We start from the raw sequence: 70,569 nt of genomic DNA, 5'->3' as shown, positions 1-70,569 counted from the left end.
ACCCGCTTGGAGTTTGCCAAAAGGCACCTAAAGACTCTCAGACCATGAGAAACAAGATTATCTGGTCTGATGAAACCAAGATTGAACTATTTGGCCTGAATCCCAAGCGTTACGTCTGGAGGAAACCTGACATCATCCCTACGGTGAAGCATGGTGGTGGCAGCAGCATGCTGTGGGGATGTTTTTCAGCAGGAGGGGCAGGGAGACTAGTCAGGATCGAGGAAAGATGAACGGAGCAAAGTAAAGAGAGATCCTTGATGAAAACCTGCTTTAGATTGCTCTGGACCGCAGACTGGGGCGAAGGTTCACCTTTCAACATGACAATGACCCTCAGCCCACTGCCAAGACGACGCAAGAGTGGCTTTGGGACAAGTCTCTGAATGTCCTTGAGTGGCCCTGCTAGACTTAGACTTAGACTTGGACTTAAACCCTATCGAACATCTCTGGAGAGACCTGAAAATAGTATTGTGTGTAGATGGATGAGGGAAAAAAACATTGAAATCATTTTAGAATAAGGCTGTAACATAACAAAATGTGGAAAAAGTCTAAGGGGTCTGAATACTTTCCAAATGCCCTGTGTATAGGCTATTCTTGTTCAGAATAACAGCAAATGACAATGTTATTCTGCTATTCTTTCAACTGTCTTCCTTTCTCTCGTTTCCTTTTTCCTTGTCTTCTTTCCTTCCCCAGGGATACTATCATGCCAGGAGTCAGCAGATCAGCAACCAAAGAGCTGGTTTGAAACAACAGACCTGGTGCCCAGACCACGGCTGCTGTGGGCTGCTGTACCCAGACACACTAACTCTGACGAAGCATTGACCACCTCTGTAATTACATCCATATGATTACACAAACCAGTCCTGACCCGGGCCAACCATAGGGTGCCAACCCACAGAGTAGACAAACAGAAGGAGGAGAACATAGACACGATGGAGCGGGACGGGACACAACAGCACCGGACAGGACAGGACAGGACAGAACAGGACAGGAAAGAGCAGGGCAGGACAGTGCTAACAGGTATTATAGTGTATTGTTTTGTGTATTTGTATGCCGACTTCACAAATTGAATTTCCATTTAATGGACAATAAAGTATATCGTATCGTGCAGAGAGTATGTATTCTAGATGATTCAAATATGACACTTTGGCCAAAGTCAACATTCACAGTATGACCATTGTACAGTACACATCTACTCTCTCTAATATGAAAATGTTCCACTACTTATGTATCTGGGTAGATGATCAAATTCATCCATAACAGATCCTAACATCAAGCTGTTTCGAAACAGAGAAGAGTCTAGATTACCAACAGGACATTCTGCTTGCTTCTCAAGGACGGGTACCTGTTTTCACATTACTGTTACTATGTCGACATCAGCCAAGCCTCCATATTCTAGACATGTTTGTTAGTGTATGTTGATGCACCATAAACAGAGTTTATACAACAGACATCACGTTAGTTTCGCCCCCTAACAGCAGCTTCATCTAAATGGAGCTCTGAGTACAGAGGAATTTGTAAATAATAAGCAAAAAGAGACAAGAGAGAAACAGAATGTATGATACTGATCTTTGAAATCATAGTTCTGGGAAACATTTCAAGGAATATGTATATAGTTTTAGTAAATTGTTATTTGGTTTGCTGGTTGGTTTTATCATCAACATGTATTTGTGGTGGCTGGTAGGATCCTATATGGAATGGTTGTCTAGGTCTTGTTTTCTGCTCTATTTGTTCCCATGCCACAAAGGAAGGTGAGGGTACAAGAAGAGGGGAGAGAGAGTTGGGGACTCCTAAATGGGAAGAACGAGGGAACGGGAGGGGAGGGAAGGGGACATCATGTCCTCAAGCTGCTGGACACAAGAACCAGCTGAGGGCGACGTCAACCGGCTTGTCCCCCAGGCCCCCTTTTCCCGGCCCCTGCCAAAACCCACAAGAGCCTGGATGTGTGGGAAGTTGGGAACATCTTGAGGTCTGTAGGAGGAGGAGTAGGAGGAGGAGGAGGAGGAGGAGAGGGGGGATGGGGAGAAGCAAGTGAGAAGAGTAAACACTTGTTAGACACACAGGGCCAGATTTGATCTGACTGGTTGAGTATTTGAATTACTGACTTTGATTAAAATGTTGATAATTTGTTGATCATTGAATAGTATTAGTCCCCCCATTTAGTTTACTGTATTTGGTACACTGTGTAGATACATGAAAAGGCCCTTGTCAGTCATGCAGTGGTGTTGGGTATAAACAGCAGATGTATTGTAATACAGCAGGTTGAAGATGCTTAGTTGGGACATCTCTCTATTCCTCATATAGTGCACTACTTTAAAACAGAGTCCTGGTCAAAGGTAGTGCACTACAGAATGAAGGGAATAGGGTGCCATTTGAGACAATAACACACACACACACACGCACGCACGCACGCACGCACACACCACACACACACACACACACACACACACACACACACACAGAGTCTCACCTCATAAAGTCACTGTAAACCATTATAAAACTGTCCATAGCTTCGGTTCATAACCTCTCTATGGAAATGAATCCTGTGTCAAGTAGCACTGCCTTAGTCATTGGCTTGTAACATGTTACCCTCCCTTGTTGCTTTCTGTGCCACATATTTATGTTACAACAGTGCTATTCTTATCCTGACTGAGCATAGTGGAATTATGATGCCAGTGCTGGCAGACGTGAAATAAATAGCTGAGGGGTCGAAGATTCACAGTGGATGATGTAAGTATTTTTATATCCGTTTTTCTTTTCTCCATCTGGCATATGATATCTGATTGGTCACCCAGCTGAGCGTATCTGTTGTCACAATGAGACTCTGAGCCAATCGCGGTGTGGTTTGAGTGGAGTCCTCTTATCTCAATTGTTGATATCTTGGATGTCATACACTAACTATAATGACTGCAGTTTGCCCGATACAGAACCTATTCTATGTCATAGCTAGTGCACTAGTGTTGACCAGACTCTGTTCACAAGTAGTGCACTATATAGGGAATATGGTGTCATTTCGGACACTTCCTCTGTGATTACTTCAGATCAATGAAACTACCAATTTAAACAAAACTACTCTTCTCCTTACAAGGAGAGGAACCTGCAGGGCTAAGGACTCAGTTTACATTTTACAAATGAAAGAGGAGTGGCTTTATTCCTGCACAGAACAATGTAATACCAGGCAAACATTGCTTGGGGGTGTTTGGAGTTGAAGGGAGTCTTCAGCTACTGCTTGACTGCCAACTGCCACTCCCATGTTTGCTTATATGTTATGGTCTGTGTCTCAAATGACACCCTACTGTATTCCCTACATTGATGCCATAGGGCTCTGGTAAAAAAAAAGTAGTGCACTGTGTAGGGACTAGGGTACCGTTTGGGATGCAACCAAACACCATAAAGAGTCCATTTAATTTAGAATAAGAGCATTTTTACCTCATTCTATGATCAGCAAACAGAGTCTGACTTACTTAGGTGAGCTAATGATTGACTTGGAGCTGGCACTACCTGGAGACGACGGTCCCCTTCATTGACGGCCGACTGCATCACACATACAGAGATAAAGAGGGAGGGAGGGAGGGAGGGAGGGAGGGAGCGAGGGAGCGAGGGAGGGAGGGAGGGAGGGAGGGAGGGAGGGAGGGAGGGAGGGAGGGAGGGAGGGAGGGAGGGAGGGAAAGCGAGAGAGAGACAAAGAGAGACAAAGAGAGACGGGAGGCAGAGAGAGAGAGAAAGAGAGAGAGAGAGAGAGAGAGAGAGAGAGAGAGAGAGAGAGAGAGAGAGAGAGAGAGAGAGAGAGAGATGAATGATGCTAAGGGTGTGCCATATACGGTAAAGCCACTGTAAAATGTGAAACAGGTATATATATATATATTACCTCAATAGACAGTGTATTGCTGATCTCAATGTAACCCTGTCTTCCTCCCTATCTGTTGCCATATAAAATAGTCATAGAACTATAGTGTCACTCTGCATGTTGCCCGGGCTACTGCTGGTCGCTCTGAATTCTAATCACTCTCCCTCCCTCTGTAGTTTGTCCCAGTAACTTTCCACCAGACGGGGTAAGTCCTTTGGCCATGTCCTCACACAGTGAGACAGAAGCCCTGGCTGGATAAACTATAAGCCTGTTAAAAGTTTGCATGCAAAGCTAATAAACAAGCAATAACATAGAAATATCAACAGGTCACACATAGCTGAACAAAGACCATCTCAATGCATCAATACACTAGAGGTGATGTGGCGCCATTCCTTTAAAGGTGCGTTTGGTTGAGTGTGACAAAACTTGGAAGATTGTCAACGTTGCATCATCACATGTGTGTTTTAAACTTTAGCAGCCTTTTAAGACCCTGTTAGATAGCTGTGTGAGGGTCACTGTGAAAATACACAGCCTCCACTTCTGCATTCCTCCTCTCCTCCTCTCCTCCTCTCCACCACTCCACTTCTTCTCCTTCGTTCCTCCTCTCCACCACCCCTCCTCTTCTCCTTCGTTCCTCCTCTCCACCACCCCTCCTCTTCTCCTTCGTTCCTCCTCTCCACCACTCCTCCTCTTCTCCTTCGTTCCTCCTCTCCACCACCCCTCCTCTTCTCCTTCGTTCCTCCTCTCCTCCTCTCCACCACTCCTCCTCTTCTCCTTCGTTCCTCCTCTACTCCTCTCCACCACTCCTCCTCTTCTCCTTCATTCCTCATCTCCTCCTCTCCACCACCCCTCCTCTTCTCCTTCGTTCCTCCTCTCCTCCTCTCCACCACTCCTCCTCTTCTCCTTCGTTCCTCCTCTCCACCACCCCTCCTCTTCTCCTTCGTTCCTCCTCTCCTCCTCTCCACCACTCCTCCTCTTCTCCTTCATTCCTCCTCTCCACCACCCCTCCCCTTCTCCTTCGTTCCTCCTCTCCACCACCCCTCCTCTTCTCCTTCGTTCCTCCTCTCCACCACCCCTCCTCTTCTCCTTCGTTCCTCCTCTCCTCCTCTCCACCACTCCTCCTCTTCTCCTTCGTTCCTCCTCTCCACCACTCCTCCTCTTCTCCTTCGTTCCTCCTCTCCTCCTCTCCACCACTCCTCCTCTTCTCATTCGTTCCTCCTCTCCACCACTCCTCCTCTTCTCCTTCGTTCCTTCTCTCCACCACCCCTCCTCTTCTCCTTCGTTCCTCCTCTCCTCCTCTCCACCACTCCTCTTCTCCTTCGTTCCTCCTCTCCACCACCCCTCCTCTTCTCCTTCGTTCCTCCTCTCCACCACCCCTCCTCTTCTCCTTCGTTCCTCCTCTCCACCACTCCTCCTCTTCTCCTTTGTTCCTCCTCTCCACCACCCCTCCTCTTCTCCTTCGTTCCTCCTCTCCTCCTCTCCACCACTCCTCCTCTTCTCCTTCGTTCCTCCTCTCCTCCTCTCCACCACTCCTCCTCTTCTCCTTCGTTCCTCCTCTCCACCACTCCTCCTCTTCTCCTTCGTTCCTCCTCTCCTCCTCTCCACCACTCCTCCTCTTCTCATTCGTTCCTCCTCTCCACCACTCCTCCTCTTCTCATTCGTTCCTCCTCTCCACCACTCCTCCTCTTCTCCTTCGTTCCTCCTCTCCACCACTCCTCCTCTTCTCCTTCATTCCTCCTCTCCACCACTCCTCCTCTTCTCCTTCGTTCCTCCTCTCCACCACTCCTCCTCTTCTCCTTCGTTCCTCCTCTCCACCACTCCTCCTCTTCTCCTTCGTTCCTCCTCTCCACCACTCCTCCTCCTCTCCTTCGTTCCTCCTCTCCACCACTCCTCCTCTTCTCCTTCGTTCCTCCTCTCCACCACTCCTCCTCTTCTCCTTCGTTCCCCCTCTCCTCCACTCACTCATGCGTTCCAGAAAATGGAGAGTGTTTATACAATTCGTTCAGTTAGGCTTTGTTTTGACTTGATGTCCAAGTTTGTTTCCAAATAAACACTGTCGCGTCACGTCAGGACGCCGCGGATCCAAAGGTACCGACCTGGCTGAGAGAGAGGGAGATAGAGAGAGGGAGGGGGGGGGACTTGGAGTTGGTTATCTCTCTTTTGCTCCCTCATTCCACTCTTCTCTTTCATTCCCACTTTATTTTATGTATCTCTCCAGTCATTCATTCACATGCAGATCACCAATTCACTCAATGCACTCATGATTATCTTCTCATCCTTATTTGTTATTGCTTCAAAGATATATATAAAACAAAAATGTACCTTTATTTAACTAGGCAAGTCAGTTAAGAACACATTCTTATTTTCAATGACGGCCTAGGAACAGTGGGTTAACTGCCTTGTTCCCTACTTATCCCCTACTCCCCTACCACTGCTCTGATTAGTCTATGTGAGTGGGACTTCATAAGTGCCATTTGAAAACCACCAATCATTTTTTGTTTCACTACATATAATTTCATGGTCATACTCCATACCATGTCAATATATAGGCAGGCCTTATCAAAGACCTATGCAAGGAGAGGTGTGAAAGGAGAGATGTGTTTGTTTACCTTCTGTTTACTTTCTGGCCTCTCTATAGGCTGTGGAAGACAGAGGAACGGAGGGAGAGGGAGATTGGGGAGCAAGGGAGTGAGGGAGGCGTGTCTCGTGGACGTGCTCCAGGGATTATCTATTTAAAGTTCAGGCGCTCCATGCGCTCCACAAACCTTTCTATGTTGCCATCCAGTGCACGGACCAACCGCGCATTTGGAACAGAACGCTCGCTCCGCACAGAGTCTTGTGCAGTTCGCGACAGCTGGCCTTTGAACTGACATCAGATAGTCCACCAAGCAAAGTTGCAAATGGTGAATTCACCATTGAATTGGAACCAGTAGTCCGATACGATTGTACAGGTAGCCTACTTGAAAATTGCGCATTGTTCTTCAAGATCTGCAAAGTTGCAGCTACATCAGGTAGGTTATTGTGCTTCTCTTTACGTTAAAAAGTGCATTTTTCCAGACGTTCCTACTTTTATCATAAGCAACAATGTAAATCAACAAGAACAGTGTTATTACAGTGTTATTTATTTCACTTTAGTGCACTGTTGAGGAGACGTTCAATGAATTTACAGCAGAATATACAACGCATAGTTAAAGACCAAAAACCAAATGTTGTTGAAAACGAATTTGCATCTGAGAGAGAGGTAGCTGAGCTGCGGGCTGTGGGGCTGTAGTCGGTGTGTCTGGGTGGAAGCGTCCCATGAGAGCCGCAATAACAAGTCTGTGCGTTTGTCTGAATATAGTCTGTCTAATTGCGGCAAGCATAACCCTTACTCAAGCTTCGGCATAGACTTACCAGTGCACATAGTTGTTCAGTGTTTTTGTATTCATAAAGCTCTCAGAGGAGAATCATCTAAAAATACTGACCGAAGATAAGAACTCCTTCTCTGAGATGATTCATGAATACATGGAGTCTGCATGGATATCAGAAAATGCAATCTTAGTTAAAACGGACCCTTTCTACTCAACTCCCAGATGACTCCGAACAATGTATTTCATGTGCGACAAGTTATTGAGATAGAGAATGATTTATGAATGAATAGACTTCCTGTCAGTAGTCTACTGTCAGCACTGTTTCTTTCACGGTGAAGTAAACACACCTACGTTCATTATTTACATCCACACGCTCTCCTCTAGGCTTTCAGACAAACACATTCTGGTACTGCCAGACCTGGGTTCAAATCATGTTTGAAGTATCTCAATCAACCAATCAAATGTATTTATAAAGCCCTTCTTACATCAGCTGATGTCACAAAGTGCTGTACAGAAACCCAGCCTAAAACCCCAAACAGCAAGCATCTCATTAATTCCACAAACATTTTGAAGTAACTATTCAGATATGTTTTATTTAAAAAATACAAGTAGTTAAATATTGGAATGTATTTGGAAATACAATTGGAAAGTATTGGCATGTATTTGAAAATACTCAAATACACAGAATAAAATACATTTGATTAAAATGCACAGATTAAAATAGCATTTGAAATAATTATTTGAAAATACTTTCAAATAGGCTATTTATAGGAAATCATTTTAAAATACTTTCAAATACTTCCAACAGAAGCAGCTGACTGAAAATAAGTATTTAAATAACACATAATCACATGCACATGGTTACTGCTCAGTGCTCAGCAATCCAGTTGGGCATCTAGTTTTCCATCATGAGAGAGCAAGGTGGGGGGAGAGAAGGTGGGGGGGGGTGTAGTGGGACAAAGAGAGAGGTGGGGGGAGAGAGATAGGTGATGGGGGAGAGAGAGAGGGTGGAGAAACTGAGAGGTGGGGGGAGAGAGATAGGTGGTGGGGAGAGAGAAGGGGTGGGAGAGAGAGAGGTGGTGGGAGAGAGAGAAGTGGGGGAAGAGAGAGAGGTGGGGGAAGAGAAAGAGATGGGGGAGGAAATTGGTGGGGAGAGAGAGGTGGTGGGGAGAGAGAGAGGTGGGGGAGAGAGAGAGAGATGGGGGGAAATTGGTGGGGAGAGAGAGGTGGGGGAAGAGAGAGAGGTGGGGGGAGAGAGAGGTGGGGGGAGAGAGAGAGATGGGGGGGAAATTGGTGGGGAGAGAGAGGTGATGCACTGTTTAATTGAAAGCTTGGATTAGCCCGTCTGGTTCTGTTGTTCTGTCACTTTATTCAATGTCACATGCACGCGCATGGAGGCCCCCTCTCTATGGCATGCAAATAACGGGGCCCCTCTTCAAGGGTAAATTGCCATTGGCCTCCTGTTATTCAACATTGTGAAATGGCCAGAGGGACATTTTATTTAAAAAAAAAGATCTGATACAACTACAAGACGAGTTGTATTTTGAGTGAGATTGAGAAATGTAATTAGATTTGAAGAGTTGTTATTATTTCTTTCTAATTTCCATTGCTGTTTTGGAGATGGACAAGGGTTCTAATGTGAGTGGACAGACTGGGCACCAATAGGCCTATATGTGCGTCATAGTCCATGGCAGGAAGGGACTGTACTTGGGCTGGGGCCTGCTTCTTTCAGGGGCATTACAGACCCAGGCTCACTGCCACACATTCTAAGAATACGTCCCAAATAGCACCCTCTTCCCTACGTAGTGCACTACTTTTGACCAGAGCCACATGGGCCCTGGTCAAAAGTAGTGCACTGTGTAGGGAATATGGTGCCATTTTGGATGGGCCTTAGTCTCCCATGGGGCTGAATACTTGGAATGGAGGTAGGAAAGGTTGGAAAACAGATAATCAGATTTCTGTAGAGTTTGCTCACATACTCCTGGACCTTCCTGGTTCTGTTGCATGCTGCTAACCATCAAACAAAACATTCCAGGCAGGAACACACATGAATAACCTGTTTTAAAAATGGTTTTGTTGTATACAGTTCAGTTGTATGTAATCTGTCATATGTACAATATACATCATTAACTGTGGATGTGTTGAGAGTAAACTGTGGATAATCACATTGAACACACACACACACACACACACACACACACACACACACACACACACACACTATGAAGAATCAGTGCCCGATAAGACAAACCTATGTGTATTTGATTAACATTGAGAAATCACTCAGTAGCAGCCTGAACAAGTCACTGACCAGGCAGTGTGTGAGTAAAACCATGGTTCAGGGCTGCATGTCCCTCACGTCAACACAGTACTCTTCCTTGCCCTGGCCTGGCAGGATCCTGCACTTAGAGGGAACATACACAGGAAAAAGGACCAAAAGCTAGCTCCAGCTTCCCCCTCTCTCTGTGGTTTAGGTGGCCACTGTTCTCCTTTCTCCCCTGCTCTCTCTCATCCTCTCTCACTCCCCTATCTCTCTCTCCCCCTCTCTCTTTCTCCATTTCTACCTTTCTCTCTCCCCATCTCCCTCTCTCCCTCCCCCACTGGACTGGGCTGGTTGTTTTCTGTTCTAGGCTCTGTGATTGCTGTTCTCTGCCAGAGACTTGCTGTACTACAGACAGTAATGACCAGGGCCCCAAATTCCTCACCACTGACCAGGCCATCTAGTCTCTGTGTGTGTGTGTGTGTGTGTGTGTGTGTGTGTGTGCGTGTGTGTGTGTGTGTGTGTGTGTGTGTGGATGTGTGTGTGTGTGTGTGTGTGTGTGTGTGTGTGTGTGTGTGTGTGTGTGTGTGTGTGTGTGTGTGTGTGTGTGTGTGTGTGTGTGTGTGCATGTGTGTGCGTGTGTGCATGCATTTGTGACCCAGAGAGAGGAAAAAAGTGTGTTTGAGTGGTTTATTAATACACAAAGAATGTATTATCGCTGTGTGACTTTGGCTACACTGCAGGATTGTTATCTTTCCTGCCCAGCCTGCTCTCTTTCCCCCACTCTCCAATGTACACTACTACCCATACAATAACAAGCAAGGTTATGTTCTGTAGTCAGAGCCTCACCAATTACAATGGTGCCCTAAACACCCATAGGAATTCCTAAGTGACTAAATTGATCAGTGACTGTCGATATGAAGAGCTGAGATTTAGGTGGGCATCGTCCAACTTCCTAAAGTTAGTGCTTGGCCAAGCAACGTGTGACTTAGTATAATGGATTCACTGTGTCTGTCTATGAGATAGGATTGCAGAGCCACACCTGAGAGAGAGAGATAGATGAAAGAGAGAGGGGGAGTTGGGGAAAGGTAGAGGGTGAGAGAAAGAGAATAGAGAGAGTTGTTTTAAGAAAGCTATTTTCACACATTGTGACTGATTAACAGAGTGGAATGGGTGTCACACTGAAATGAGTCCTCCTTTGGCCTGACCCCTATGTGTCAAAGGGGCTAACAGAGTGTGTGAGAGAGGTGTCACATCTTTATGAAATGACCTCATTCCTGTGAGTGCAGAGAAAGCTGTAACAGCCAGGAAAACACACACACACACACACACACACACACACACACACACACACACACACACACACACACACACACACACACTCCCTAACCAACAATAAGTGATAACCAGGTCAGAGGGTTTTAGCTACAGATTGCACGTCTGCACAGTACGGTGACAGGCTTCTGTGTGGGCAAGGGTATGCTGTCAGCAGCCCCGCCACCCTCTCTTGATGTTACCACAGATCAGAGTTAAATGGAGCTCTGTGATGATGGAAGACCTTGTGAGAGGTTTTATAATAGAAAGTAATTTGATTGTTTCCACAGAGAGTCACTACATTTCTCTGTTCTATTCGAGGGGCTCCTAACAGTAGGTCAATGGAACACAGGGTAAATAGCAGGATAAAGGTGTCAGTCAAACAGGGTATTTATTTTGAGATCTACTGAATGAATAGACAGCTATACACACGACACTCTGCTGAAAGGTTTTTACCAGACAGCTCTTCAGTCTCAGTTGAGTACCACCACTCTCTTCTATTGCTTTAACATTGTAATCAATTGCATATTTGTTCATTGCTGTGGACAGAGGGACCCCCCGTTTATCTTATCTCCAAGGGCCACACAGGTAGAGTACTGACAAGACCTGAGGTTAGAATTTAATAGGTGAACCATTGACCTAACAAACATTAATCTAATCAGACACACACACACACACACACACACACACACACACACACACACACACACACACACACACACACACACACACACACACACACACACACACACACACACACACACACACACACACACACACACACAGAGAGACACAGAGACACAGAGACACAGAGAGAGAGAGATCAAAGAGCAGAGCTGTAGGCCAGAGCAGATCAAAGTAGGGTGTGTGTGTGTGTGTGTGTGTTTGACTTCAATGAGAGGTATAGTAGGGTGGGTAGTGTACGCCAAGCCAAGATAGTCTGTCTATACATGCTAACCCTAAATATACATTAAATCTAAATACATTCAGAGTTATTGACAGACAGACTGCCAGGAGCATAGACTCAACACATCCAAGGCATAGTCAATCTACTGTATTCAGTGGGCCTGCACACATCAATTAATGTTTGCATTTACTATGTAAATATCATTTATTGCATGAACTCCTTTCAGCGTCACTATAACTGCCTGGCTAAATGACGAGAGGATGAGATCCATGGAGTTAAAGTTCTCTGACTTTCACATAGTATGCATCTTAATGCCAATTATACATGACTTGGGTAACAGACTTGATATGACATGAGCATTACATCTCTCTATGCACATATAATCTCTCTAAGCACCTACGATGCTATATGGTATGATGGGCCAGGCATGTCTTATCCTGTCTGAGTTGTATGTGTCATGTGACCTCTGTGTAACTCAAGCCAAGGCTTTTAATCAGCTGCTCTATCCGTCTCCCATGGCCCATTGATTGGATTATGTGTGTGAATGCTCGCCTGCGTCTACTGACAAGCGACACAACAGAGATTAGCTAAGCCTCATCAGTCATCATCGTGTCATGTCATTGAACACTTTGTCCCCTCATAGACTGGACCGAATCCATTATTAATTCCACTGGGCGTAGTGGACTGGACGGGACTAATTCCATTATGGTTCGACCCTGTGAGTGATGATGAGGTAAAGACCCATCAGACTCATCATCTCAGTAACATCTGGTTGATAGAGGTTCATTCAGAGTCGGTGGCCACATACGCTTTGTGGGAGTTAATGTGGGTTTGTTTTGTTGGGTAGTTGTTGTGTTAACTGTTATCAAGGCCAGGTTAAACAGTTGGTAAGTCTCTCGTGACGGCCTTAACAATCGACTAGCTGATTTGGCTCTTGTGATGAGGTTTTAATCAATTAGCTATGAATTTGCGGTTGTGGTTTAATATGTTGTGGTTTGATATGATATGCAGAAGTCATTCCAATCCACACAAACGTCCAGGGCTTGGCATTTGAGACAAATAATGTGTAAAAGCTATGGAACTACACGTCAAGAAAACAGAAACAGATAAACACACAAAAATCTACAGGAGAAGACTGTTTTCAATTGTTTCTCCCCTCACTCCTCCATTCATATATTTCTCTCTCTCTCTCTTTCTCTCTCTCTCTCTCTCCTCAGTGGTCCTCAGCTCCAGACATGGGTGTGAAGGTGCTCCAGTGCTTCCCCTGGTACAGACGCTGTAAAGAGCGATGCAAGGCTAAACAGTGCCCCCCACCTGCAGGTGAGAGAACTACAGGCTGCCAATTACATTACATAGTAGCGCATTACATATTAGAGTTGTACATGACATTAGGTAGTTAGTTACATGTTATATCATAATCACTGTCAGCCGTTGTTACATAGTGAAAAGGCAGACAGTGCCCCCTACCTGCAGGTGAGAGAACTACAACCTTCCACATATAGTACTTTCAGTATTATATACATTAGCATTCTCAATACGTCAGAACTCCCCAGCCCTTACATAGTTAATTACATACAGTAAGTATCATTATGTCAGAACTCCCCAGCCATTACATAGTTAATTACACACAGTATCATTATGTCAGAACTCCCCAGCCATTACATAGTTAATTACACACAGTATCATTATGTCAGAACTCCCCAGCCATTACATAGTTAATTACACACAGTATCATTATGTCAGAACTCCCCAGCCATTACATAGTTCATTACACACAGTATCATTATGTCAGAACTCCCCAGGGCTGTCTGTGCAGTAATAATATGCTGCACACATAATCTATGATTATCAACAACACACATATTTGGAAGACATGTTGAAACAAGTGCTATGATATAACCAGGTATGTCAGAGTTAGCTACAGTGAAGGTCTTGCTCCGGGCTCTGCTTATGTAAGTCAATAATGAGTTTTATGTCACTCTGTTCTTCTTTTCCTGTCCACTTCCCAGTATTATAACTGTCCGTCAATCATTTAGTCCTTCGTTATTCGTTCCTTCCAGCTACACCTTTATTAGATTTACATAATTCGAATGTCAACGAAGTTGATATCATGTCACGTTTAAGTTACGAAAAGACACGAGGGATGACGCATACCATTATGTATGTTAAATAGCATGATCAAATCATCCCTCACTATGTAGACACGCAGAGACATGGCAACAACAACAACATCATGAAGAAAGATGCTAAAACGTTGAGTGCTACTGGTTCAATAACTCCTCTCTGCCTCCATTCCTCCGTCCTTCCTCCCTTCATCGCTCCAGTCCCCAGTGAGGAGATGAAGCCCCGCCTGTCGTCCACAGTGTCGTGTGGTAGCGAGGGCGAGAGCAGCAGCAGTCTGAGTGGCTCCCAGATCTACTTCTCCACCAAGGCTCGCCTCTCCTTCAGACACCAGATGGACAGCAACTTCAACGCAGTGGATGCCACCTGCTGAATAGATCAGCCCCGACGTGCCGAGTAGTCTTCAATAGGCATCAAACGGAAGAAAAAGGACTGAAATAGGGAGGGAATACCTGGGCTTGTTCGATAAGAAGCGCTTCCGTTGTGAAACATTTTTGCTACGGTGTACCCTAATGAATACGACCCTGGCTTACAGTGCTGGGAATGACACTTTAGTTTCTACTGAGGCATCCCTCCTGTAATCATCACCATTGCCCAAAAATGAACTCTCGCCCCTCCACTATGATATCCATTATTATAGCTCAACAGAACATAGAATGTAAAGGACTGGGACTTGATCTACTCAGTGGTACCTATGTACTCGACGTTTGTTCTCAACTCCCCCTTCAGAAGTGACTGTAAAGGATGGATATATCACAGTAGATTGAGTTCTTCACTAGAGAAATGCAGAATGCACTGCTGGTGTGGCTAGTAGAGATGGCAAAATGTTTACTACATCATTACCAACCAAGTGCATCATTTTCCTTTTCTTTTTTTTTGGGGGGGGGGGGGGGGGGGGGGGGGCAGGTAAAAGACCACAACTGCAAATTCAAGTCTTTAAAATACTAGCTGTTGAATACAACAAGACAATTTGGCACTCCCAACTTTAAATACAGGCTTTTTTGTTCTTATCCTGACACTATCCTAACTTGCTGAGAAAAACATGGTAACTAGATTTTGATTGGTTTGGCTGATGAAGATACTAATGAGTTTGTGCCTTTTTACTTACTTTTTGAACATTTCCTCAATTAAATTCAGTTTGGTGCTGGCTGTCTTCTTCTAGTTCCCTTTTCCACTGGCTGCTTGGAATGCATCTACACTTTATTCATATCTAGACATGTTAACCGGCAGCTCCTCCAGCTTACGTGCAGCTCTTTACTTCTGATGGCATCTTATGGGGAGCATCAGTGAATGGAGGAGAAAGTCAACAGATTGTTCTGGAAGACATTTCAACAGTGTTTTGGTGCTTTAGTTGGGTTCTACAACCCACCCTCTCTAAACATTGAAATATTTTCCCTGCTTCACCTACTAGTTTAGGGATAATAAATACTCATCATATATTTTTGTACAAATTGTGAAAATGATTGTACGAGAACGTAGTAGCATACATCTGGGGCTACGGTGGTACGTTTGGAATGATGAGAAAAATGTGATTCCTAATTACTGTGAAGAAAATATTGATACATTTCCAATGTCAATGTTTTTCTTTTAATCAAAGTAAATGTCAATCAATCAAGATTCCCAAACTAGCCAGTCCTCACTTTGTATACTGTAGTGCTGTTGTCATGGAAATGGACAAAATGTACTAACAAAGTAATACAAAAAAAGGATATACTGAAATGTTTTTGGTGGATTCATTGTGCAGTATGTCTGATCCGCATCATAGAGATTCATAAATAGTCCTTCAACCATATTTATTACAAAATGTTGTAATTGGTACAAAAAAATACATAAAAAACAGAAGGCAGTCCATCAGACACTTACTGATCATTGATCAGTGTTTTTCCCTCGGCGTCTAAGTTCATAACGTGACATAACATGACATAACATGTTTATAACAGGACAAGTAATTGACAACGATGACCCCATGGAAGGCGTTTAGGACCACTCTCTACATGTTCTTGGGTTTGGAGATGACTCCGTCTGGGTAACGTTTCTTGAAGCGAGCCACGACATCAGGGTCCAAGAGGTGAATGCCATCTAACTGATTACCAAGAGTTACCCTGAGAGCGAGAGAGCGAGAGAGAGCGAGAGAGAGAAAGAGAAAAAAAGAAGGCTTAGAAAAAGAAAGAATACTCACATACCTCATTTACAAATTCAATGAATACACACCATACACACATACACGTACCAGTTGGGTTGGACATTGTGAGGTCTGCCAAAGAGCTCAATCTTCCTGGTACCAGGTGAGAGTCTCTCAATCATTCCATAAATCTCATCTGGCTTGTGGCTGGTGGAACGCACCTGGAGAGAGAGAGAGAGAGAGGGGGTGGGGAGAGAAAGAGGTAGAGACAAAAGACAAGAATGAGAGAGGACAGGAGAGGGAGAGAGAACAGACAGGGTTGAGTTAAAACATTCTAGGCTCTCATAGGATTGGAACATCAAATAGATGAATTGTGTTTGACCCCTGACCTCTGCCACGATGACATCACAGTCCAGCCCTCTGTTGAATCCCTGGGGCTGCCCCTTCACGCCCACCTGAGAAGCACATACACATCAATACAACTGTACACACACAACTATACCACAATAACAGTAAATATACACAACTGACCGCACTACACTGCCCAGAGCCCACAGAGTCAGATAAGAGGTATGAAGGCACACAACATATCACAACACATTACATCACACTCACCAAGCAGTGCTCCTTCCCATGATTGAGCCAGTGACCAGTCCTCCCGGTACGGATGATTCTCTGTAACTGGTTGGTCTTCACCCAAATGATCTCATCAACACGCTCATAGCTACGAGGAAAAAAAGCATGAGTAAGACCAACGGTCAGATTACGACAGTTGACTGACTTACTTATTGGTCCCAAAGGTTGATGAATAAAAACTTACCCCCAAAGACTCAGACATTCTCTACCCAACTCCATAGCCCTAAAAGAAATAGATAGGCATGAAGACTGAACAGCCTATTGAAAAAAGTGAAAGATGTCAATCAAAGCAACAATCAACGTAAACAAAAATCAAGAGTTTATGGCTTGTTATCATATAATTAACCTCTGTCAGACCCTGCATGTCCATTAGCATGCACTGTTCTTCTGGCAGCTGATTGGTCGAGTAGAAACACACTATTCCACTCATATCTGATTGGTGGAGGTACCTGCCAGTCACCCAGAGGAAGAGGAAGCCGTCGTCCTGGAGGACGGGGATGTGGAGCTTCCTCATCTCGTCGTCCGTTAGAGTCCCGTAGGGCAGCTCCATGTGGATGTCCCAGGGAGGGTCGGCCATCACAACAGAGAACTTCCCCAGAATCGACACGTCCAGGACCCGGATGTCACAACAGATCCACTGTGATGGGGGACAAAACTGGATCAGACTGGATTGAACCACAGCGTCAGTCTGACCACTTCGGGAGGTAACTGACATAACCTATGTAGACAGATTAATTTACCTAATTTCTCCCTTTGGGGAATTACACCATTAGAGACATGTACCAAAATAAAAGCCTAGTCTCCCTCCTCCTCCTTCCTTTTCCCTTCATGCCCCTCTCCCTCCATTCCTCCTCACCTGAGAGGGGAATAGTTTCCCCACGTTGCTGTCTTCCTCCCCCTGGTGTAGTCCCACCTCCATGCCCCCAGCCTGGGTCCCCATCAGGCCCCCCTCTGCCTCTGGAGGGGCGTCGATCTCATAGTGCACGTATTTACAGGTGTCCATGTGGAAACAGGTGTTGAGGAAGGAGCAGTCTCCAAGACTCTCGTCTGTGTGCTTGTTGATGATGCGTCTGAGAGAGGGGAGAGACGACAGGGCTCAGCCAATACAGCAGGACCAGATAAGATGCTTCAGCCAATTAAAATAGACTGTAAGTGATTAGATGGAGACATACAGCCAATCACAAGGCTGCGGGCCAGACGGATTACCAGGACGTGTACTCCGGGCATGTGCTGACCAACTGGCAGGTGTCTTCACTGACATTTTCAACATGTCCCTGATTGAGTCTGTAATACCAACATGTTTCAAGCAGACCAACATAGTCCCTGTGCCCAAGAACACAAAGGCAACCTGCCTAAATGACTACAGACCCGTAGCACTCACATCCGTAGCCATGAAGTGCTTTGAAAGGCTGGTAATGGCTCACATCAACACCATTATCCCAGAAACCCTAGACCCACCCCAATTTGCATACCGCCCAAACAGATCCACAAATGATGTAATCTCTATTGCACTCCACACTGCCCTTTCCCACCTGCACAAAAGGAACATCTACGTGAGAATGCTATTAATTGACTACAACTCAGCGTTTAACACCATAGTGCCCCCAAAGCTCATCACTAAGCTAAGAATCCTGGGACTAAACACCTCCCTCTGCATCTGGATGCTGGACTTCCTGACGGGCCGCCCTCAGGTGATGAGGGTATTAGCAACACATCTGCCACGCTGATCCTCAGGGGTGCGTGCTCAGTCCCCTCCTGTACTCCCTGTTCACCCACGACTGCATGGCCAGGCACGACTCCAACACCATCATTCAATTTGCAGATGACACAACAGTAGTAGGCCTGTTCACCGACGGCGACTAGACAGCCTTTAGGGAGGTCAGAGACCTGGCTGGGTAGTGCCAGAATAACAACCTATCCCTCAACCTAACCAAGAATAAGGAGATGATTGTGGACTACAGGAAAAGGAGGACCGACCACCAAGACAGTCGTGAAGAGGGAACGACAAAGCCTATTCCCCATCATGAGACTGAAAAGATTTGCCATGGGTCCTCAGATCCTCAAAAGATTCTACAGCTGCAACATCGAGAGCATGGTTGCATCACTGCCTGGTACGGCAACTGCTCAGTACGGCCTAGTACATCACCGGGGCTAAGCTGCCTGCCATCCAGGACTTCTACACCAGAGGAATGCCCTAAAAATTGTCAAAGACCCCAGCCATAGACTGTTCTCTCTACTACTGCATGGCAAGAAATTGTTTTTATTTCTTTACTTATAGATTGTTCACCTAATACCTTTTTTTTTTTACTTAAAAATTACACTGTTGGTTAGGGCCTATAAGTAAGCATTTCACTGTAAGGTCTACACCGGTTGTCACCACAAGTGACAAACTTTGATTTGATAAGGGATGTGATCAGCACAACAACAAAATCAGGAAAAAGACCATTTGGGGCTGGGTTAAATTAAATGATGCAAAAAGTAATCAGAGAGAGAGACACTGCATCACAGTGCTAGAGGAGTCACCACAGACCCGGGTTTGTTCCCGGGCTGTGTCACAACCGGCTGTGATCGGGAGTCCCATAGGGCGGCGCACAATTGGCCCAGCTAACACAGTCTGTGTTAGGGAAGGGTTTGGCCGGATGGGCTTTACACATCTCATCGCGCACTAGGGATTACTTGAGGCGGCCCGGACACCAGCAGGCTGAACTCGGTGGTCAGTTGAACAGTGTTTCCTCCGACACATTAGTGTGTCTGGCTTCCGGGTTAATCGGGCAGGTGTTAAGTGCGGTTTGGCTGGTCATGTTTCAGATGATTCATGACTCGACCTTCACCTCCCGAGCCCGTTGGAGAATTGCAGCGATGAGACAAGATTGAAATTGGGAAGAAAAAGGGGGTAAAAAATGGTTGTGTGTGGCAGTAGTACTGACCGGAAGTGCAGCTTGGTGCAGGGCTGGGGTGTGAACCCAGACCGCGTACACTCCTCTTTGGTCCCATGGTCACAGAACTCCTGGACCTGAGCACGACCGCGTGAGCGGAACTTCTCAACGATGGACTGCTCTTTAGCTGTGCTGGTGTTCAGAAGCTCCAGGATTTCTCTGCTCATCTATCTCACACACACACACACACACACACACACACACACACACACACACACACACACACACACACACACACACACACACACACACACACACACACACACACACACACACAATTTGATTTCACCATTGACTGTGTGGTTGAAAAATGGATTGAACATTGGGCAGTATAATAAGGTTTTTATTGATATGGTTCAAACTAACCCCAAGGGTACCCCCATCTCTTTCCCCTCCCTCTACCAAGGTGTGAATGTACCTTCTTGCTCTGCTGCTCCTTGGTGGACTGCTGGTTCAGGAGGCTCTCTATCTCCATGTCCAGGTGAGACGTCTGCCCCTTACTGGTCCTGCCCTGTTTATCTGCCCCGCCCCTTCCTCCTCCAGCCTTCCAATCAGAGGGCCCGGTCAGCTGGGAGGAGGAAGCAGGTGCCAGGGAGATGGAGGAAGTGGGCGGAGGGGAGGGCGGGCTCTGGAGAGCAGGGGAGGAACCTGGCGGACGTTTATGGTGGGCTTGGTCCTCTGCTTTCCTCTTCCTCTGGCCTAAGGCCCCGCCCCCAATCATGGCCCAGAGTTTTGTGTGGTCCACGGAGATGACGAGTGTTGAGGAAGAAGAGGAGGGGGAGGTGGCCACGGATGGCTGCCGGACTTCGATGAGCTCCTGGGCAGAGAACTTGAGCAGCAGACTCTGGATGCAGCCATGGGTGACAGGCACTTCAGACTGTGGAGGAGAAAATAGAAGTGCAATGAGAGAGGAAGGTGAGGAAAGAGAAAGGATAGGAAAAGGAATGTAATACAGTTATGGGAACAGTGGCTTATGAGTGACAAAGTGATTATTAATATCCATAGTCTTCATAAAATTTGCAATAGTGGTCAGCACACACACATATACTATCCAGACCTGGGTTCAAATACTGTTTTAGGCATTTCAATTACTTTTCAAAACAAGTATTTAGATAACCTTTATTTGAAAAAACAAGTAGTTGAATATTGGAATGTAGCCTATTTGAAAATACTCAAATACATGCATTTAACCCATGTTTTTGAAAATAGGATTTTAACTACCTAGATAAATACTTTCAAATACTATTTATTATTATTATTATTTTTACAAATAAACATTAACATATTCAAATAAAAGTAGTTGTTTTGAGCTGTGTATTTGAAAATACACAGACAAAGGTATTTAAATAGCTAATATTAGATCTTGGTCACAGGATACACACTCACAGTACTGAGCTCATCAGTAATGGTCAAGGAGTCAGTGGGCAGTGAGAGGCTCAGGTCCGAAAGATAACCCAGGAGTCTCTTCTCTAGTTCAGGGTCCGGGGGACGTTCAGCCTCCTCCTGTGGGGGACTCTGGAGGGCTGGTCCTGGACTCTCACTCCGCGCTGCAGCCCCTTCAGTACTGCTGCCTCCCACCTCTGCGATAAAAGAAACCCACCAGTTGTAAATCCCATTAGCAGTAACAGTGTTTATGCAGATTAAGAACGTTAATTACTAGTTAACGTCATTCGTTAGTATCTGGACCATATAGCTAAGTGTCCACAGACAATGCACAAGCATTGACATTTGCTAAACTTGTTCAACTTTAACCATCAGCATAGAATCAAATACATATGTGTGTTGAAATCCCTATTGTCTAATCTTATTTTCCCCATCCCGCCTCTCTCTAGCTAGCTAACGCGTTAGCATAAAGACACACCTGCAGCGAGTTGCGTGGGGTCTTTCCGTCGCCTCTGCAGTCTCTCTCGCAGCGAGTCCAGCTGCTTCTTGTGTGCCTGGATGTTGCTCCATGTATCCGACATTTAGAGTAGGAGCTACCGCGAAAGTGAATCGAAAACGGGGCATGCAAGATCACTTAGTTTAGCGGGATAATGTGGACACCGCTCGCACTGTGTCGGACTAGCAACAACAACGAATGACTGGTTCCCCCTTGTTGTTGGAGGAAACCACCAAGACAGACACATCCAAAATCTAACAGCTTAACAGCTAACTTTTCTATTGCAAGTAGAATTGTTCACCTCTCAGAACTCGTTCAAATAAATGTTTTACATAATGTTAGGTCGTGACAACTTTAAAGCAATCGATATGTTAAAATGAGCACAAGACGGATGTTTTTTGAAAACGGACACATTTCCGGTATAAAATGGATACTTCCTGTTCAGTCTGTTCCAACAACAATACGACATTTGTTGTTAGTTCATTAGCTAGCAATATGCGGTAAAGAAAAAAATACAACAAACTTGAGTTTATTACTTTAAGTAAATTAGAATGGTTTAGCAAATAATAGTTTAATATTATCCAGCTAAGTTACAGTATACCCCCCAGGCCAGCCGGTGTCGTGTTGTCAATGTACTCTTCTCGAATTCTTCTAACAACCACTGGAAAAGATGGCGGAAGTGGAGAAGGATGGTGATCCTGCGACTGACAAAGATGATTTACAAATTTTAAAAGTATTGCAAATTATTATATTATCACTGCATGGAATATATTGCCATAATTAACCTCGCAATTGTGATGTACGTCGTATTTAAATAGTTACATCCCACATTTCCTTTGTTGCTAGCTAGCTCTCCAGACTCGTTACTATAACAACTGATACCAACTCATATTAATCGACCAAAATTCTGTGGTTGATTGTACTATCTTCTAACCGAGTTGGTTGTCGCTAAATCTGACGAGCCATCAGCTGATAGACAGTTAACTAACCGACAAACGTTAGCTTGGCTTAATTTACAGTGTCTCTCAGTCTTGGCTAGCCAGCTAAATTGGCGCCTGAGACGTCTAGCCATATGCAGCGATATCTTGCTGTGTCATCATCCCTCAATGCCGGTGAGCATGCATGCACTTATGCAAGGAAACCAACAGTATCAAGTGTATTTGCTGCATAGCAACACATTTCAAAATTACATTCTTGTAACCTGATCTGGCTCATCATGATTGCATGCCACGCACCTAGCTAATGTCCTTAACAGGTATCAATAACAATTGATCTCTTTCTGGATCAGGAACTAGTGGATGAGTTGTATCATTTTCGGGATCATTACTTTGAGACTCACTGTGTGGAGGATGCAAAGAGGAAATCGAGTGATGTGGCACGGGAGATGGAGAAGACACTAAAGAAGCTGGAGGAGAAAGGAGGTGAGAACAGAACAGAAAAGAAAGGCGTGTTCTAATTTGGTAACCACACATGTAAAAAATAATATACTGAGATTTTGCATGATCGCTTTGTATCCATTTGGCATTTAATGTGTAGCTACAAATCTTTTACCACTATATTCAGTGCTCACAAAGCTTGCCTGACTAGAGAGTGATATTTTTATGCATTATTTAATCATCAAATACTTACATAACTAAGACTGACGTGTCCCTCCATCTCTTCCAATCCAGAGTCATATAAGCAGAGTTGTCGTCCACCAGCCTGCTTTCTCATGCTGTAGCAATTGAGCCTGGGGATGAGGTTACATAAGCACAGTGCTGACTGAGCTTAGCATCCGTTTGGGGGGGTTACATCTTTAAACACACAGAAAAAGTCAGTTGACTAAAGCAGTGGTTCCCAAACTGTAGGGGCGCTCCCGGGCACATTTTCAAATTGGGTAGTGCATCATCCATTTTTATCTTGTCATGTCAGTCATTGCATACCCTACAGTGCTATTTATAACTTGTCAGAAATGTCCAGATCAACTAGCTCATGTCAGATAATGTTTTTCAGCTAGGTTTTTTAGCCAATAGATTTTGTTGGAATCTTCAAATCACTCAAATATCACATGAATACACATTAGACATGACAAAATGCATGTCAAGCTTTAAAACTGCAACATTTCTCTACGCCAACAAGAGGGATGTGAACAGTGCTTGTGCCCATAGAAGTAGACGTGGGGCGCGGGAATGTCCTCCAATGCCGGAAGGGGGGCCTGAGTGAAACAGTTTGGGAACCACTAGACTAGAGAATCGTCTCTCTGTCGTCCCTTCGTCTCCTCCAGAGTCGTATAAGCACAGTGCTGAGTTCCTGCTGCTGCGGGGTCGCTCCCTGGGGGTGTCTCCGGAGTATAGCACCACCGCTGGGGAGTGCCTGTCCCGGGCCGTGAAGCTGGAGCCTGGACTAGTGGAGGGCTGGAACACACTGGGGGAGCAGTACTGGAAGAAAGGAGACCTGACCACCGCTAAGACCTGCTTCACTGGAGCCCTGCAGCAGGTTAGCAATAAGATAACACAGTAATCATGTGTTTTATTTGCATAGCTGAGCTTTTAAATCACAGACAGCATGAGTCACAATGCTCTTCAGGTTAACTGGAGAGTGGTGTCGGTGCCGTGGTACTGTTGTTGTGTTGAGATCAAGGTATGCAGTAGAACCTTACTGATCAAGAACAGAATGCATGTAAAGTGTTCATAATGGGTTATAGGCCTGCATAAACAACAGCTGTTTATCACAACCTTTCAAGCCATAACTCTATCTCCCATTGTGTGCACCTTCCTTTCTCTTTCTACATTTATTTTTGTTTACCCTGGTCTGTTTTATTCTCTATTGCTATCATGGAAATTGAACTACCCCCAAACCAATATCAAATTATTATTATTTTTAATGAGTTGGGCTGTCTCTGGCACACATGGTTGCTGGGGTCAACAGCTGTACCCGCTAGACCAAACAGGCGATAATATCCTAATATTATCGCAATCACGTCTCTTTTCTCCCTCCGTCCCAGAGTAAGAACAAAGTATCTCTGCGTAGTCTGTCCATGGTGCTGAGGCAGCTGCCAGGAGGGGGCGGTGATGAGCAGGGGAAGAGGGTGCTGGAGAGCGTGGCCATGGCCAGGCAGGCTGTACAGCTGGACGTCACCGACGGCACCTCCTGGTGTGAGTATGATGGATAATATCATAACAGATTCATATTTTACAGTGGTTAGGAGTCCAGAGAATTAAAGTGTGGGGGACACGGCCGGGGATAGTGGGGGTGGAGCATGCGTACAGTTATATATGTTGTGTAAATAGGTTGTAATTCAGGATCTCTAAAGAGAGGATAAAAGAACGTACATGTTGGTATGAGAAAACGTCCTCTAGTACTGAATATGAGTGGATAGTGGATGATGTATTGGTGTATGTTGACAGACATCCTGGGGAACGCCTACATCTCCCTGTTCTTCACCTGCAGACAGAATCCACAAATGTCTCAGCAGGCTCTGAGTGCCTATGCACAGGCTGTGAGTACACACACAAACCAAGTTGTATTTACAAAGCCTGACAGGATAGTATGAGTGGGTCAATTAGAATGTTGTGCAATAATCATTGTTAAGCACTATATAATTCCTTCCCTCATCTGTTCTCTCTCTCAGGAGAAAGTGGACCGAACAGCAACCTCCAACCCCGATCTGCACTTCAATAGAGCCACGGTAAAACATTATCGTTGGCATATTCTGATATGATTCTTGTAATATACGTGTGGTACTTACTTCAATAATTCCATTACACAGAAAAAATGCATATAAAAGTAAACTGAAGCTAATGATCCATGCCTGTGTCTAACCCCTCCAGCTGTTTCAGTATGAGGAGATGTTTGGGTCTGCCCTGGACGGGTACAGTCGCGCTGCGGCCCTGGACCCTGCGTGGGAGGAGCCTCCAGAGAGGGAGAGGCAGCTGCTGGAATACCTGGAGAAACTCACAACACTCACAGAGAACAAGGTAGAAACAGTAGAACCCCCCCCCCCCACATACATTTACACACATTCATATAGATAAACTGGACAGGGCACATTACTCTCCAATCTACATCTATCAGCAGTTCATGTTATCTGTATAGGATATAAACTTTATAAAATATACAAACACATTTCTTGTCAACTCCAGCACTAATGCAAATGTGTATCAGATATAATTATAAATCACCAGTAGGTGGCAGCAGAGTCCTATGGTTTTCCACTGATAACAGTGTACTACTCTTTTACTGTCACCCCTTCAGGGGAAGGTGAAGGCCCGGCGCCTGCGAACGATGGTCTCCAACCTCAGCCCGTTGGCCTTGGGGCCATGCTCCTCCCCTCAGTTCCGCTCCCCCGCAGGCCGCGTTGGGAGCCTGGAGCCCCGGACCCTGTCTTCCCTGACACACGGCCACAACGCTGGGGTGGCTGCCCTGGGAAAGGTTGTGTTCAGCCTGGCCTCAGAGGGACGCATGGCCTTGTGAGTTCCACTTCCTCTAGTGTTAGACTGTAATATTGAGTCTGCTGTGTACTTTTTGTGTGTGGATCAATGTGTGTAAGATGTACAGTTGAAGTCACACCTTAGCCAATTACATTTAAACTCAGTTTTTCACAATTCCTGACATTTAATCCTAGTAAAAATTCCCTGTCTTAGGTCAGTTAGGATCACCACTTTATTTTAAGAATGTGAAATGTCAGAATAATGGTGGAGAGAATTATTTCTTTCATCACATTCCCAGTGGGTCAGAAGTTTACATACACTCAATTAGTATTTGGTAGCATTGCCTTTAAATTGTTTAATTTGGGTCAAACGTTTCAGGGAGCATTCCACAAGCTTCCCACAATAAGTTGGATGAATTTTGGCCCATTCCTCCTGACAGAGCTGGTGTAACTGAGTCAGGTTTGTAGGCCTCCTTGCTCACACACGCTTTTTCTGTTCTGTCCACACATGTTCTATAGGATTGAGGTCAGGGCTTTGTGATGGCCACTCCAATACCTCGACTTTGTTGTCCTTAAGCCATTTTCCCACAACTTTGGAAGTATGCTTAGGGTCATTGTCCATTTGGAAGACCCATTTGCGACCAAGCTTTAACTTCCTGACTGATGTCTTGATGTTGCTTCAATATATCCACTTAATTTTCTTGCCTCGTGATTCCATCTATTTTGTGAAGTGCACCAGTTCCTCCTACAGCAAAGCACCCCCACAACATGATGCTGCCACCCCTGTGCTTCACAGTTAGGATGGTGTTTTTTGGCTTACAAGCCTCCCCCTTTTTCCTCCAAACATAATGTGGTCATTATGGCCAAACAGTTCTATTTTTGTTTCATCAGACCAGAGGACATTTCTCCAAAAAGTACGGTCTTTGTCCCCATGTGCAGTTGCAAACCATAGTCTGGCTTTTTTATGGCGGTTTTGGGGCAGTGGCTTCTTCCTTGTTGAGCGGCCTTTCAGGTTATGTCGATATAGGACTCATTTTACTATGGATATAAGTCCTTGCTGTTCTGGGATTGATTTGCACTTTTCGCACCAAAGTACGTTCATCTCTAGTAGACAGAACGGGTCTCCTTCCTAAGCAGTATTTTATTTATTTCACCTTTATTTAACCAGGTAGGCTAGTTGAGAACAAGTTCTCATTTACAACTGCGACCTGGCCAAGATAAAGCAAAGCAGTGTGACACGAACAACAACACATGGAATAAACAAACATACAGTCAATTACACAATAGAAAAAAAGTCTATATACAGTGTGTGCAAATGAGGAGATAAGGGAGGTAAGGCAATAAATAGGCCATAGTGGAGAAATAATTACAATTTAGCAATTAAACACTGGAGTGGTAGATGTGCAGAAGATGAATGTGCAAGTAGAGATACTGGGGTGCAGAGGAGCAAAAACATAAATAACGGTATGGGGATGAGGTAGTTGGATGGGCTATTTACAGATGGGCTATGCACAGGTGCAGTGATCTGTGAGCTGCTCTGACAGCTTGTGCTTAAAGTTAGTGAGGGAGATATGAGTCTCCAGCTTCAGTGATTTTTGCAATTCGTTCCAGTCATTGGTAGCAGAGAACTGGAAGGAAAGGCGGCCAAAGGAGGAATTGGCTTTGGGGGTGACCAGTGAAATATACCTGCTGGAGCGTGTGTTATGGGTGGGGGTGACCAGTGAGCTGAGATAAGGCAGGGCTTTACCTAGCAAAGACGTATAGATGACCTGGAGCCAGTGGGGTGGGCGACAAATATGAAGCAAGGGCCAGCCAACGAGAGCGTACAGGTCACAGTGGTGGGTAGTATATGGGGCTTTTGTGACAAAACGGGTGGCACTATGATAGACTGCATCCAATTTGCTGAGTAGAGTGTTGGAGGCTATTTTGTAAATGACATCACCAAAGTCAAGGATTAGTAGGGTAGTCAGTTTTACGAGGATATGTTTGGCAGCATGAGTGAAGGATGCTTTGTTTGCGAAATACGAAGCTGATTCTAGATTTAATTTTGTATTGGAGATTCTTAATGTGAGTCTGGAAGGAGAGTTTACAGTCTAACGAGACACCTAGGTATTTGTAGATGTCCACATATTCTAAGTCAGAACCGTCCAGAGTAGTGATGCTGGACGGGTGTGCAGGTGCTGGTAGCGATTGGTTGAAGAGCATGCATTTAGTTTTACTTGCATTTAAGAGCAGTTGGAGGCCACGGAAGGAGTGTTGTATGGCATTGAAGCTCGTCTGGAGGTTAGTTAACACAGTGTCCAAAGAAGGGCCAGAAGTATACAGAATGGTGACGTCTGCGTAGAGGTGGATCAGAGAATCACCAGCAGCAAGAGTGACATCATTGATGTATACAGAGAAGTGTCTGGCCTGAGAATTGAACCCTGTGGCACCCCCATAGAGACTGCCAGAGGTCCGGACAACAGGCCCCCTGATTTGACACACTGAACTCTATCTGCAAAGTAGTTGGTGAACCAGGCGAGTCAGTCATTTGAGAAACCAAGGCTGTTGAGTCTGCCGATAAGAATGTGGTGATTGACAAGAGTCGAAAGCCGGTATGACAGCTGCATGGTCCCATGATGTTTATTTGCGTACTATTGTTTGTACAGATGAACGTGGTACCTTCAGGCATTTGGAAATTGCTCCCAAGGATGAGCCTGACTTGTGGAGGTAAAAAAAAATCTGAGGTCTTGGCTGATTTCTTTTGACTTTTCCATGATGTCATGCAAAGAGGCACTGAGTTTGAAGGCAGGCCTTGAAATATATCCACAGGTACACCTCCAATTGACTCAAATGATGTAAATTAGCCTATCAGAAGCTTCTAAAGCCATGACATAATTTTCTGGAATTTTCCAAGCTGTTTAAAGGCAAAGTCAACTTAGTGTATGTATACTTCTGACCCGCTGGAATTGTAATACAGTAAATTATAAGTGAAATAATCTGTCTGTAAACAATTGTTGGAAAATTTACTTGTGTCATGCACAAAGTATATTTCCTAACTGACTTGCCAAAACTATAGTTTGTTAACAAGACATTTGTGGAGTGGTTGAAAAACGAATTTGAATGACTCCAACCTAAGTGTATGTAAACTTCTGACTTCAACTGTACCTTTTTCTGCATGTTTGGGATGATGGAAGTAAGTTTCTGTCTACATGCCCCTTTGTTTGAAGGTGTATGAACTGAAGGGCTATATTGCTGTATGTTTTGCCTTGCTGGGGTACATTTGCTATGGTGGATAGACAGTGATATGATACTGTGTCTCTCTCTGTCTCCCAGTACGTTCGGCATGGTGGACAGTGAGGAAACATGCTGCGTGGTCATGGTCTATAACACAGCAGACAACTGGGGAGTTCTGATTGGAGACTCTGTGGTCATCCCGGAGCCACAGGTCAAACGCCACAGTGTAGCACACAACGACCAGGTTAGTGTGTCTTTCTCTACAGCTTACATGGATCTTTACACACTTTTTACTTACAATGATTGTGATGTAATTGTATCTACTTTAGCTGAATGCACTGATTTTAGGTGTCTCTGAATCTGAGTGTCCTCCTCATAACTCGAGTGAGATAAAAATAAAAATAAAGTTTTTTAAATGGCATACAATGAGCTCTACTGTGATTTTGGCAGTGCATGGCCTGACGGTCTAAGTCTCAGGCCCTGGGAAGGAACATTTTAAAGGCCCATCTCCTGGCTTCGGAGGGAAAATTTGGAAGTTTAAGCTAATATCCTGTAATTCTACATATTTTGCCATGAGGCAAAGAGAAAACTTTGCCGTTTTAAAGCTTAAATGACAGTGTATTTCTGTTTGAATGTATTTGATTGATCAGTACAAGAAGTACTGAGTTGAAAAATGTATAATTGCGGGAGTACTGTAGATACCAATATCCCTGTGAGCTTTCCAAGCCCGTGTTGGCCAGGGTTAAGAACGAAAATTGGAGATGAATAATATTGCATCATCTAAACTTATACCAAGGATCCCTTGGCCAAAATGTTTAAACTGTTGTACATTGCCAAAGACAGACTCCCTCTGTTAGACTTAATTATCAAAACTGACATCACTTGAACTCCACCAAGGCTACTATAGATCTAGGGGGTCTCTTCATTTCTGATTTTCCAATCTATTATCTCTCCTCTCTCCTGGCCCTGCTGTAGACGTTTGACTTCCGCAGTATACGAGTGGACTCCCCTCTGCTCCTCATCGTCAACGGCAAGAGACAGAACGTCCAGGCTCAGACTGCAGCCTCAGTCAGCTACAAACCCCAGAGCGAATGAGTGAAGGGGGGGGGGGGGGGGGGGGGGGGGGGGGGGCAGACAGACAGGGAGCTAGGAAGGAGCGTGAAGAGCCTGTGTGCCTGTTTTTGATTATTTATTTTTTTATCTTAGTTTTGTAAATAGTAGATCCTTGTTTGTTAAATAGTCTTTAGGAATACACTGTTTGTACATATTTATAAATATTTTTGTTTGTATTTTGTTAAAGTGGGAGGGAGGCTGGGGGATTTTGTAAATTACCGACTACTAATATGATCATTAATTGTGGTGAAGATGGTGTCCGACATGGGTTCAAGACATTAAAACAAACATGTCTCCAATGTGGACATGATTTAAACGTTTGCTTTATCATTAGCTTATGTAGTTCATCATCTTTCACCATGATGTTAGTCAAACCTTCCATAGTGAAAAATAACACTGTCATGCTGTATTTTATTGAAAAATAAGTGCAAACATTAAGTTGTAAATCAAAGTAACTTCTGGTAACAAAAAATGCAACCATTAAACTACAATATCAAACTGTTTTATTGGATGCTGATTGGCCGTCACAGACACACCTATGCCTGCTAACATGATCACCTAATCTCCATAAGAATATAATGTTTATGTTGCTTTCCGAATCATCTCTTGTATTTATATCAACCCCCACACAATTTCTCCTTACTTCCAGCCTACTATTTAGATTGGTACAGCGGGGGGTAATGTAAGCCTCGTTGTCTGCCTATCCGACCTCGGAAACAATGTTTCACTTTTGGATCTCTGTAGCTAGCTAGTACCATACATAGTGAACGGTGCCCAGACGGGGCAACCTTTTCTGAGCCAGTCGAATTCACGCATCAACGTCATTATTTTTTATTTTATTTAACCCTTTTTTTAAAAAACTGGACATACTGTATCATATCCAAGTAAATGCCAAACGAAGGAAAATGCAGCTATTGTACTGTCATTCCCGGTTCAATGTTTGACGTGACTGAGTTAGTTAAAGTTGGCTAGCTCGCTAGCAAGTGACAACAACGTCATCTAGCCTGCATAGCAACCATTTTGTTTAGACATTAAGACCAGTCCTTTTGCATAACAACTTTGCAAAAATAATTACGTTTAAACGACTGGTTTGCGTCTGTCGCAATATGACCAAGATAACAACTACATCTGGAATATATCTCTTCTGCTGGAATAATTAAATTGTATGAATTGATTTACACCGTTTACATGTGACTGTATTCATGATACAGCACTGCTTCTTGTGCCTTATTGCTTAACTGCAGACGGGTACCAAACCAGCATTGTCTCAGTAGTAGAATAAGAATGAGTCTATTCTATTAATTCTAATCCTGGAATTTGAAGTCTCAGTAATTTTTGAGTAAGGCCCTGTCTCTGGCAGGAGGTCTTGGCTCCAGGGAGAAGAGGCGCATGTCTCCCTCGGGTTCATGCCCAATAATGGAGGACTCCTCAGGGGGAAGGGCTTTCTGATCACCCCTGGGGAACAGGTGGGAGGTGGTAAACAAGCTATTTTTTGTAAAGTTGATTTTCCCTTTTCATAGACAGTACACTAATTATACCCTGTTCTCAAATTGCTTTCTCTGTCTTGTACTCTTTGTATTGTGTACCCACTCTTCTCTATACATCCTCCACTATGTCTTCATTACAAATCCTAACTTGAGATCTGCTTGCACAAGTTCATTGAACTCTTGTAACAGTGCATGAATTCATGTGAAATCCTGAGTATTATTACATACTGGTTTCTAGTTATGTTTCAGGCCCATAGTATATCACTAGATCTCCCTCTTGATTTTTCCTCCCTCTCTCTCTCTAACCTGTGTTTAACTCTGTGGGTCCTGGCTGTCATGGTGTCTCTGTCCCCCACCACCATGTTGCGTAGCCTCAGCGAGTCATTGAGCACCTGTAGCTTCTGGTACGGCCTGTTCCTCTTCATCAGACGCTCTGACACCTCACTGTTCCTCTTCCTCTTGTACTCCTCCATCACCTGGAAAAGACAAGGGAACTGGGATACCAGGGAGGTGGAGGGAGGAGACTGTGTGAATCAGGCCTTCGTGTTTGAATTGCTGCAAAGAAACCACTGCTAAAAGACACCAATAATAAGAGGAGACTTGCTTGGGCCAAGAAACACGAGCAATGGACACTAGACCGGTGAAAATCTGTCCTTTGGTATGATGAGTCCAAATTTGAGATTTTTGGTTTCAACCGCCGTGTCTTTATGAGATGCAGAGTAGGTGAATGGATGATCTCTACTGTGAAGCGTGGAGGAGGAGGTGTGATGGGGTGCTTTGCTGGTGACACTCACTGTCTGTAATTTGTTTAGAATTCAAGGCACACTTAACCAGCATGACTACCACAGCATTCTGCTGAACTTAATTTGTTTTTTAACAGGACAATGACCCAAAACACACCTCCAGGCTGGGCCTCCCGAGTTGCGCAGCTGTCGCAGTGCTAGAGGCGTCACTACAGACCCGGGTTCGATCACGGGTTGTATCACAACCGGCTGTGATCGGGAATCCCATAGGGCGGCGCACAATTGGCCAGGCGGCGTCTGGCCGGGTAGGCCATCATTGTAAATAAGAATTTGTTTTTCAAATCATGTATTTATAAAGCCCTTCTTACATCAGCATGACCCCCGACACATAAACTACTGGTGCATGTTGGTTCCTGTCCTGTACTATTAATTTAATATTGCGTGGTAATTTCCACGACAGCATGTTCTGATGCGGAATGGATGGAAACGCCTTGTGAGGCATAATGATCATAAATATATTTTAACTAGGCAAGTCAGTTAAGAACAAATTAGGTAGACTTGTACCTTGTTAGCTAGGGGGTTTGAACTTGCGACCTTCCGGTTACCTAACCACTAGGCTACCCCATATTGCAAGCAATGATAAAGCTATTATTATTTCCTTGTCTCTTGACCACTTGTTAAGTATTAAATGATAAATTACCCAAAATAAAATTAGCAAGGCCTATTTGTAGGACTATTTGTTTAATATTCTGAATTGGTTATTTATTCATTTATGCTAGACTTTTTTTCCTATCACTTAATTCCCCCAAATGGTATGCTTAAAATAATTCATACTAATCTCGGAAAAATCTCAGAAAGCTCGTCAACATATTATAGTTGAATGGGTTCAAACAGCATGTAACAAGTAAAGTCATATGCTACTTTGATTTATTCATGTGGATTTTAACACCCAGGATGATCTTTGATTGAGAGTTTAGTGATGGCGTGGAGAAAATACGCAAAACACAGAGAAAGGGGAGAACCAGGGAGTCTGTGTTCCGCGCCATTGAAATGCAAATATCAGTGAGGAACAAGAAGAGGTTGTGTGTCTCTGTTTGTGTGTGCCTGCATAGGGGAGCGGGGGAGGTGTGGCGCAAGTTTTGGACAGCGAGAGAGACTACTTTAGGAAAACAGCCACACACGCACTCTCCGCAGTTCATATGACGGCGCATTTATAGGGATTTATGCCCCTCTTTGAGTTATTCCATGCAAGGAACCAACGAGCTATACCGTTGTCTAGATGCCATTTAGAAATTCAAAATTTCCTGAAATGTGAGTTTGGATTCTGGAACGTGAAGCCTACAAGTGCGTAAAGTGGCCAGTGTTATTTATTCGGCGAATGCCCCCCTTCTCTCAGTCTCCTCGTGAATCATGTCACGCCGGAAGCAGAAACGACCGCAGCAGCTCGTTAACTCGGACCAGGGGGGCACGCGGATACTATCGCACGGTGAGAAAAGTTTATTATGCTTATTCTAAGGCATGCGTCTGTTTTTCCCCCGTATGATATTTCCCATAGTTCTATGAATGAATCAACAAGCAAAGTTACAGGTCGGAATTTACAACTATGATGACGTTCAATATGGTTAAGGTAACGTTATAAGTTGGCTTTGTTTGCAGAAACTGCAGTTAAAATCCTGCTAGCTAGTAGGCCTTAAGTCAAAGTTGGTTTATTTTGTTACGTTTTATATGTAAATTCCTCAAATGTTTCCTTTCACATCTAAAAAAGTAATTTTACTCAGGTGACCAATCATCAGCATAAATGTATATGTGTATCTCTGTGCTTTGTTTGCATTTTTTTTAAATTGCAAAAAATCATTTGCTCTTGCAATAAGTTCGTTTAGGTGACTGCAATCTGGTGTAGCTCTGCAATGGGCCCCAGTAGTGACTCTCCCAGGTACTTAAGGCCTGCCCTGTAAACTTTTCCCTGTGGCCTGGATGATAATATCCATCTGTGACCATTTTCCTGTGATGTTCAGTCCTCTAGGAAACTAACAGGCTGCTCAGGGCTGACAACTGGAGGTCTTTCATTACTTAGACGACAGTCTCCCTATTCATCAACAATAAGGCTGGATTAGTGAGGGGGGGAGGGAAGCTGGAGGGGGTATTTTTGGTAAAGATCTCTCATTCTCTCTGCTTCTATTCTCTTCTCTCCACGCTTTTCTCCCTCATGTTTCCTTTCCTCCTTGTTCTCCCCACTTTTCTACCCTCTCAATGCTCACTGAATGCTTCCCCCTCTACCCCTCCTACTCTATTGACTTGATGTGTTAAATGCATTTTAGAGGAGGGGGGGGGGGGGTGCAGAGTGTTTGCACCTTCACTTGCATGTAACATTTTCCACACCTTAGAAAATACAAATGACTTCTTAGAAGTTCTACAGGTACATTTCCATAGAGGTGAACTTGTTTTAATTGCACACTTTGATATATGTGAAGAGCTGGACTATACCAAGCTAGACTATTTAGCAGCAGCTACTAGTATAGTCATCCATTCCATCACCATGTCCCTCTGGGGGGGAACAGTTGGTCTTCCATTGTCCATACTCCCCTCCCCCTTCTTTTCTCTCTCTCACTCTGTGCTCAAGATCCTGAAAGAATTTGACCCCAGAGCTCTAAAGGTCAGATGAGTAGACCAATCACAAGCCTCTGGACAGTGCCCAGTACCCTTAGCATGTCCCGACCTCTGACCCCTGATGTGACGTCAGGGGGGGGGGGGGGTGAATAGGTAGATGAAAGAAGTGAACTGCTGCAGTGAGGTGCGGGTTAAGAGGGGTTATGGGTTGTCTCAAATGGCCATTGTTCATTTAAACATGTTGTCATGGCAGCAAGGTGGTCTGCACACTTTTGTGTGGTAAGAATACATTTGGAGAGTTATGCTCAGAGAAGAGGAAGTGGACAGAAGACAAGATAATAGCATAAAGAGGGAAAGACTAACTCTCCGTATGTTTGTAGACTATTAATCAATATCTGCTAATGCATTTCTTTCCAAGAGAAGACTGCAACTTTAAGCTTGGGATTTAAATATGAAACAATTGTTGTAATCAACGATTACAGTTAAAGGTTTGGCCTTTGGGACTTACTTTGACCCCCCCCACTTCAATCCAATAGAGCATGTAGCCTTGCACCCGGCCTTTCATGGTTCTTATGGGGTCTTCAAATTCATTGATGTTATCATGGAACTGGACTTTCCATTTAGTGGAGTAGAGTGATGAAGGGGCACTAGTCTTAATTCTTATTTTTCTCTCTCTGTCTCTAGACTACCAGCTGTTAGCCAAGTCACCTTCCTCGTCTCTGGGCTCCGAACTGACCTTCTCCTCATCGTCGTCCCCCACCTCCCTCGAAGATCACCAGCCCCCCCTGGCCCCTCGGTCGTCACCTGGGGGTCTCCACGGACCCTCCCTCCCCAGTGAGAGCTCTTCGCCCACCCACTGGTCCAGCCACATCGCCCCCTATACCACCACCTCCCTCCCCAACACCCATTCATCCCTCTCTCCAGACTTCCCTCACCCCTCCTTATCCTCGCAGACGCAATCCCTGCCTCTCAACCTCAATCAGACATCAGGCCACTGCCTCTCCCATCAGGCCCACTCCCACTCCCACACCACTATGACCTCACCACAGATGGGCAGCTCTGCCACCACCACCACTACCTCCTCCTTGTCTTCCTCCCTCCCTCACCTGCAGGAGAGCACCAGTCCTGGGCATCAGAATGGCTCCAGCCCACCGGTGCCGGGGCTAGGCCAGATCCAGGTGCCCCTGACCCTGTCTGTGCTCCTGGAGGAGCTGAGGGTGCTGCAGCAGAGGCAGATCCACCAGATGCAGATGACTGAGGAGATCTGTAGGCATGTTCTCCGGCTAGGAGGTGCCATCTATACCCAAGACACCTCCCAGGCTGGTAGTGGAGAGAACCACCAAAGATCCACAGCAGGATCCCCCTCCCCAACACACCATTCCTATTCAGCCCCTGTCCCATCCTCGGCCTCCCCTCTCCTGGCCTGCCTCCCTCAGCCCACTGCCTCCAAGCCCAGCCTCTCCTCTCACAGTAATGGGACCAGAGCATCACACTCTACCTCGCCCTCCACCACTTGGAGCTGCTCGATAGCATCCTCCGTGCATCCTCTGTCCCTGAGTCTGCCCCCGCGCTACCTCCATGAGAAATCCTCAAACACCTCCCTGTTCGGCCACAGTAACGGGGTTGGCTTCCCCACCCCGCCCCTCCCCACCACCAGCCACTCCCAAGACCACCTGCTGCTGTCCAGCTCCTCCTCGGCTGGGTCCTCATCTGCAGTGCGTCCACAGCATGCTTGTAAGTTTTGTGGTAAGGTCCTGAGCAGCGATTCCTCACTACAAATCCACCTACGCTCCCACACGGGGGAGAGGCCCTACCTTTGTCCCGTCTGCCTCAGCCGTTTTACCACCCGCGGGAACCTCAAGGCCCACTTCCTGCGCCACCGTGAACAGAACCCGGAACTGTCGCTCTCGCTGCTCCCTCCGGCTCTGGAGCAGCCCGCCCCCGTCGCCACCACCGCAGGCCAGAGACGCAGGAAGCGCCGGGCGGAAGACGAGGAGCCGCCGTTCGGTGGCGTGAAAGGAATGACAGAAGGAATGGCGCTCAGTTTCCTGTCTGGGGCGTCTCCTCGGCCTTCCCCTTCATCTATGCCTATGCCACCCAGTATGGACATGGCTCTGTTGTCCACGGCTCACTCCCTGCTACAGCTAAACAGGGCCTCCGCTGCAGCAGCCAGCGCCTCGAGTAGTGTGTTACCTTCATCATCCTCCTCATCCTCCATGGGTAGCCAGTTCAAAGGGGTGAAGCAGCAGAGGTTTGATGAGAACACCCCTCCACACTCCACCATCCATCCAGGCTCTCCCTACTCCCAGATGGCCCACTTCCCCAAGATTCTCTTCCCCGGAGGACCCTCACCCCACCACCTTGCCCTCCTCTGTCCCCCAGGGTCCCATACCACTGCCTCTCATCTCACCTCCCCCCACACCCAGCTCCCCTACCCTCCCTACTCCAAACCCCAGACGTCCTCGTCCTCCACAACCTCCTTCACCCAAACCTCCGACACCTCAAAGTTGCAGCGGCTGGTCATGAAACTGGAGAAGCAGCACCAGGGAGGGGGCCAGTCGTCCTCCTTTGGCCCAGCAGACAGCTTTTTCTCAAACAGGGACACCCACGACCTGACCACCAACTCCTACCGCAGGGAGATGATGGCAGCCCTGGGCCTCAACCCCAACCCTGGGGCCACGGTGAGCAGCAACAGCCAGGCACAGGATCTCCCTGGATCCACCAATCCCACCCTGTCTCCTAATCAGTGTGGGGTGTGCCTGAGGGTGCTCTCCTGCCCCAGGGCCCTGAGTCTCCACCAGGCCACCCACCTGGGTGAACGCCCCTTCCCCTGTAAGCTGTGTGGACGCTCCTTCTCCACTAAGGGAAGCCTGAGGGCCCACCTCGCCACCCACCGCGCCCGCCCGGCCAACTCCCGCACCCAGAACTCCTGCCCACTGTGCCCGCGCAAGTTCACCAACGCCCTGGTGCTGCAGCAACACATCCGTATGCACCTGGGGGGTCAGATACCCCCGGGGGGAGAGGGGGAGGAAGGTACAAATATGGCCCAAGAAGATCCCACCGATCTGAGCCTGCTGACCACACACTCTCGATCCAAACCCTGCCTCCAAGGCCTCCACCCCCTGGCCTTAACAATGACCAGCATCATCCCTAACCCACTGGTCAGCAACATGAACTCAGGAGGTTCAGCGACCAAGGAATCCCATGCAGCTGACCCGATCCTCCATATAGAGGGGGAGTCTGAACCCTCTCCCTCCACAGCCAGCATTAGCCCACCTCTGACCCATAATCCCTCCCCAGAAGACCCCATGCTCCTGGGGGAAAGATCTGAGTCTGACGATGGCCCCGCTGGAGCCTCCATAGAAGACTCGCAAGACTCCCCAGCTGACCTCTCTAACACCAGCCCAAGTAGGCGACCATACTTGACCAGCTCCCAGCCCGCCTCTGTGGTGGAGGGTGATGTAGAGTTGAAGGAAAATGTCCACAGACCGGGTGTGGATCCTGATAGTAGTAGGTCAGGAAGGCTCACTAACAGCTCTAGGTCGACCACAGAGAACCAGACCAACTCTCCAGATGGACTCCTCCTCAGCCTTGAATCTGAATCCACCCCAAACTCCCCTGCCACCCTTAACCCCTCCCCCACGCTCACCCTCACTGCCAGCCATAAAGCAGCCCAAGAGCCAGCCCCCCAGGCCTCCAGTATTACCCCACAGGAGCCCAGCCCTGAACGGGAAATGGCTCCATCTGAAGGGGAGAGCGAGGGCACAGCACCCAGTGATACCTCATCAGTAATGGTGCCTGAGAGTGAGAAAGTGACCCCTAGCTCCACGGAGGAGAGTGATAGGGCTCCAGAGGAACCAGAGGCCTCCCAGCTAGCCACCCCAGCATCAGCGCCCTCCAAACCCTACTCCTGCACTCTGTGTGGGAAGGCATACGCCAGCCGCAGTGGATTAAAGGTAAGCATAAGATAAGGATGGATCGTATTAGAACCGTACGTTCCAATGGCTATACAGAACACTTGACAGAAGCTAAATTGGGATTCTTGAACTTTGTCTATTCCTCATGTTTTACTGTGTTAAAGTAATTGATCACTTAACCAATACCATTTTTCTGTGTTTCCATCAACAGGGACACATGAAGACACACCCTGTGTTGACCAACGTCCCCGCCGAGACTTCTCCACCCGCCACCCTGACCAATGACACTGTGGCGGATCAGAGTTCTCTCTCAGCCAATGGGAACAGTGGAGAGCAGGATGAAAAGGAACGGCTGGCCAAATCTCCTGAGAAACTCGTTACCTTAGAAGATCAGCCAATCACTGCTGGTTCTGGGGAGGAAGCAGAGCAACCTGCGGACACTACTGAGTAAAACGGCATATTGGCTGCTGAATGGTGTCAGTCAATTATTTTTTTTTATTAAAGGCCCTGACAAGGGAATGTATTTTCATCATAGATTTAGAATTGATTCTATAAAGATTGATTCTTATTCTGTCAATTTGCTACTAGTCAGTTTGGGTCTATTTTGTCTATAATAAAATGTTAGATTCTTGTGAAGTACTAATTCAGTCAGCATCTCGGCATGGTTACGATACCACTATCTCAAAGAACACGAAGAGGCCTTATTTGACGATACGATTTCACAGAATTCTCTTGTAGTGTAACGGCACACAATGAAGTTTGTGTGTTGGATCACAATAGAATAGATAAGCAGGGATGTATGTTTTAGAGAGCAGCTAGTTCTAGTGAAACATGAATGAAATGTCTATTTGGAATGGGAATGAAGTGAAGGAGAAATAGGTGAAATATCACTCTAGGATATATGGTACGAATGCCATACCAAAACAGGCCAGTGCAGTAGTGGCAGTTTTCTTGTATACTGAACAAAAATATAAATGCAATGTGTAAAGTGTTGGTCCCATCTTTCATGAGCTGAAATAAAAGATCCCAGAAATGTTCCATACGCACAAAAAGCTTATTTTCCCCAATTTTGTGCACAAATTAGTTTACATCCCTGTTAGTGAGCATTTCTCCTTTGCCAAGATAATCCATCCACCTGACAGGTGTGGCATATCAAGAAGCTGATTAAACATGATCATTACACAGGTGCACCTTGTGCTGGGGACAATAAAAGTCCACTTCAAAATGTGCAGTTTAGTCACAACGCAATGCCACATATCTGAAGTTTTGAGGGAGCGTGCAGTTGACGTGCTGAGTGCAGGAATGTCCACCAGATCTGTTGTTTTAGAGAATTTGGCAGTATGTTTAACTGCAGACCACGTGTAACCATGCCAGCCCAGGACCTCCACATCTGTCTTATTCACCTGAGGGATTGTCTATGACCAGCCATCCGGGCAGCTGATTAAACAGGAGTATTTCTGTCTGTAACAAAGCCCTTTTGTGTGGGAAAAGAAATTCAAATTTGCTGGGCCTGGCTCCCAAGTGGGTGGGCCTATGCCCAGTCATGTGAAATCCATAGATTAGGGCCTAATTTATTTCAATTGACTGATTTCCTTATATGAACTGTAACTCAGTAAAATTGTTGGATGTTGTGTTTATATTTTTGTTCAGTGTATATATATATATATATATATATATATATGAACTGTGGTTGCTATGTGTATGTTTATTTACATTTTTCTTTTACAGACTTTTCACTTTTTAAACTGTCTTGCTGCTGGACTGTTTCAATGGAGTTGCACTGACTTTGAACTTTGCTGTCCATACATCCATTGAAACAGTGATGATGAAAATGCAGATGATACTGACGATGATTGTTACACTGACCAGTCTGTATATACAATGTATGTTGGCAATCCTGGTTCGTGCTGTTATGATTGACCATACAGCAGCAACTTTTAGACCTGAACAACAATGCGTTATATCGGTGATTGTAATCGGTCCATAATTGATTGGATGTCTCTGCACAGGGACGTATTGAAGTAGCCTGGAATTCAAACAGATGGTGCTATGCTTCACTGTTGTGAAGTTTGGGTACCAGGCTAGAATAAACCAACTGAACCTCCCAAGGACCAGAATGAATTATGTCTGATAGATTTACATCATCCCTCCATGTCTTTTGTCTCTCTCTACCTCTAACCTCTCTTTTTCTCCCTCGCTCTCCACTTAATTTTCTCTCCTCTTCTACCATCTCTCCTCCACTTCCCTTTCTCTTCTCCTCTACCATCTCTCTCCTCCACTTCCCTTTCTCTCCTCCTCTACCATCTCTCTCCTCCACTTCCCTTTCTCTCCTCCTCTACCATCTCTCTCCTCCACTTCCCTTTCTCTCCTCCTCTACCATTTCTCTCCTCCACTTCCCTTTCTCTCCTCCTCTACCATCTCTCTCCTCCACTTCCCTTTCTCTCCTCCTCTACCATCTCTCTCGCTCCCCTCTCTCAAAGCACTTGAGAGTTCAAGTTTTCGGCTGCGTCCTACATTAGATCGGTTTAGTTTTTGTACTTTTTTTTTAGCCTTTGTATGGTTTTTCCCAACCGTTGTTTTTGTAGTTATGATAACATGTGCTTCCCATTTTATATGTAAAAAATAATAAAATTATGGTGATGGTGGAAAAATGGCTTTTTGGTTGTTGTCAGTGTGTCTGGCTTTGTGTATTGTTTGTCACAGTCTGTCTGGTCTCAGTCCATTCATTGACCTGTTTAAGTATTCTGCTTCCATGTCAACATGTTCTGCATGTCTGAGTGTACTCTCGCCGTTTGCCTCTGTGTTCTGTGTCTGACTGTCTGCCTCACAGATCATTTGTCTGGGCGCTATAGCCGTCTTCTTTCTTTTTATATGTATCAGTTCCTTGGTTCTGTGGTGTGTGTCTGTTTGCTTGCATGCATGCATGTGTGTGATATGGATAATCAGTGCTTGTGTGATTGAGAGTGCAGCTGTAGAGCCCCACCCCACATCTTACTCTCTGTCATACTCGCTCTCTTTCATTTTCCCTCTCTCTGCCCTCCCCCTCCTAGTGTAATAGTCCGACACACAGGAAGCTCTAATCCTCACACAATGATAGCCCTCATCCCCCCCCCTATGCGACTGGGAGCGGGACAGGGGACAGCACACACAGAGACCTGGGCCAGCTGTCTCCAAAATGGCCACCCTAATCCTCCAACCACCCTTCTCACTAGCTAGGGCTCCCAAAACCATGACAACCGGTAACCAAGGAGAAGAATTTGGGAGCAGAAAGGGGAAAGAGACAAAGGGCTGAAAAGCCATGCCATGTGTGAGAAGTTTATCCATGTGAGTGAGACAGAGACATCAAAAAAGGGTAGTTAGAAAGTGAGGCAGGGATGATTGTTGGGTGGCTGGATTTGAGAGGGAAGGAGGGGGGTGTATGGAGTGATTACAGGTGTGGATTGGGGTAGTGTACTTGATCATCAAGCTGTCGATGGCATACCTAAAGATATTCATCAGGTGCTTCATTAGTATCTTCACAGGAACGTCACAGTAGTGTGTTAATGGGAAGCCTTTAATATAATCAATTTACGATCGATGATCCTGAACAATGTGAAGTGTCAAAATCAAATGTTCCAAAACGAATGTTAACTGATTGATTGTCTCGATGCTGAAATGGGTAATTTAATTGTACGTTTAGAACAAACTCTGCCAATCAGGAACACTGAACACAAAAGAAAAATACCACAATAAACATAATGACGTAATGAAGCGCTCAAACCGTTAATTTGCCAACGTTGGAGGCGTGAAGCAAATAATGACCACAGGAGGGGGCTGTGTAACCGATTTTGGGATTCCTCATCAATTTCAACTATTCAATGCAGAGATCTCCTTATGTGTCGTAACTCATGAGGTACTCATACGTCAAGATTGTTTACCATAACAACTATATTATCAATAACAATACAACAATAACATAGGATAGTGATGCAATTATAAGTGACTTCGAGTCCTCAAGATCCTTCAAATCATTTCTCAGTGATTAATCATACATTCGAATCCCACTGTTTCCTTCCGCGCCAGATGATTAAACGAGGAAGAAGAAACATCATCATCATCATCATCATCATCAACAACAATGCCAAACATAATAGCCCAAAACTAAAGCAATCACCACCAACAACAGGTAGGCTAAAACAACAACTAAAGGCCCATGTTGATTTTAATTGACACAAAAGAAAGAATGTGTGAACGTGTGAATAGCCCAGCGTAAACGTGATCAGGCCTGCATTAATCAAAGTCATGGGAAGCAATTAATTTGACAGCGAAACCCATTGTCAGAGCCCAGACAGTGGTATAAAGTCAGTCCATCCCTCACTCCCTCTCTATCCCTCCTCCTCTTCCACCTGTCTCCTTGGTAGCTGCTGGGTCAAAAAGCAGAAGTTCATCAGCTGATCGGCCTGTGCACCTTCAGACTCAGAAAGGAAGTCGAGCCAAGTCAGAGCAGAGAACGCGGCGTGACTGGCAGAGGGGGAAGGTCATCAGTGGAGAGCGACAACGCGCACAGAGAGTAATAGTGAGTAAAAACAATCAGGGATGCGCAATTGACAGGAACGTTAGATAAAAACCTGCGACTCATAGGCTTTAGAGAAGAAGTGCAAGAGGACCCCCAAGGGAAGGAAGCCGAGTTCACCTATAGCGCATCTGGAGAAGGTAAGACCTGTGAATTAAATGGGCGTCTATCCTAACATACAGTAACAATGCGAGGTTTTACACTTGTATGATATATTTCAAATATAGAGACTGTCGTTTGGCTGTGGTAACTGTACATTTGACTCTCTGTTCAACATGTGTTTTTCTCTGAGGAGATAGGTCTTTACACTACAGATTAACTTCTAATGGCATTCCTGTGTAGCCTTACTTGCCCCGAGTCATCAATAAAATGTGCTGAGTCAACTCTGCAGCTTTGCCAGCTTTGCGATGAATAAGCTCAGAGTTGGCCAAACGATTGCTGCCAGCTTGTCATATTCTGTGAGAGATAAAAACAGAGGGAGAAACAAAGAGAAAGGGATTTCAAATATGATACAGCAACCTTGAGTGGTATATGAGAGTCAATTTGAGTAGCCTACTTATCTTACAATTTTTGGACCTTGTATCTCACTTCTACGCCTCCTGCCCTGCCCTTTGTAATGACGTGCAGAAGGCTACTTACTATCCACTGTCCTTCGTAATCACTTCTTCTTTTGAACTGAACTCACATGCCAGGGGAGCTATCTATCTGCACTACTTCTCCATCTCTCCCCATCTCCCTCTTCCTGATCCTTGTGATATATATCGTTGGTTGATGTGACTGGACCTGTGTTCACTTTCTGTGTCAGGATAGCGCTTTTCTCCCCCTGTGATATGACTGCCTATGATTGACTTGTTGATGCATTCTCATTGTATTGTGATGGATTTTCTCCAGTCACACAGATCTTGTGATAAACTGTAGACCCCTGCGCGGCCCTGTCTCCTCACTTAGTGTGATGTGTGTGTTGTTTTGTTCAGGTCCTGACTGAGCATGTGCATGATATTCAGTATGGGCACTAAGACATGTGTCTAGTCATTCAAACTCTTCTATATATGCTGCTGAAGGCAATGCACTTTAAATAAATAATGTGACGGTTCCGTTCAGCATGCTGCTGACTCCTAGCGAAGTGTCTCTGTGTGTCTGTGTATCTGTGTTTCTGTGTCTCTCCGTGTCTCTATGTCTGTGTATCTGTGTTTCTGTGTCTCTCTGTGTCTCTATGTCTGTGTGTCTGTGTCTCTCTGTGTCTGTGTGTCTGTCTCTTTATGTGTCTCTGTGTGTCTGTGTGTCTGTCTCTTTGTGTGTCTGTGTGTCTGTCTCTCTGTGTGTTTGTGTTTCTTTGTTTCTGTGTGTCTGTGTGTCTGACTGTCTCTCTGTGTTTCTGTGTGTCTGTGTGTCTGTCTCTTTGTGTGTCTCTGTGTGTCTTTCTCTGTGTGTCTCTGTGTCTCTGTGTGTCTGTCTATATGTGTCTCTGTGTGTCTGTCTGTCTATATGTGTCTCTGTGTTTCTTTGTTTCTGTGTGTCTGTCACACTGTAGAATACTTACAGTAAATGATAGACTAAATATCACAGTGACAGTCGGTGATAGCCAGTAATGAACGTTACAGTGATGTCAGGCTGTTTGTCTTTCTCTCCCACTCTGTCAATACACTCAAGCTTAAAAGGCTATTTACTGAAACCCCTAATGGCTCCCAAATTGCCATCTGTGAAATCCAATCCGATAACCAGCAGCAGTGTGTGTGTGTTGTAACATTTGTGTTATTTTGCCATGAGTTAAGTTTAGCCTCATGTTTTACAAATGTAGCATACAGACCAACATTTATTTAAAAAACTGTACTGTTTTTTTATGTCCCAGTTGATGACTGGGCCCATATGGACAGCAGCTTGGTTTCCATGGCAACACCTACACACTTTCTGATAACACTTTTTAAATTTCTTTCCTCCACAGATGTCACCAGAGGGACCCTCATAGCTGGAAAACGACTTTAACTCAGCTCTTACAACCAATCCTTGACAGCCGCCTGGTCCAATCACTACTCACTTCCCCACATCCCCTCCAATACTAACTCCCCCCCACACTTCCTGTGCAATGGCATCCTACAGCCCCGCCCCCACACAAGAGCCCGCCACCAACGGCGGGTCGACCTCGCTCAAGTCGGGCGGCTCAGGGGGCGACAACGATTCTATGAAGCTGAAGAAGGAGATCTCTCTCCTGAACGGCGTGTGTCTCATCGTAGGCAACATGATTGGCTCGGGCATCTTCGTCTCGCCTAAAGGAGTCTTAATCTACAGCGCCTCCTATGGGCTGTCGCTGGTAGTGTGGACCATCGGCGGTATCTTCTCTGTGTTCGGGGCCCTGTGCTATGCCGAGCTGGGGACCACCATCACCAAGTCAGGGGCCAGTTACGCTTACATCCTGGAGGCCTTCGGAGGGTTCCTGGCCTTCATCAGGCTGTGGACCTCCCTGTTGATCATAGAGCCCACCAGCCAGGCGGTCATAGCCATCACCTTCTCTAACTACATGGTGCAGCCCGTCTTCCCCACCTGCATAGCCCCCTATCTGGCTAACCGCATGCTGGCTGCAGCCTGCATATGTGAGTATTTTATAGTCGTTGTGTATGGAGGGGTGTTGTTTGTGTTGGTGCAGTACTGTTCCACTGTAGGCCTTTACCATGGTTAGGGCCCTGAGTGTTTCCTTACCGATGGAAGTGATCAGGTATGTGTGTGCAAGGACCTTGCATGCAGACAATGATGTGTGTGTGTGTTCATACTCCCCTGAGTACCGAACAGCGTGTGTGTATGCTCCTCTCTCTGTGGAAAATGTGGGAAACGAAACTAAATGACTCACAGCATACCCAAGTCAGCACCTCAGCAACAGAAGGGAACACGAGAAAGGTTGAAAAAGGAACAGAGAGGGGAGAACAGAGACTACAGACACCAACAAGTGTTTCCTGTATAAGACAGAGAATAGGGGGAAAGGAGAATTTACTCAATTTCAGGATAATTTACCAACATTACAACGCGTCAGTGTGACCAGATTAAACTGCTGGCAATGCTTGTTACTCATGACAATAGAGTACAATAATGTAGTGTAAATTGATCATTTATAAACCACCAAAGGAAGCAAGGAAGAATAGAGATGAGCAAGGAATGTAGAGAGAGGGAAAGAGGGAGTGTTGTCATGGATATTGTTCTAACAGATTAGAAGAAACCTGGACCTCTCAACACAACCACTAATAGTCACATTATTACTGTGGGTTTAATAGTCATATTATTACTGTGGGTTTGATAGTCATATTATTACTGTGGGTTTAATAGTCATATTATTACTGTGGGTTTAATAGTCATATTATTACTGTGGGTTTGATAGTCATATTATTACTGTGGGTTTAATAGTCATTATTACTGTGGGTTTGATAGTCATATTATTACTGTGGGTTTGATAGTCATATTATTACTGTGGGTTTAATAGTCATATTATTACTGTGGGTTTAATAGTCATATTATTACTGTGGGTTTGATAGTCATATTATTACTGTGGGTTTGATAGTCATATTATTACTGTGGGTTTGATAGTCATATTATTACTGTGGGTTTGACAGTCATATTATTACTGTGGGGTTGATAGTCATATTATTACTGTGGGTTTAATAGTCATATTATTACTGTGGGTTTGATAGTCATATTATTACTGTGGGTTTAATAGTCATATTATTACTGTGGGTTTGATAGTCATATTATTACTGTGGGTTTAATAGTCATATTATTACTACTGTGGGTTTAATAGTCATATTATTACTGTGGGTTTAATAGTCATATTATTACTACTGTGGGTTTGATAGTCATATTATTACTGTGGGTTTAATAGTCATATTATTACTACTGTGGGTTTAATAGGGATTAGTAAGTACAGAATAAGCCACTACTGGAACAGATTGATGGAACACATAGAACATGAGAACAACCAGACAGAAACCTGGGTCAAAGAGACGGAAGTCATGGACAAAAACACAATACCACTGCTACTACAGCAACCAGATAGAACACTGAGTCTCATTAAAAGGGACAGTTCTGAGATAAGCTTTCTCCTTCGTGTTCTAAAACATCTCTCAAGTAATAAATATCACTCATTCATCTAATTACAATACAGACACACCCACATCCACACACACACACTCTCTCTTTGATAAGCAGTGCTTTAAGGAACGTGAATGTGCTGATAGCTGCTAGGTGAAAAGGTAAAAGTCCTTTCTACTTCAAGACTCTGACCCCAGGCTAATGGCTAATGACAGCTCAGTCAGCATGGCACAGAAGTGAACTATAACCACAGCTCTAAGACCAGATTAGCCTACACCCCATCCTAACTTTAACCATCAACCGGATGGAAAAACACCTGATCTAGTATCAGTGTTTAGAGGCGTTAGAGGCAACGTCAACATTTGATACAGTCTATGGGTTGCGTCCCAAATTCCACAGCCATGAGAAGACCGGAAACAGCTCCAGGTAGAAATGAACTATAACCACAGATCTAGGATCAGATTACCCTACCGTCAACCCTAACCTTGATCCTGTATAAATGGGTAGGAGTTCTGCGCACACCACAGGACAGAGCCCAAACATGGCAGCCGTCAATCTTACCCCTATTTTGATACAGTCTATGGGTTGCGTCCCAAATTCCACTCTATTCCCTATGTAGTGCACTACAGTTGACCAGGGCCCATAGGGTAGTGCACTATATAGGGAATAGGGTGCCATTTGGGATATAGTATATGGTCTCACCACACATCTGGACCAGATCTAGAGTAGCCCAGAGAACCGACCTGATCCACACCCTCCCACCCTTCTAGCCTTTCACTATCAATACAACCACGCCTAGGACATCTGTGTGGGCCGCTACACTGTCAGTTCTCTGTTAGTCCGGATCACTCACTGTCTCTGTCTGGACCGGTCTGAATGGAGAGATATGTTATGCTTAAGGAGACCTCCTATTGATAAGAGACAGTTAGGATCCATGGCCTCATAATTGGGATAAAGGGTTATGATCTTTTAGGCTTTGTCCTCCGTTTGGGGGAGGAAGGGAAACATGGTATTCTGCTAGATAAGTATTATTCTCATTTCGGGGGAGATTGGTGGACACAGTGTCATGGCCCGCTGTTCATTTGGGAGAAGAAGGGAGAGATGGTGACTGGTGTGATGATCAATGATGTACATAGGCCATCTCGGATTATGATTAAGGTCTTGATATTTGGCCTGACCATGTGACCGCACCAGGAAAAAGGCAGGGCCCTAGTTATGAACCTCTTTTTATGTGGGGAAGGGTGATGTGTGTATGTACTGCATGTGTGTCAATGTATATGTTTGTTTTAACATGAACATTCACTTGAGTTGTAGATGTGAACTTGAGTGTTAATCATTTTGGGAAACACTGTATGGTAGATATCATTACGGCTACTTAGCATTACAGTAATGCAGGAAAATATTGTTGAGGAACATGTGGAACATGAGGCTTATCAAACATTATGCAGTGTGAGGGATATACTCTATATATAGGCGCTATGTCCCAAATGGCACCATATTCCCTATTTAGCGCACTACTTTTGACCAGAGCCCTATAGGCCCTTGACAAAAGCAGTGCACTAAATAGGGAATAGGGTGCCATTTGAGATGCTGACAAAGTGAAGAGAAGATACATAGGATATTATTAAATCCCAGTGAGTGGGAGGACAGTGAGGATTCAGACCTCCATGCGGTGACTATCTGAACTCAAGTTTATGAACTTAAAGGAACAAACACTGATAAAGACACAGAGAGAGAGAGGATGATCTGGAAAACATGTTTTCAAGACTAAGACTTGGGAGCAGTGGAGTACAAGGACACAGTTAGAAACAGTCTGTATCTGTCAGCCAGTCAGCCAGCCAGCCAGTCAGTGTGTCAGTCAGTGTGTCAGACAGCTAGTCAGTCTATCAGTCAGTCAGTCAGTTTGTCATTCAGCCAGTCAGTGTGTCAGTCAGCTAGTAAGTCAGTCAGTCAGTTAGCCAGTCAATGTGTCATTCAGCCTTGTCAGTCAGACAGTCAGTCAGTCAGCAAGCCAGCTAGTCAGTGTGCCAGTCAGTCAGCCAGTCAGTGTGTCAGTCAGTCAGCCAGTCAGTGTGTCAGTCAGTCAGCCAGTCAGTGTGTCAGACAGCTAGTCAGTGTGTCATTCAGCATTGTCAGTCAGACAGTCAGTCAGTCAGCAAGCCAGCTAGTCAGTGTGCCAGTCAGTCAGCCAGTCAGTGTGTCAGTCAGTCAGCCAGTCAGTGTGTCAGTCAGTCAGCCAGTCAGTGTGTCAGACAGCTAGTCAGTGTGTCATTCAGCATTGTCAGTCAGCAAGCCAGCTAGTCAGTGTGTCAGTCAGTAAGTCAGTCAGCCAGACATTGTGTCAGCAGCTAGTCAGTCTATCAGTCAGTGAGTCAGTCAGCTAGACAGTCAGCCAGTCAGTCAGACAGTTAGTCAGTCAGCTAGACAGTCAGCCAGTCAGTCAGCTAGTCAGACAGCTAGACAGTCAGTCAGTCAGTCATCTAGACAGTCAGGCAGTCAGACAGTCAGCTAGACAGTCAGCTAGTCAGTCAGTCAGTCATCTGGACAGTCAGGCAGTCAGACAGTCAGCTAGACAGTCAGCTAGACAGTCAGACAGTCAGCTAGACAGTCAGACAGTCAGCTAGACAGTCAGCTAGACAGTCAGTCAGTCAGACAGTCAGCTAGTCATTCAGCTAGACAGAGTTAGTCATTTTACTAATCTTTTATAGAGGTCTTTTAATAACCCTTAGAACTTTATCTGGGTACTCCTTTACCCCCTATTCTGTGCCTGACCCTATTTCTCTTTCTTCCTCCTCCTCTCTGCCTATGTCGCTATGTGCTGCGCTCAGCTGTTGAACCTCTGTGGAAAACAACCTCATCGACTGCTGTAGTCAGCAGCCTCATTTCCTCCAGCTACATAGACTCTGAAATTAGAACACACACACACACGTCAGCGTGTGTCTGAGCGCGCGTGTGTGCGCGGGTGTGCGCGTGTGTGTAGTAACATGTAGATCTGAATGTCTAAATGTTTTTTATCTCCCCTCCAGGTTTGCTGACCTTTGTGAACTGTGCCTATGTGAAGTGGGGGACGCGTGTCCAGGATTTCTTCACCTACGCTAAGGTCATCGCCCTCATCGCTGTCATCATCACCGGCCTGGTCAAGATAGGACAAGGTACTGATGCTACCAGGATGGCCCTCACACTAACACGCAATAATAATATCACATAAATTGTCCAAATACTCTACCATCCCCTGCACTGTACTATACTGTACATTCACAGAAACAGATATGCCCACTGTGAACACTGACACAGTCCTATAGTTATTGTACATACAAAACATATTTATCTGTAGTATTTACATACATTAATTTACCTATGTGTAATAATACAGGATATTGTGTGTGTGTGTGTGTGTGTTCCTCAGGTCAGACGCAGAACTTTGAGGGTATGTTTGAGGGCTCGTCCACGGATCCAGGAGACATAGCCCTGGCCCTGTACTCTGCTCTGTTCTCCTACTCCGGCTGGGACACACTCAACTTCGTCACCGAGGAGATCAAAAACCCAGAGAGGTGAAGGGTGGGAAGAGAGGGAGGGCAGGGGAAGGGTCACTAGTACTAGTGGACAAAAGGATATACTCTGTAGTACTCTGTAGTATACATGAGAATGAGGAGTAGTGAAGGAGTAGAGTACGAGTAGTAATTAGTGTAGTGAATGTAGGTGAAGGGATATAGAAGAAGTAAAAGGATGAGAGAAGATCACAAATGACGCCGGAGAGGAGGGCTGCTGTTTTACGGGCTCCCATCCAACTGTGCTATTTTATATGTTTTTTCCCCCATTGTTTGTAACTTATTTTGTACATAATGTTGCTGTTAGTGTTACTTTTTAGTTTATTTTTTACTTTAGTTTATTTAGTAAATATTTTCTTATCAATTTCTTGAACTGCAAAGCTGGTTAAAGGTTTGTTGTATTCGGCGCATGTGACAAATACAATTTGATTTGATTTGAAGAGGGAAGAAGGAGAGGGGTTGATGTAGGAATTATGGAGTGGTTGTGATTAAGCAGAGAAAGTGGAGTAATAGTGATTGATGAGGCAAGGATGGGAAGTATGGAGAGGGATGACACACTGACTGAATGGGTAGTCAGGTGTTTAAGGCGGGGGAGGGGGGGGCAAGGCTGGAGGCTCCTCATCTCCTGGGGAAGTATTTAACTGAGCCCCTTCGCTCTGATTCATACAGCCGAACACTGATCAAATGGAGCAGGACAGACATGTGATTGGAGCACAAGCTACTTCCAGGAGTTCTCAGGCAGATTATGTGACAAACAACCCCACCCCACCCCCCTCCTCCTTCCTCTGCTCCTCCACCCTAATCCCATCCTTGCCCAAGAGGGTCAACTCTTGACCCGTTCACTCAGGGAGAACCCCTGGATGTATCACAGCCACTTCACTTCTTGCTTGGTGTTTTTTTCTTCTTCTTCTAAATCAAAGTGTCTCTCTGTCTCCCCCCGGTGTTTATTTGTGTGACCTACAGGAACCTGCCCCTGGCCATCGCCATCTCCATGCCCATCGTCACGGTGATCTATATTCTGACCAACGTTGCCTACTACACCGTGCTGCCCATTCCTGCCATCCTGGACAGTGACGCCGTGGCTGTGGTGAGTTCCCTTCGCATAGAAATATACTGGAAATAGAACAGACATGATCCTATACCATGTAGATTAGGATAGTCATCACGTCAGATGTATACATTTCTATATGCGTATCATCTCATTGAGCCCGAAGTGACTGTTATATGATGTACTTTAAGTGTTCTGATTGGTCTAATTTGAGGCCTGTTGTTGTCCCTCAGACGTTTGCAGACCAGGTGTTTGGCGTGATGAACTGGACCATCCCTCTAGCGGTGGCTCTGTCCTGCTTCGGAGGACTCAACGCTTCTATCCTGGCTGCCTCCAGGTGAGTTAGAATGACACCGTTCTGATGCGGCTCTTCATCATCATCATCATCGCCATCACCGATAATCCCCTCATTATTGACAATGTGATCTGACCGGAAAAAAACAATGGGCCCTATAGCCTTTAAACTCATTGCCCTACACACGATAACCTGCGTGTGTGTGTGTGTGGGTCCTCCATTATCAGTGCTCCAGTGAGGTGTGTTTCTGTGTTTCTACAGGCTGTTCTTCGTGGGCTCCAGGGAGGGCCATCTCCCAGACTACCTGTGCATGATCCATGTCACCCGTTACACCCCTATCCCAGCGCTGCTCTTCAACGTCAGTCATCCCGCTAAGCCACTGTCTTTGTGTGTGCGCGTGTGTGTGCGCGTGAACATCTGTCTGTCTATCTGTCGGTCTGGAACAATGTACATTTCCATTATTTTTTTTTACGAGTGGTTTTCCTTGTTCAGTGTTTGGTCTCAGTTCTGTGTCAACGTTCCGTTTCTGCGTCTACCCAACATTCTGACCCATTGTTTTGTCTGGCCCAGAAATCTGTTCTCAGCATTCTATTATTTTAACCCAGTGTTCCGTCTGCCGCAGAGTTCCGTCTGTCTGCCATCTCAGCATTCTCTTTGTCCGTTCGTCCACATAGTGTTCCGCTATATCTACACTTTCGATGAAATAGAGTTTTTGTGTAAGGCATGTTGTCCATTGTGCCCTGTACGATGGATATTGACAGTGCTGTTGCTCTAAATATGTCTCTGCTTTATACTATAGGGTGCCATGGCGTTGGTCTACCTGTGTGTTGAGGACATCTTTAAACTGATCAACTACTACAGCTTCAGCTACTGGTTCTTTGTGGGCCTGTCTATCCTGGGACAGCTGTACCTGCGCTGGAAACAGCCAGACAGAGTCAGACCCCTCAAGGTAAGACAAAGGGGAATTCCACAGTAATAGAATGATAGTGCTAATCAGATTTCTCTCTTTAAAATATATGTTAAATAAATCCCATAGATTGCAAAGTTAAACAAACTATACAAACGCACAAGAACGACTTTGAACAATTCCCACTGAAAATGTTACTGAAGCAGTTACTTGAAGAATAGTGCAGATGCAACGTTTGGTTACAGAATGACGACACATTTTGTCATGGAATTGCCCCAAACATCTAACACAAAACACTGAGGCCTATAAACACATTCAAAGGCAAAGATCCATTAGTGTTTTCATGTATGAAGCATTCATACTGTAACTCACAATGCAGTTTTGTATGTGTGATCTCTTTCACTGTTTGACATCAATACCAGATCCTGTTTCATATAGTTGTGTAATAACTCTTCCCCATTTCTCCCCCCCCCCCTCCTCTCTCTCTTAGCTCAGTCTGTTCTTCCCGATCATCTTCTGTTTCTGCACCTTGTTCCTAGTGGTGGTTCCCATCTACAGTGACACCATGAACTCTCTGATTGGCATTGGCATCGCCCTATCAGGAGTGCCAGTCTACTTCCTGTGTATCTATACTCCCGCCACCAAAAGGCCCATGTGGCTCCGCAGGTTCTTTGGTAAGAATCAGATGAATGTTTGAGTTTAGTATAGCGTTGGGAAAAACTGGTGACTTTCCCAAAATCACCAGGTTTTCAGGAAATCCTGGGGGATCTTCCAACCAGGATTTCTGGAAAACTGAGAATTTTTGGGAAATTGCTGGATTTTTGCAATCATAGTTTGGTATGACATGAGTTGCGAGACGAGTAGGTACATTATTTTGTAGGCCTAGAAAACAATACTTATTTTCTAGATTCTTCAAGCAAAATACTTACACTTCTCATGCTAGTGTCACATTAATGTATTTGAAGGCTAGGTCACTCATCCCCTCTCATCTTCTCCCTCCCTAGCCAACTTTGGTCTGTTGATTCAGAAGGTGTGCTATTCTGTTGTGACCGAGTTAGACGTCATAGACAAGTTGGAGTGAAGATATTAAAACCAACCAACACACTGCTGCCGCCGCCAACTGAAGACGCACAAAACTAAAGGCTCAACGACACCACCTACTGGCCAGTATCGCCCTCGGCTACCAATCAGAGGGCGGAGTCAAACAGCAGCCATTCATTGGACCAAATCTCTGGCCAACCAATCATTGCCGTATGTTCATTGGACTATGGGGTTGTTCTACGGCCAGGATGACACTCCAGTTGCCTCTGACATCAGAGGACATTCCACGCACTACAGAATAATTAAAAATAAAAATATTCCTGTTCTCAAATATGTTTATACTCGAATACGGATATTTATGATCTCTGATGGGCTTCCTGTGTCAACGCAGCCCAATATGGACCTTTTTAAATCGCTAATTGGCCTGAGTAATCAGCTCTGAAAAAGAACTGATGTAGAAAGATCTGTGATAGGTCAAAAGACCAATTAGTGAAAAAAATATATATTCTGTGAATTGGGCTGCCTGAGTAACCAGCCCAAGTGGCATAAGTCACTACTGATACCTCTGAAGTCATACCAATAAGGAAACAAGAGAGATACTGAAGACATATGTAGGAAAGTAATAATTACTGAGTGTTAGTTTGTTGTATGTGGTTAGGAGAGAATAGTGGTAGCTCTAGCCACAATTATTTGTCCTATGTCCATCCTACCTGCAGCTTTTAAGAGTTTTTTTTGAAGCAAAGGGATCTATTTTTAAATCAACCTATTAAGAATAATCTGTAGTCAACATGTGAATTTAAACAAAGGGACGGGGAGAGGGTTGGTTGAGTTGATCAATGGTAAATAGTTTAGAATGTATTTATAATAAATTACTAACGGACATTTTAAAATGACTTGATTCTGTCAATTCCCACCATGGATATGTACAATAGAAATACTAGTTGTAACAATTATCCTTGCCGTCATGCCAATGGATATAATGAACAACACCGATTTCATGATTTCAAATAACAATCCAGGTTATCATAATGCAAACAGACATTATAAGGCAACAGAAGTTAGCTCTTTATTTAGAATATTACATTTATAAACGATAAACCCTCACGTCCTCTACCAATCCCCCACAATAAATATGTACACATGATTCATTGGGCCTGCAAACACTCAGCTTCAATCATTAGTCTCCTCCCGTGGTCTCTTCTTACCACCGGTTGCCGGGGCCGCTTGTTTTGCTTTGGCTGACTTGGTTGTTGTTGCTGTAATGGAAGGTGTTGACAGCTGTAGAGGGTTGTGGGTGAAGGTCTGCCCCAGTGGACCTGGTTGGAGAGGACAACACAAAGAGAGAGAAAGGCATGAGGTGAAAGGAAAACCATAAACCCACTACAATATTCACAGATTGAATTAATCAGTGAGGTACATGTTAAAATACAGGTCAGCGTTTTTCATCATGAATCTTGTTCTGGAGGCAGCTCTGCAGAGTGGTCACTAGCTAGCACAGCCACAAAGTTATAAAATCTGATTTGAAACCGAGCCACACTATTAATTTAGGGTTAGGGATTAAGGTTAAGACCAAAAAGATACATTTTATATAAAGTAAAAATGTTGTGGGAAATCGCTCAGTTCGGCCTCCAAGACAAGACTCATGACAATAAACCTGCTGTGAAAACATTCCATTTAGGAACTAAATGAATACAGTAACATGGAGGAAATGGCATTGATCTGAAGAAAGGGGTGGCAGTAAAAAAATACAAAAAGGCACCAGTGTCTTACCTTTAGAAGCGATGTCCAGGTGGCTCTTCATCCTCCTCTTCCTCTAACTGCTGGGCCAGTTGAGCGTTCTTCCAGCCTATAGGAGAGACAGAAAACCATGTTTTAATAGGGAGCAAGACACTCTGTCCGAGAGTGAAAAGGAACAAAAGAAAGAGGAAGAGACAGGGAGGCAAATAAGAGAAAGCAAGATAGAAAGACAGATAAACAGAATATATCCAACCAAGAAAGAGAGACTATTTTCACAGGTGACTCCATGACACCCCCCCCCCCACCCCTTTCCATCCGTGACACCACACCCACCCTTCTTGATGGTGTCGATGAAGCCTTCGTTCTGGGGCAGGGCAGAGACCGGGTGTTTGATCCTCTCTGGGATCCTCAGGTTCTGCCTGACCAGTGGGTGTTTGAGCAGGGCCACCTGGGCCAGGGAGAAGCAGTTGGACGTCAACCAGTACGTAAACACCACCTGGGAGAGACACAAACGGGAGATTACCAGACTAGCTCTGATGCTCAGACAGGGTCATACTGCTACAAGCGTGTCTGCTGTTTAAAAATATATACTTTTTAAAATGTTCACTTTGACGGTTTGAAACAGAGGGGGAGAAGAGGAGGAAGGGTGTACATGGGGATAAAACCCAGGTCTTTGGTGGGGAGGAGCAGCTACTGTGCCTTCAGAAAGTATCCACACCCCTGGACTTAGTCCACATTGTTGTGTACAGCCTGAAGTCAAATGGATTAAATATCAACAATTCTCACCCATCTACACACAATACCATAATGACAAAGTTCAAATGTTTTTAGATATTTCTGCTAATGTATTGAAAATGAAATGCAGAAATATCTCATTTCCATAAGTATTCACACTCCTGACTCGATACTTGTTAGTCACATTTTGGCAGCGATTACAGCTGTGAGTCTATCTGGGTCTCGTAAGAGCTTTCCACACCTGGATTATGCAACATTTGCACATTATTCTTCAAGCTCTGTCAAGTTGGTTGTTCATTATTGCTAGACAACCATTTTCACATCTTGCCACAGATTTTCAAGTAGATTGAAGTTAACTTTAAACTCAGCCACTCAAGAACATTCACTGTCTTCTTGGTAAGCAACTCCACAGTGTAGATTTGGCCTTGTGTTTTAGGTTATTGTCCTGCTGAAAGGTGAATTCATCTCCCAGTGTCTGTTGGACAGCAGACTGAACCAGGTTTTCCTCTAGGATTTTGCCTGTGGAAAGCTCCATTCCATTTCTTTTTTAATCCTGGAATATCTGTATTATTCTGTACAGGCTTCCATTTCACTCTGTCAGGGTTAGTTTTGTGGAGTAACTACAATGTAGATCCATCCTCAGTTCTGTCACAGCCATTAAACTCTGTTTTAAAGTCACCATTTGGCCTCATGGTGAAATCCCTGATTCGTTTCCTTTCTCTCCGGCAACTGAGTTAGGAAGGACATCTGTATCTTTGTAGTGACTGGGTGTATTGATACACCATCCAAAGTGTAACTAATAACTTCACCCTTGCTGAAAGGGGTAATCAATGTCAGATTTTTCTCACCAACAGGTGCCCTTCTTTGCGAAGCATTGGAAAACCTCCCTGGTCTTTGGGGTTCAATCTGTGTTTGAAGTTCACTGCTGGACTAAGGGACCTTACAGATCATTGTATGTGTGGGGTACAGAGATGAGGGAGTCATCAAAAAATCATGTTAAACACCCTTATTTCAAACAGACTGAGTCCATGCAACTTATTATCAAACTTAAGCACATTTTTACTCCGGATAGAACACGGGCCCTGCATGACCCAGCTGTTTTTATCTCAATGAGACTAACCTTGAGAAATAAAAGGTTGAATAACAAGGAAATAAACAAAGTATCCCCATACTGCTGGAAGCATCGTCAACAACACTACCCCGTTATTCTTTTGAGAGAAACAGGTTAACAGACTGGCTCCATAATGCCAAGCCAGACAGATACACTTGTGACACTGCAGTTTTTAATCTCAACACGACTAACCTGGAAAAATATTAAAGATTAAATCACAACGAAATGAACAGAACTATCCCAGAGCTACTGCATACTTGTTGTTTGCGGAAGACGCATGTCATAATATGATATTGCCACAGGGGGGTGCAATATCATATTAGAAATAAGAAATAAGAGAGCGACCGACCGTGGGGAAGTTGATGGTGAGGATGACGAAGCGCGTGATTCTGAACACTGTCTTCATGGCTTTCAGGTTAGGGTTATCCACACCAGCTGAGAAGACAGAGACAGAAAGGTGGCTGTTATTCAGGATCAATACTGTTAATACTACGCAAATATTATTCATACTCTTACATTCAGATATTTCAATATAACATTTATAAAACAAATGTATAGTTTCATTTAAAAAAAGCTATTCTTCCAGGCTCAACACAGCTGAATAATATTGTCCCCAGACACGTCTTCTTCCCAATAGCCTGGGGACAGGGTTATGACCTGACTAAACTTACCTCCAGAATGGCAAACCTTGTTCCGGTCACAGCGATGGGGAGGATGTAGAAGGGGTCTAAGAACCACAAGCACCCTCCTGTCTGCATACTGGGGACGGGGAGGTAGGACGTCTTTCTGAGAGCAATGAAGATGAAGACCGGAAATAGAGAGAGAGGTGGGATTAGTCTCGGGTCCTAAATACTAGGTCCCATTAATAATCTTCTTTCTCCTTGTTCACTACATCAAAAAGCATTTTATTTTTTATTTATTTTTTATTTCACCTTTATTTGAGAGGAGGTATGGGCTAAAGTCGGAGTTTCTATGATATTACTTCTATAGCAGTTATTTTCTTTCAAATCAGTGGAAAGAGAGAGTGGGAGCAAGGGAGAGAGAGTGGGAGCTGTATCTGACCTGCACCAGAGGGAGCCACGGAGAGGGTTGACGTCATGCTTCTTTTGGAACACGGTCAGGTCAGAGTGCGCCTTAGCAACTAGGAGAAACACAGAAATTTTACCTCACATGAGGAACTGAGGGAGACGTCACACACTACAGCAGGGATAATCAACTAGATATTTTCTTGAGCGGATGGTCAGTGGGCCGAAACATAATTACAAACCATTTGTAGAATGCAAATTGACAGCAAGAAGCCCAAACAGATATAATAGACTAAAAACAATCCTTTCAAACCTTGCTTACATTTGTATACAATCATCTCTCTTTATATTATGCGTGGGAATACTTCAGAACAGGTATTCATAAAAATACAAATAAATCACTTGGAGCTGATTTGTTGGGATTTTGTCTTTTCTGTAACAGATCAAGCCTAGCCCTGGACTAAAAAGCACTTTCAAAGGAGATCCTCAATTGAAAATGTTTTTTTTTTTAGTATAGGACTAGGCTTCGTCTCTATCTGGGAAACCAGCCCTAAAAGTAGAATAATGATATGAGAAGAACAGAAAAAGAAGGGAACAGTTACAATGGAAGATGAAAGGGGGATGAATACAGAGGGATGATACAGATGAGTCATGAAAAGGAAGTTAGTTGAGGAGAGAAACTTGTTTCCTCTCTGTTTGGTCTCGTTCATCTTGTTGGTGAATTTCCAAAGTGGAAAAACCAAGTCAATCGGATCTATCATTTTTATTTTACCTTTATTTAACTAGGCAAGTCAGTTAAGAACACATTCTTATTTTCAATGACGGCTTAGGAACAGTGGGTTAACTGCCTTGTTCAGGGGTAGAACGACAGATTTTTACCATGTCAGCTCGGGGATTCTATCTTGCAACCTTTCAGTTACTAGTCCAACGCTCTAACCACTAGGCTACCTGCCGCCCCATATCATATCCTATCATACCTGCCGCCCCATATTATATCATACCTGCCGCCCCATATCATATCCTATAAAACCTGCCGCCCCATACCATATCCTATAAAAACCTGCCGCCCCATATCATATCATACCTGCCGCCCCATATCATATCCTATCATATCCTATAAAAACCTGCCGCCCCATATCATATCCTATAAAACCTGCCGCCCCATATCATATCCTATAAAAACCTGCCGCTCCATATCATATCCTATCATACCTGCCGCCCCATATCATATCCTCACTTGGTCTCTCCTATCATTGCTATGCGGATGACACACAACTACTTTTCTCCTCCCCGCCCCCTTCTGACACCTAGGTGGCGACACATCTTTGCGTGCCTGGCAGACATCTCAGCTTGGATGTTGGGCTTGGACCCGTGATCCTGGACAACACCATGTTGTTCTCTGTAAACAAAGAAGTGACTCACTCCTGCAGGTTCATGATCTACAACATCGGTAGAGTACAACCTTTCTTCACACAGGAAGCCGCGCAGGTCCTAATCCAGGCACTTGTCATCTCTCATCTAGACTACTGCAACTCTGTTGGCTGGGCTCCTCGCCTGTGCCATCAAACCCCTGCTACTTATCAGGAATGCTGCATCCTGTCCGGTGTTCAACTTTCCTAAGTTTTTGCATGTCAGCCCGTTCCACCGCACACGCCACCAGCTTCCAGCTGAAGCTCGCATCCACTACCAGACCCTGGTACCTGCCTATGGAGCAGCAAAGGGAACTGACCCTGCCTACCGTCAGGTGATGCTCAAACCCTACACCCCAACCAGAGCACTCCATTCAGACACCTCTGGTCTCTTGGCTCTCCCACCCCTACAGGAGGGTAGCTCCCGCTCAGCCCAGTCAAAGGAATTCTCTGTCCTGACACCCCAATGGTGGAACCACCTTCCTCCTAACGTCAGGACAACGGAGTCCCTGCCCATCTTACACAAATGTCTGAAACCCTACCCATTTGAAGAGTAAATTAAATAAGTCACGGCACCCCCGAGGACCCACTCAAAAAAGAAAAAGGCACTTGTCCTTTCCTACTTGCACTGACTTTGTTGATAAATACTTAGAGGGAAAATGTACTTGATACAATTGTGGTGTGTTGTCTCACCTAGCTATCTAAAGATGAATACACTAATGGTAAGTAGCTCTGGATAAGAGCGTCTGCTAAATGACTCAAATGTTTCACCTACAACATTAGCTCCCCACCACGGCACCCCCATGTCCACATGCATGCATTCCAGTATGAATTCCCAGCTCTGATAGGCTCAGCTCTACTTGCACCCCCTGCAGAACATCCACTACGGTTGGTGCAGCCTCAAACACCTGCTCAGTGATTGGCTGTGTGTTTATTGAAGCGGGATCCATGACTATGGTGCTGGGGATGGATGCTTCCAGCACTGGAGATGCCGTGGGAAGGGTTTCACTTGGGACCTGGAAATATAATACCTCTTTCACAAACCAGGTGGAAGGATTTCCAAAGGGACAGGACAAACTATTTTGACCACATTTTAAGGTGTAACAACCAGGGCATGGTGAAATGTAAAATTATTTGAGAGCGTATCAGACTAATTACTATATTTCACATTGACACCAACTCACCTGTGAGCCGTTGTGCCTGACGGCCACACCAACTCACCTGTGAGCCGTTGTGCCTGATGGCTATGGCACTGACCAATAAGAACCTCCCATTGTGACGGCGACCAAGAACAGCTCTAGTCGATGGACTCCTACATTCTACTGCTGTGTGAAGATGGGACCTCTGTAGAAGGGACACACAACAAGTTCAAATCAGAGGATGCACTACAACTTTCTGATCAACTTTACTCTGTGGCAAATTGTAGGATAGGATGACTTAGACAATGCAGCAGTAAATGCATGCAAAAGTCTGTTTCTAGCCAAGTTAGCTGTATTGTGGTTTGGTTTCAAATGGTCAGACCACCATAATTGTATCACAAATCTCAAGAAATATTGACTGGGGCAGATGGAGGTGCAAAGTCATTGCTTACTTGTCATGATCATGTTTAGGCCAAGGTTTTCTATCATAGATCTAAAACTACATGCCACACACAGGATATAATATTGTAGCTACGTATGTATGCATTACATTGTTGTTATCAAGGCTGTATCATTCAAGGCTGTATCTAGTTAACGTTAGTTAGCTAGTTACTGGCTGATATGGGATTAGAAAACCAGTCAGTATCTGGTGTGACCACCATTTGAAGAGATACAAACAGGCACAGACATGCATATCAGGATCCATAATGAATACAAATGCCTCATACAGCACGACAGCTCCTTCGCATAGAGTTGATCAGGCTGTTTGTGGCCTGTGTAATGTTGTCCCACTCGTCAATGGCTGTGCTAAGTCGCTGGATATTGGCGGGAATTGGAACACGCGGTCGTACACGTCTATCCAAAACATGCTCAATGGGTGACATGTCTGGTGAGTATGCAGGCAATGGAAGAACTAGGACATTTACAGCTTCCAGGAATTGTGCACAGGTCCTTGCGACATGGGGCTCCGCATTATCATGCTGAAACATGAGGTGATGGCGGTGGATGAGATGCAGGACAACAGGCTTAACATGCTGACCAGACCGCGCGCAAGTTGATTTTGTCCACCCACACGAGATCAGGACACGCAGGTTGAAATGTCAAAACAAAACTGAACCAATTATATTAAATTTGGGGACAGGTCAAAAAGCATGAAACATTTATGGCAATTTAGCTAGTTAGCTTGCTGTTGCTAGCTCATTTGTCCTGTGATATAAACATTGGGTTGTTATTTTATCTGAAATGCACAAGGTCCTCTACTTCAACAATTAATCAACAGATAACACGGTAAACTGAATTAGTTTCTAGTCATCTCTCCTCCAGGCTTACTATTTTTGACTTTATATGACGAGCAGTGTGGTCAGCATGTAAAGATCTCGTCACGGTACCTGAGCATTCAAATTGCCATCGATAAAATGCAATGGTGTTCATTGTCTGTAACGTATGACTGACAATACCATAACCCCACCATGTGGCACTCTGTTCACAACGTTGATATCAGCAAACCGCTCGCCCACAACTCCGTACACGTGGTCTGCGGTTGTGAGGCAGGATGGACTTACTGCCAAATTCTCTAAAATGATGTTGGAGGCAGCTTATGGTAGAGCAAATAACATTAAATTATCTGTCAACAGCTCTGGTGAACATTCCTGCAGTCAGCATGTCAATTGCACTCCCTCAAAACCTGAAACACTTGTGGCATTGTGTTGTGTGACAAAACTGCATATTTTAGAGTGGCCTTTTATTGTCCCCAGCACAAGTTGCACCTGTGTAATGATCAGGCTGTTTATTAATCATTCTTGATATGCCACCATGTCAGTTGGATGGATTATCTTGGCAAAATGAGAAATGCTCACCAAGAGGGATGTAAACAGTTTCACAAAATGTGAGACAAATAAGCACTTTATGCATATATGGAAAATGTATGGGTTCTTTAATTCAGCTTATGAAACATGGGACCAACAGTTTACATGTCGCGTTTACATTTTTGTTCAGTGTAACTAACATGTCATACATAACTGTCTGAACATGACCACTTGTGTATGTAGACAGTTGGACCGGACTGCTACCAACATTGTTATAGCTATGCAAACATACGTAGCTGCAATCTTATATCCTGTGTTTGGCATTTAAATATTCGATAGAAAGGTGTAGGCTAATTCACTTACCTGCTAACGTTAGCTCAACATTGACTCAAAGTCACAGAGCCATGCACGAAGTCGGGCGTGCTGTTTAGAATCGCTGTTAACGCTTGCTGTCAGACTAACACATGAATTCAACAGCACAAAGACATGAACAACTCAAACCGGGTTCCATCTCTCTGTAAATGTATGGTTCCCCGGACTTGGTCTTTCAGCGTGTCTTAAAAACCATATCGTTAGAGAAACCGGAGTGACTCCACTCCTGATCGCAGCCATGTTAGAATGGTTAGTGAAACAACTGCTAGTACGGAAAGTATAAATGGACAATACCATGTTATCCAAAAATGAATGATCAAATAGTTTAAAAATGTATGTAAGCTAGCTAAATAATTTGTATATTTTACTCACACAAAATATATGTAGGCCGATATGAATCTTACTATTAAATAATTCAAATGTATTGAAACGTTCAAAGAGAAAGACAGTAGGTATATTTGTTCAAGAGGCATCATTTAGTTAGTCTTCTCTCATCTGTATTTTTTTTGTCAATTCTGTTTTTAATCTGTAACTTTCCTGTGTTGTAGTATGAAGATATTATGATGGAAGTCCTTTATTATTACGAACTACACTAAACAGAAATATAAACGCAACATGCAACAATTTCAAAGATTTTACCACAGAACAATGAGACAGATATTTCACCAGATGTATAAATGTGAAGCATCCACTTGGCGCTTCCATTCACTACAAAATATGGTAGCGAGAGGAAGCCCAGTGGCCGGTAGTGGGAGAAGATGGAAAGAGATTAATTTTGGCCGATATTCTGCACATTTTCTCATCGATAAAACATTTGATCTCAGTAAAATGTTCTGTTTCCAAAACTATAATTGGTTACGAACAGAGTGCACTAAGGTTTGTAGACTTTACCCTTCACCAAAGTTTCAGAAAATTGCGTTGTTTAGGACTGCAAAGGCGAATTTACTTATTGCGCACTTCACAAAGTGGGCGTTCCCTAATGGATATATGCAAATATACTGCAATGAAACAGCAGGGAGCAGGTCTCGATCCAGAGCATCCCAAGTATCTCTGTGCATTCTAATTGCCATCGATAAAATGCAATTGTGTTCATTGCCCGTAGCTTATGCCTTCCCATACCGTAAAAGGCACTGCAGGAAGCTGACGAACCGGTCCAGCGTAGATGGACCGACAAGGTAGTGCAGGATCTTGGAGAGACAGGAGTAGTAGCGCTCACCAGTAGCCCTCCGCTTACTGATGAGCTCTGGCTTTTACTGGACATGAAGTGACAAAATGACCAGCAGAACCGCAATAGAGACAGAGGCGGTTGGTGATTCTCCGTTCCCTCTCCTTAGTCGAGATGCGGATACCTCCCAGCTGCATAGGCTCAGCTCCCGAGCCGGCAGAGGAAGATGGTAGTGATGCGGAGAGGGGGGCAACGGAGAACGCAAGCTCCTTTCCACGAGCTCGGTGACGAAGATCAACCCGTCGCTCAATGCGAATAGCGAGTTCAATCAAGGAATCCACGCTGGAAGGAACCTCCCGGGAGAGAATCTCATCCTTTACCTCTGCGCGGAGACCCTCCAGAAGACGAGCGAGCAAAGCCGGCTCGTTCCAGCCACTGGAGGCAGCAAGAGTGCGAAACTCAATAGAGTAGTCTGTTATGGATCGATTGCCTTGACATAGGGAAGACAGGGCCCTGGAAGCCTCCTCCCCAAAAACAGATCGATCAAAAACCCGTATCATCTCCTCCTTAAAGTCCTGATACTGGTTAGTACACTCAACCCTTGCCTCCCAGATTGCCGTGCCCCACTCACGAGCCCGTCCAGTAAGGAGAGATATGACGTAGGCGACACGAGCAGTGCTCCTGGCGTAAGTGTTGGGCTGGAGAGAAAACACAATATCACACTGGGTGAGGAACGAGCGGCATTCAGTGGGCTCCCCAGAGTAACACGGCGGGTTATTGATTCTGGGCTCCGGAGATTCGAAAGCCCTGGAAGTGGCCGGTGGATCGAGGCGGAGATGGTGAACCTGTTCTGTGAGGTTGGAGACTTGGGTGGCCAGGGTCTCAACGGCATGTCGAGCAGCAGACAATTCCTGCTCGTGTCTGCCTAGCATCGCTCCCTGGATCTCGACGGCTGAGTGGAGAGGATCCGAAGTCGCTGGGTCCATTCTTGGTCGGATTCTTCTGTCAGGTGCGTGAATGAGGACCCAAAAGCGAATTAACAAACAGAGTTTCTTTAATGATGAACACACGTGGGCTCAGATGGACAGGTAGATTCCGACAGGACAGGACAAGGTTGCAGCAAACACGATGATAGTCTGGTTCAGGCATGAGACACACAAACAAGAATCCGACAAAGACAGGAGCAGAAACAGAGAGAGATATAGGGACCTAATCAGAGGGAAAAAGGGAACAGGTGGGAAAAGGGGTGAATGAGGTAGTCAGAGAAGACAAGGAACAGCTGGGGGAAAGAGGGACAGAAACGGTAACCTAGTACGACCAGCAGAGGGAGACAGGGTGAAAGGAAAGGACAGAAACAAGACACAACATGACAATACACGACAGGAATGAGAGCTATGTATCTCTTAGTTTCTGTGCCAGATGGGTGTAAAAGTATTCCTACACTCTTAAAAAAAGGGTTCCTCGCCTGTCCCCATAGGATAACTCTTTATGGTTCCAGGTAGAACCCTCTGGGGAAAGAATTCTACATTGAACCCAATAGGGTTCTACCTGGAACTAAAGGGGTTCTACCTGGAACCAAAAATGGTTCTTCAAAGGGTTCTCCTATTGGGACAATCAAATAACCCTTTTAGGTTCTAGATAGCACCTTTTTTCCATGAGTGTTGGAGCTACTCCCTCAGAGCAGGTTATGTAATATGAGCTGGAAGTCATCAGGCAATCAGGTGTGAGCATCAGGCACACAACGCATACTTTTTTAATGCAGAGAACATTCTTGCAGCCGGTCTTGTCGTGCTCCACCCGTTGGCCACAGGTAGGGCAGGCACGAATGGCGGGACAGTCGGTGCAGAGTGATGGTCTTGCAGTTCCAGGTCCTGGTTGATGCAGCCATCGTTGTCAGAGCTGAGGGTGGGACCTTTCCACTGCTTTGCATGGAGATGAATTAATATATAGAGATGAATATTTGGTATGGCTACTGATATAGACTAAGCCTACATAGCTAAAACTATGTAAAAACACTGAAAGACCACTAAAACTAAGCTGAATGTAATGTATCCAAGCTTACTTATTTTATTGCAGACTCTCTCTGTCTGCTCTCATGTCCTTTAGCAGTGTTTGGAGATACACTTTTTTTCTCACTTCACATCATTCTTTCCCATCTCTATTCTCTTTGTAACAGACTGAAACTAGTTGGCTAATGTAGCTGTTAGTGGCCATTGTTGATTTCACTTTCCATGAGATCTAACGTTCAATTGGCAATTAGTTTTGAGTGACTTAGTGTCCCCAATGGGACGTAACAGACTCAGTCATATGTTCAATTCCTCTTCTATAATTGACAATGTTTCTTCTATACTCTTGAATTCCTCTTCTACATTATTGAATTCCTATTCTATACTCTCCAATTCCTCTTCTATGCTTTTCAATTTCTCTCCTATTGTCATCGCTGCCTCTTCCAATGTTGTCTACCCATGTCTACAATTCCTCATATACTCTCTTCCATTCCATTTGGATTATTTTCTTCAATTCCTCCTCTATTCTCTTCCATTCCTCTTCCATACACTTCAATTCCTCTTCTTTTTTGTTAAATTCACCTTCTATTGGTTCATCTGGAGCACATGCTTAGGAATACAGGGGGAAATGGATTCATACATTTGACTGTAAATTGGTCAAAAAGAGTAATAGATGAAGGAAGCATATTTCAGTTTAGCCAAGGATAATTAACATTCAGGGCCACAAATCTACATTGATCAAACTGGAGCTGTTGATGCCAGGATAACTGAAGACATCAATACCAGGATCCTTTAAGATAAGTGATGTTACTGTAAGGGCTGACTGTATGACAGTTATTTTAAAAAACATAGTTAACTTACATTTAATGTACATAAGCAGATATGCTCTCTGGGATCTAGTTGAAATTAACAAAATAATATTATAATTGTAATTTTACAAAGAAGAGGGCATGGGAGTTTGGCATGCCGTTCTCTGGAAATGTGGTAGGTTTGCAAAGGAAACACACCCAAACACAACCTGAAGACATGGAAAAACACTGACATGTTACCTTTCATTATTCCTGAGACTGATTGATTGTGGGTTGGGCTGAAAGAGAGGTGCAGTATATATGACAAATAGTAAACAAATACGGTATATATATATATATATGGCCTCAGATGGGTATGGAACCACTGTATATTGAGGAAGTGGGGTATATGGGTGGTGTTTTATTACATTCTGATCTTACCTGTCTGACTTTAGTATCATCAAAGACATACCAGTTGTGATCATCATGGGACATGATTGTAGCCGTGTAATGACCATCTATTAGACTGCCCACACGGTCCACAACCGCATAGAGTTCATAGTCACAGTTCTGTTCAGAGACATTGGATAAATCAAAAGGACCAATAAGGAGAGTAATAACAGAACCTTCTGGTTTCCTTTTATACTGCTGCTGTTCTCTTAGCCTAATATACAAATGTGTCGCCTATTTGAGAATGTGTGTTATGAAGGCACGTGTCAAATAAAGAAAGTATCTCTAAATACCTTTTGTCTGTAACGTGTGAGGAATGTCCACACAGCAGTCCTTTTTGACATGTGACTTACTGTGGTCGTCAAACTCCAACCTCTTGAGTAGCGGAGTTCTCTGGGTGATGTACCATTTTACACACCCGCAGATTAATTACACACTCAACTGATTAATATAACCACTAGAGGGAGACAGTGTTATACAGTACTACTACCTTACATAGTGAAAAGCATGTTATCTTTTGGTACAATTATTAAGGATATTGATTGAGTATTCCAAATATCACAACTCTCAATGTTTGCATGTGTTTTCTCATCGCATTGGTCACAGTACATCCCACTGATGTTAGAACACTTGAAAAACTCCTCAAACCCTTCCCTCTGAAACACAACACACGCAGTTTACAATCATTCCCTGCTCCATCAAAACCGTTAGAAATGACTAAAATACTTGTAAGTGTATTTACCCTACCACACTGTAGTTTCCTTCCAGTGAAAGGGGCAGTGTCCAAAATGGACCAGTTTCATCACTGGTCATATGACCTTTAAAACACGTGGTAGTTCGTCCTAAATGTCCTTTGAAGATCTAAAGCCAAACATATGTAATATATAACATATAGCCTTGTCATGTCAAACATGTTCAGTTGCAGGTTTTTGTCCAAAATCATCTCAGTATAATAAACGATAAAAAGTACCTGAGACACATAAGGATTGACCATGCTTAAAATCTCAAAATCTTCAGCAGCATCACGTTGCTCGAACACTGGGTGGAAAAAGATATGGCGAGTCAAAACACTCTCGCGGTAGGTCATATTACAAAGGATATACTTTTTAATAAATTAATATAATTATTTCAATGCTAGGAGAGCACCTGTATATTTATCAACGTTACATAAAATACAATTCTCAGCAGGATATCTACAGTGACCTCACCATTTCCAATACCCAGTAAGGATGCCATGTATTTTGTGTGAGGTTCACTTGTCTTTAAAGTCATGAATAGGTTTTTCAGGTGAAAATCAGCAGTCTTCTGATCTGGACCACAGTGGCTGTGAGGAGAGATGTGATATCCATAGCTTCTCTATTTATATTATTATTCTCTTTAAAGATATTGATTTTTAGATTGTAATCATTGTGTTAAGAGGGCCCAAATCCAGTGCAGAAAATGTCAATATTCAAACCTTTCCACAGCCTCTCTGAAGTCCTTAGTCATGAAGAGGACCTGCAGCACACTGTTCAAATGACACATTGCCTCTTGATTATATAAGCCATTGTAGACTAAAATAAAGAATGTCAGCATGTAGGCCTTTAATGGCTTGAACTTAATTGCTTACCAAATATGAGGTCAAGTTTAATTTAAAACCTCTTTACAATGTTGTCATCACATCCTTTCTTCTTTGGACGATTCTCCTTGGAATTCATTTGTCAATTTTCCATGTCTGAATATTCTTTATAAAACGCACCAAAAAAATGTATGTTATGGAGAAAACATTGACAATCTGTAAGATGGACATTATACCACTTCTTTTGGAAGATGCCACACTTTAATGACATTAACTGTCTTAGTCATACCTTATTGTAAACAAATAGGTTAACCATAAAACATTATTATTACAACACTAACAATTACAAAAATTAATTAGAACAACAATAACAACAAAAAACATTCATAATAAAAATAAAGTCATGTAGCTCACATTAGTATTATTATGAGCATATTATTATTATTATTGGTGTTGTTATTATTAGGCTATTATTATTATTTTTAACCCTAACCCTCCCCCTAACCCTCATTCATAACATAGCCTACTGTAAGGGTACTCAGGGTTAACTAGCTCCCCTATTTTATAATCACATTAAGTCCACAAGATGTCACCAAATTATTTCCCCAACACATTCCCTGGCTGCCACTGTCATTACTCAACAAAAAAATGCCCTCTGTGTCATCACAACTTTTGGAGATATTTCAACCAAAAGATTTTATGGTAAATTGATCAAATTTTCAAAATGTCACTTTCGATTTAGATTCACTTTACCTCAATTGCAATCTAAATGGAAAACCCCAATGTGCCTATTCCATACAAACTTTTTAAAAAGTGAATATTAAGAGATGTTATTAATAATTTATATTTATCGCCTCTCTCACAAACACGATTCTTTAACGAAGCACAACATTTGTGTCACATAAAAGGTTTAAGAAATTGAGAGTATAGAGCATGTAGCGAATGTA

General features: G+C 44.5%; 5 protein-coding genes across 10 annotated transcripts; 3 read left to right on the top strand and 2 right to left on the bottom strand.

Moving 5' to 3' along the window:
- Nucleotides 1–14,691: 14,691 nt before the first annotated feature.
- Nucleotides 14,692–21,671, bottom strand: LOC110531644 (N6-adenosine-methyltransferase subunit METTL3). Its single transcript, XM_036987487.1, has 11 exons — nt 21,352–21,671; nt 20,877–21,070; nt 19,909–20,367; nt 19,482–19,657; nt 17,411–17,624; nt 17,004–17,191; nt 16,739–16,777; nt 16,534–16,642; nt 16,308–16,373; nt 16,027–16,139; nt 14,692–15,898 (listed from the first exon to the last, which is right to left on the bottom strand). Exons 1-11 carry the CDS (start codon nt 21,452–21,454, stop codon nt 15,787–15,789), a joined length of 1,773 nt encoding a protein of 590 aa, XP_036843382.1. The 5' UTR covers nt 21,455–21,671; the 3' UTR covers nt 14,692–15,786.
- Nucleotides 21,672–21,809: 138 nt separating this feature from the next.
- Nucleotides 21,810–30,609, top strand: LOC110531645 (tetratricopeptide repeat protein 5). Of its 4 annotated transcripts, XM_021614959.2 has the most exons (11): nt 21,812–22,102; nt 22,399–22,481; nt 22,658–22,790; nt 23,633–23,844; nt 24,353–24,503; nt 24,756–24,847; nt 24,980–25,036; nt 25,179–25,325; nt 25,603–25,817; nt 29,093–29,237; nt 29,969–30,109. In XM_021614959.2, the coding sequence occupies exons 2-11, from the start codon at nt 22,476–22,478 to the stop codon at nt 30,086–30,088; spliced, it is 1,278 nt and encodes a 425-aa protein (XP_021470634.2). In that variant the 5' UTR covers nt 21,812–22,102; nt 22,399–22,475; the 3' UTR covers nt 30,089–30,109. The 4 variants fall into 4 exon arrangements, with proteins under 4 accessions (XP_036843383.1, XP_021470634.2, XP_021470633.2 ...); XM_036987488.1 differs by lacking the exons at nt 22,399–22,481; nt 29,969–30,109 and adding an exon at nt 30,116–30,609 and having other exon boundaries at nt 21,810–22,102; nt 29,093–29,229; XM_021614958.2 differs by lacking the exon at nt 22,399–22,481 and having other exon boundaries at nt 21,813–22,102.
- Nucleotides 30,610–33,328: 2,719 nt separating this feature from the next.
- LOC110531643 (sal-like protein 4) lies at nt 33,329–39,512 on the top strand. Of its 3 annotated transcripts, none has more exons than XM_021614956.2 (3): nt 33,329–33,822; nt 35,628–38,899; nt 39,072–39,512. In XM_021614956.2, the coding sequence occupies exons 1-3, from the start codon at nt 33,747–33,749 to the stop codon at nt 39,309–39,311; spliced, it is 3,588 nt and encodes a 1,195-aa protein (XP_021470631.2). In that variant the 5' UTR covers nt 33,329–33,746; the 3' UTR covers nt 39,312–39,512. The 3 variants fall into 3 exon arrangements, with proteins under 3 accessions (XP_021470631.2, XP_036843381.1, XP_036843380.1); XM_036987486.1 differs by lacking the exon at nt 33,329–33,822 and adding an exon at nt 33,839–33,963; XM_036987485.1 differs by lacking the exon at nt 33,329–33,822 and adding an exon at nt 34,364–34,485.
- Nucleotides 39,513–43,231: 3,719 nt separating this feature from the next.
- On the top strand, nt 43,232–54,653 carry LOC110531642 (Y+L amino acid transporter 2). The gene is made up of 10 exons (XM_021614955.2): nt 43,232–43,552; nt 45,355–46,000; nt 50,510–50,635; nt 50,890–51,034; nt 51,995–52,118; nt 52,313–52,416; nt 52,636–52,732; nt 53,174–53,323; nt 53,772–53,955; nt 54,286–54,653. Exons 2-10 carry the CDS (start codon nt 45,496–45,498, stop codon nt 54,360–54,362), a joined length of 1,512 nt encoding a protein of 503 aa, XP_021470630.2. The 5' UTR covers nt 43,232–43,552; nt 45,355–45,495; the 3' UTR covers nt 54,363–54,653.
- Nucleotides 54,654–55,313: 660 nt separating this feature from the next.
- LOC110532942 (mitochondrial inner membrane protein OXA1L) lies at nt 55,314–68,473 on the bottom strand. The gene is given in 10 exon segments (XM_036989266.1): nt 55,314–55,638; nt 56,093–56,130; nt 56,132–56,168; nt 56,393–56,555; nt 58,255–58,340; nt 58,577–58,713; nt 58,968–59,046; nt 61,561–61,606; nt 68,056–68,184; nt 68,438–68,473. Coding segments are annotated over 10 exon segments (897 nt in total). The 3' UTR covers nt 55,314–55,492.
- Nucleotides 68,474–70,569: the final 2,096 nt, after the last annotated feature.

Source organism: Oncorhynchus mykiss, chromosome 9 (genome assembly GCF_013265735.2).
Source record: "Oncorhynchus mykiss isolate Arlee chromosome 9, USDA_OmykA_1.1, whole genome shotgun sequence".
NCBI classification, from domain to species: Eukaryota; Metazoa; Chordata; class Actinopteri; order Salmoniformes; family Salmonidae; genus Oncorhynchus; species Oncorhynchus mykiss.
This window is presented reverse-complemented; position numbering and strand designations above follow the sequence as displayed.

What these genes read in the sequence shown, in the direction of transcription:
- LOC110531644 (XM_036987487.1), bottom strand. Translation starts at nt 21,454, where the DNA reads ATGTCGGATACATGGAGCAACATCCAGGCACACAAGAAGCAGCTGGAC. An exon ending in AGGAGCAGCAGAGCAAGAAG is followed by an intron (nt 19,658 to 19,908) that starts GTACATTCACAC and finishes TGTGTGAGATAG; the next exon opens with ATGAGCAGAGAAATCCTGGA. An exon ending in GTGATGTCATCGTGGCAGAG is followed by an intron (nt 16,140 to 16,307) that starts GTCAGGGGTCAA and finishes CTCTCTCTCCAG; the next exon opens with GTGCGTTCCACCAGCCACAA.
- LOC110531645 (XM_021614958.2), top strand. Translation starts at nt 22,040, where the DNA reads ATGGCGGAAGTGGAGAAGGATGGTGATCCTGCGACTGACAAAGATGAT. An exon ending in ATGATTTACAAATTTTAAAA is followed by an intron (nt 22,103 to 22,657) that starts GTATTGCAAATT and finishes TTTCTGGATCAG; the next exon opens with GAACTAGTGGATGAGTTGTA. An exon ending in TCAGAGGGACGCATGGCCTT is followed by an intron (nt 25,818 to 29,092) that starts GTGAGTTCCACT and finishes TCTGTCTCCCAG; the next exon opens with TACGTTCGGCATGGTGGACA.
- LOC110531643 (XM_021614956.2), top strand. Translation starts at nt 33,747, where the DNA reads ATGTCACGCCGGAAGCAGAAACGACCGCAGCAGCTCGTTAACTCGGAC. An exon ending in CACGCGGATACTATCGCACG is followed by an intron (nt 33,823 to 35,627) that starts GTGAGAAAAGTT and finishes CTCTGTCTCTAG; the next exon opens with ACTACCAGCTGTTAGCCAAG. An exon ending in CCAGCCGCAGTGGATTAAAG is followed by an intron (nt 38,900 to 39,071) that starts GTAAGCATAAGA and finishes TTCCATCAACAG; the next exon opens with GGACACATGAAGACACACCC.
- LOC110531642 (XM_021614955.2), top strand. Translation starts at nt 45,496, where the DNA reads ATGGCATCCTACAGCCCCGCCCCCACACAAGAGCCCGCCACCAACGGC. An exon ending in GCTGGCTGCAGCCTGCATAT is followed by an intron (nt 46,001 to 50,509) that starts GTGAGTATTTTA and finishes TCTCCCCTCCAG; the next exon opens with GTTTGCTGACCTTTGTGAAC. An exon ending in GAGATCAAAAACCCAGAGAG is followed by an intron (nt 51,035 to 51,994) that starts GTGAAGGGTGGG and finishes TGTGACCTACAG; the next exon opens with GAACCTGCCCCTGGCCATCG.